Raw genomic sequence first — 72,089 nt, 5'->3', positions numbered from 1 at the left:
AGGATCTAGTTCTAGAAATTAACTTTCATCTATAAGAAAGTGGACCAAATCACATATACCTGACTTAATAATTAAAGATCCTGAAGCAAGTGTCATAAATAGAACTGCAACATCAAATGAATGTCTCTATCATTCCTTTCTGACTCGGAATGAACCAAAGAAAGTGGAAGAAACTCTTCAAGATGCTGATTGGGTGCAAGCAATGCAGGAAGAGTTAAATGAATTTGAAAAAAATAAAGTCTGGACTCTAGTGCCAAGACCAAAGAACAGATCCATTGTTGGCACAAAATGGGTGTCCAGAAACAAAACTGACAATGATGGCATAATTACAAGAAACAAAGCAAGGTTGGTTGCTAAAGGTTACTCTCAACATGAGGGTATTGATTATGATAAAACATTTGCACAAGTTGCTAGATTGGAAGCCATAAGAATCTTTTTGGCTTATGCTGCTCACAAAAAGTTTAAAGTCTTTCAAATGGATGTGAAAAGTGTTTTTCTCAATGGAGAATTGGAAGAAGAGGTATATATTGAACAACCTCAAGCATTTGTAGATTCAAAATTTCCTAATCATGTCTACAGACTTGATAAAGCACTTTATGGCCTTAAGCAAGCTCCAAGAGCATGGTATGAGACTTTAGCTCAATTCCTTCTAGAAAGTGGATTTAACAGAGGCACAATTGATAAAACACTGTTCTACCTCAACCATGGAAAGGACTTACTTTTGGTACAGATATATGTTGATGATATCATCTTTGGTTCTACAAATGCCAAACTATGTGAAAGGTTTGCAAAGCTAATGCAGTCAAGATATCAAATGAGTATGATTGGAGAACTTAGCTATTTTCTGGGACTTCAAGTCAAGCAAAAGGAAGAAGGTACTTTCATAAATCAATCCAAGTACACAAGGAATTTAATGAAGAAATTTGGAATGCAAGACTGTTCACCTGCATCCACTCTCATGGCCACTGCAATCAAGTTAGATAAAGATACTGGAGCATCAGTAGATATTACTAACTACAGAGGTATGATTGGCTCTTTACTGTATTTAACTGTAAGTAGACCTGATATCATGTATGCTACATGTCTTTGTGCAAGATTTCAGGTTGATCCAAAAGAACCTCATCTAATAGTTGTGAAAAGAATTTTCAAGTACCTCAAGGGTACAGCTGATCTCGGATTATGGTATCCTAGAGAATCAGATTTTAAGCTATTAGGTTACTCAGATGCAGATTTTGCAGGATGCAAAATAGGCAGGAAAAGCACTAGTGGAATCTGCCAATTTCTTGGAGGCAGATTGGTTTCTTGGTTTAGAAAGAAACAGAAATCAATTTCCACATCAACTGCAGAAGCAGAATATATTGCTGCAGGAAGATGTTGTGCACAGATTATTTGGATGAAGAATCATTTACTGGACTATGGGTTAGAATTCTCTAAAATACCTATTTACTGTGATAATCAAAGTGCTATTGCTATGACAGGTAATCCGGTTCAACACTCAATGACAAAGCACATCAGCATTAGGTACCATTTCATAAGGGAACATATGATGGACGGTACAGTGGAATTGCATTTTGTTCCAACAGATCAACAACTAGTAGATATCTTCACAAAACCACTATGTGAAGCTACTTTTACTAGACTGGTAAATGAACTTTGAATGGTTTCAGGTTCTTTCTCAAAATCTGCTTAGTTTTTGTTCTCATACATCAGACTTTATGATCAGTGTTTACAGATTGTCTTATCTCTAAGTAATCTGTGCTTAAATTGTAATATATTAAATACTGATTGTTATCTGATGTGATTCTATATACTCTGATAGTGTTTTGAATGTTCTGAGACTATTCAATCCAATGAGGATTACTGTGCTAGATACTGACCTATTAGTCTTCAACATACTAGAAATCCCATGTTTGAATTAGTTGTTTATGTGGAAATTCATTAACACAAGCAAATTCTGATTTTGAGCTTAGTCAAATTTACTTTTTGTATCTTATTACTAAGTCACAAACTAGATTCTTGCTTCTTATCTGCCAAATTCTGATGTCAGTAAATCTTAAGGATGGACTACATACTTGATAAGCCTCACTTATCTGAAGAAAAGAAAATTGAAGTCAGGTACTCCTTTGAGATCTAGAGTAAATATGTGGAAGGGAAGACCCAAGTGCATTGCTGGTATTAAGTTATATGCATTAAAAAAGCAAATAAATTTTTCTTGGTGACTTTTCACATTCTCTGATTACTGGAGAAATACTCTGATATTAGCATAAATTCTGGTAGCATTTGTGACTCACTTACACTGAGAAGCCACTGTAAAAAGAATGTTCAAAGATGCATAAAATGAGCACAAACAGTTGAGGTGGATTCTTGCATAAATTTATTCTATAGTAGACTTCATTATTAATGACAGATTTTAAGCACTTTTCTTAGTTATGCCTTATTTCTAAGATGTACTGAAGTTAATTAGACTTTAATCTTTATTTGATATTTTGCTAATGCACACACTCTCACTCCATATGAATGATAAAAATTACTGTGGTGATAAAGTTGTTTTTGACAAACAGTTAAGTGTCATTTGCATAAATTGTGAGGACAAGTTCTGATGGAAGCTCTGATGATTAAACTCTAAAGAAACAAGTTAGTATTTGTATGAAGAATCACAGAAACAAACATTCACTTTTTGAGTACAGAAGCCATATTCTGATGACCGTTAAATTCTGATAATAGTCAAGTTCTAATGCAAATCCTGATGGAAACTCTGATGCTTACGTGACAATATTTATTTACTCGACTTATTTGTGGTAAATACTGTAACGGTCATATTTTATCAGAATATATTTAAGTGAGATAAAACCAGTCATAATCATTTGGTTAGTGGGAAACGTGTTTGCCTTGAAAAACTGCATGTGCACAATAATTACTGCTTATTTCTCGTACCCACCAACTACTGCTTTAACTAATTACTGGCTGACAGGTGTAAAGTGTCTGTTTCACTTCCAAAAAGAACTGTTGAGTGGAGAGAGTATTTATATGGGAGTTAAAAGATTTTACAATCTTTTACCTACTTTCTTCTTCTTTTCTTATCTCTATTATTCTCTCTCTCTTTCTAATATTCTCTGAAGCTCTATCTTTTACAGGCATTTTATCAAACACTTTGTGTACACACTATTCTCACTTGATTTTTTACAGAAATGGCACCAAATTACATCATTTTCAATGGCGCCAAGTTTGGGTCTAACAACTACTTGGCTATTCTTAGGAAGGATGAAGCTCCATCAGATCATCACTTCATTCAGGACTTTCTTGCTAACAGCGAGATTGGGTATGCATTGACCCAACCTTCATCACTTTCAGGAACGCAAATTGGAGTTTTGGAGGAGTGGTGTTTATGATGATGGTGGACACGGTGTGTCCTCAAGCATCATATTTATAACAGGGGAAGATGAACACTTGGTTACATTATCAACTGTTCGACATGCTTTACATCTTCCAAAAAACTGTGTCTATAGTTCAGCGGTTGAGGAGCCAGCTCTTCAACAGATAATGGCCAATCTGGGTTATGAAAAATCATTGTCCAAGCCGGGAAAACTGAAGAGGCCATACGTATGGAAGGAGTGGAGTTTCTTCTTTGACTGCATCACCATAACTTTTGCAAACAAATGTTCAAACTTTGATGCAATTCCAATCCTTAGTCAACAAATTGGGTAAGCTCTAATTACTCAATCTCATTTTGATTATGCTAGTGATGTACAAGGTTTCATAGGTGATAGGATGACAGACAGTTTATTTTTCTAGATTCTGTCAGCTTTTATACAGTTTTTGTTGTTCTGATGCACCTCAGAATTTTAGTGAGTTAATTCCACCATTTAAACTTGCTAAAAGAGCTTTTATTGACTTATTATCCACTGATAATAAGAAGGTTGTACTAAGACCCCTCCTAATTCCACAGTCAGTCAAACGGGTCTTAGTAAACTCTGACCCAAACACCTATACTACCATATATCCTGATGTTCAACCATCCCAACCTCCATCAGCACCTACACAACCTACCACTTCTCAACCTCAACCAACTCAACCTACCATCAGAACATACTTCCAACCAGCTCAATCCAAACAACAAAAACCATCTGCTACAGCATCAAGATCCAAACCTTCTAGAACAAAATCTGTTCCTAAATCTCCACCAAGGAGAAGAAGGATGATTCTAAGGGATGAATCAGATGAAGAAGAAGCACAGGTTCATGCATCAGAACCTGTGACACAAGAAGCGGAAGGGTCAACCCATCAGAAAAAGACTGAAGCTGAGGGTTCTGGTAATTTGAAGAGGAAAAGAACTGTAACTTCTGATGCTGCTGAAGCAACTCCTTCACTATCAAGGAGATTAAAGAAAATTGGGGCAAGAAGGCATATGGTTAAGCCTCCATCTGAGGATACTGAAGAAGCTGAGGAAAGGGATCAGGGGTCTCTTATCTCATCAGAACCAGTTGTAATTGAAGTTTTGTCATCCCCAACTCAAGCTCAAGACACTCTTCCAGGTACAGTGCTCACACATCCTGTCTCTCCAATCAAAGCTACAGATAATGTTGAAGAACAAGGCACAAGTTCTGAAATAGATATTCACAATCTGAATATTCCAACTGTTCTTTATCTGGAAGCTCCAACAGCAGCTCAGCCATCTACAGATAATTTTCCAATCTTACAGGCTGAGATACCATCTACACCAATTCTGGAGATAAATTCTGATGATCGGAATTTAGATGAAGTTGTTCCAGAATCTCCTATAGCCTCACACACTCTTGTGTTATCAGAGGATAATGAGTCTTCTTCAAGTTCTGGAGACAGTGTTTCAGTAGATACTCCAGCTCCTACTTTTGGCAATGAGGCACTTATTGAAAAGTTTGTTGAGCAAGCTGCTCATGTTCCTTGGGAAGAAACTCACAGAGGTGTTGAGTGGACCAAGAAGTGGAATGAATTTGATTTCATTCCAAGCTCTAAAGTTCTGACAGAGCACATTGCCAAAGCTGATGAGTTGATGACAAATTCTGATTTCAAAACTCAACAAAAAGTCACAGCTCTAAGTATCAAGTCTCTTCAAGGTCAACACTCTACAACTCATGAAAAGGTTGATAAAATTCTGGAAAAGGCTGAAAAGCTGGATATGGAGACCAAGCTTGATAAAAAGAGGTTTATCAGACCTATTTCTGAAAAAGTTGAAGCAATTGAGAAGATTCAGGAGATGCAACAGGCCCAAATTACTGAGGTCCTGCAGAATCAAGCTTCTCAAAAAGCTCAACTGGATGATATTCAATCTTCAGTAGAACTTCTTCTCTCTCTCCTATTACCTGATGATGCCAAAAAGGGAGAAGGTAGTTAAGTCCAAATGCTCAACCAGTCAAATACTGAAGAAAAGGGATAATAATGAAGATGACCAGGGAAACCCTAGCAATGGTCAAGGTCAAGGGCAAAACAGCAAGGTTTCTTCTAGGAAACTAATCTCTGATGCAAGCAAATCTTCTACTCAAAAGAAGACAAGTTCTGATGTTGTAAATGCTCAAAATCTGATAGCAAGTGCTGATAATCAAAATCTGATAGCAAGTTTTGATTCTGATGTTCTGATTCAAGCTGAAAGTCAAGACTCTCAGAAGTTCTTGCAAACTCTGAAGCTAAAGGGAAAGCAGATACTGTCTACTACAAGGATCCCAAGATTCAGACACTTGATGAAGAGATTGCTAGAAGATTATTTCTGAAACATAATCCTGGAATGGATTTAGAAAATCTCCAGGAGGAAGAAGCTAGATTTAAAGCTGAGAAGACAAATCTAAAGTCAAAAGCTTCTGTTGCAAAAAAACCTCCAAGGCCTAAGAAAAAGGCATTGCGATCAAGGAGAAATCAAATACTGAGGCATCAAAGCCCAAGACTAGATCACAAACTGAGATTGATCCCAAAGATAAAGGGAAAGGAAAAGTTGATGAACCAACAAAGCCACAGGAGATGAAGATTCCTCAAATCCTGATGAAACCAGTGTGAAAATGGTTCAAGTTCATGATGATACTCTTGCTGAAGATGAATCTGTTCAAACTCTGAAAAGAAGAAAAATTACTGAAGAATCTAAGATAACCTCTGACAAAGCTCAAGTTGTTCAGAGTGAAGAACAACAAGCTACAGAAGAAACAACAAGTTCTGATAAAGTCATCAAGACATCAACCTCTGACATAGCTCAAGTTGATTTAGACAAAATGAAAGTTGCTGATACATAGAAACTTCTATGGAAAAATGTCAAACCATCTGATCCAAAGAAAAGCCAATTGATGTCTGATTTCATGACTATTGGGTTAAATGCTAGAGAACCAAGAGACAGAGCAGGGCTAGGTTCTTATGAAGCTAAGATCAAAACAGGAGTTGAAGTTGCTACTAGAGATCCATTTTTATTGACTGAAAGACCTCTTGAAGATGTTACATAGAAACACCTTGATAAGGTTATCTCTGTTCAAGTGGTACTGGATGCTCATGACAAGCATAATGTCAAAGAAAATATGATTCTATTTCTTGAAGATGGAAGGACATATCAAATGTCAGAATCAGATGCGCTGAACCAATCTCTGAAAGAACTTCAATTCTTTCATTATCTTTTAGAGATAAAGTCTGAGATTACCAGGAGATGGTCAAAATTCATATTGAAGACCATAAGAGATAAAGAAAGAATTTTTGGTTCAAGGGTTACAGAATTCATTCCAAACATAGTTGAAGATTATGGAAGTGAAATTCCAATGAAGAAGGATTCTGGTAAACTTGAAGTCATTCTGAAAGAGAAATGTCTGTGCTATAATGAAGACTCTTCTCATCCAAGGGTAATTAGACTTGTTGATGGTTTAGAAAGAAACCATATCTGAACACTAAGGACTGCAATCTACCAGATTGGAAGTCAGGGTGAAGAATTGAAGCAAGTCAAAGCTACACTATCTCAAGTCCTGAGGAATAAAGAAGAAAAACTGATATCAAACTTTGTCAAGAATCACTTTGGATTCAGATTGACTCAGTGAGATTGGTAAAAGCTACAAGGACTATAAGTTGTAGTTAGTTGTCTTATTAAACTCTCATTGCATTTGTACTTAAAATGTTTTTAACATCATCAAATCTATTAACTTGTATATTTTGCATAATTTACAAGTTGGGGGAGATTGTTAGATATATTTGAGATGTCATGTCTAATATGATTTGTGTTTAGTTTTCAGAACTTAACAACAGGACATATCAGGACTTACTGAAATCAGAACTTACTGAAGTCAGAACTTAATATCAGAACTTAAGGTGTCAGAAGATACATATCAGTATTTAGTGCGAGAAGACTTTCAGATAAGGAATGCGGTTGATTTACAGGAGAAGATCTGGACTAAAGCAAAAGAAGATACGCATGAAGAGTTAGAGAACTAGAAGACTTGTAGAAGATATCTGATTGATATATTTTAGGAGATAGAATTATATTCCATATCAATTAGAATATATCTTGTAACTGTGTACTATATAAACACAACTTAGGGTTTACACTAGATGTGTTATCATTATCGAGAAATATTATTCATTGTAAACTAGCAGCTCTTAGTGATATTTGTTCATCACTGAGAGAGAACAACAGTTCATATTGTAACAGAGTTTATTGAATATACTTGATCTTTGTTACATACTTGTGTTCAAATCGATTTGATTGTATAAACATTGTATTCAACCCCCTTCTACAGTGTTGTGTGACCTAACACTTACCATTCTTCGATTTATTCAAGGGAGCAAGCAACAAGAAAGAGGTAAACTGGAGTCCGGAGTGCCAAAAGACATTTGAGGATATCAAGTCCTACCTCTCTCAGCCACCAGTCATAACTAAAGCTCAACCAGGAGAGCCTCTTTACTTATACTTATAAGCAGGAGCACAAGTAGTCAGAGCTGCCCTAATCAGGGAAGAAAATGGAAGACAGCAACCAGTTTACTATGTAAGCCAAGTACTTCAAGATGCGGAGACCAGGTACCCAAGTTTAGAAAAAATTGCCTTTGCCTTGGTCACAACATCGAGAAAGCTCAGACACTACTTCCAAGGAAGAGAGATCAAAGTGGTGACTAATCAGCCTCTAAGGAAGATAATTCACAAGCCATATTTCTCGGGAAGACTAGTCAATTGGGCTGTGGAGCTATGCCAGTTCAATTTAAGCTTCATTCCCAGGACCGCCATTAAATCTCAAGCACTCGCAGATTTCATAATCGAATGTAACTTCCCGGATGAAGAACCAGAGCCAATGAATATAGATCCAGAAATAAAACAAGATGCAAACCTAGGAGCTTGGACCTTGAAAGTAGATGGTTCTTCAACAAGCGAGAGGTCAGGAGCCAGACTCATACTAAAAAGTCTTGAGGGATTCACAATCCAGACAGCTATATCTTTCAACTTCCCGGCAACAAACAACCAGGCAGAATATGAGGCGTTGATTGCAGGATTAAAGCTATCCAGGACCCTCAAAATCTAGGACCTGAACATCTACAGCGACTCCAAGATAGTGGTCAAGCAAACAAACGGAGAATACATAACAAAGGACCTTATTCTGGCAAAGTATCAAGCACTGGTTCAAAGTTACCTAGCTTCAATTCTGAAGCACCAAGTCCTTCAAATATGTCGAGAAGAAAATGAAGAAGCGGATATTCTATCCAAGTTAGTCCGAAACTCATCAGATCTGGACTGCTCAGTTTACTTTGAAGAACTCCACAAACCATCTATTGATTTCAGAGAAGTCTTGGAGATCGAAAGCAACCAGAACTGGATGACTCCTTTCATCAACTACTTAGAAAAAAGAAAGCTCCCAGAAGACAAAGGAAAGACCCAAAGACTGAAAGCCAAAGCATCCAAGTTCTTCCTTGAGGAAGGACAACTATACTGCATGACCTTCTCCTCTCCTATTCTAAAATGTATCAGCCCAGAAGAAGCTAAGTATTGTCTAATGGAAGTCCATGAAAGGATATGCGGAGATCATATATCCGCAAAGGCCTTAGCTCATAAGATCATAAGAGAAGGCTAATACTGGCCAACTATTCACCAGGATGCAACAGAGTTCGTGAAAAATACAAGGAATGCCAACTCTTCAGCAATGTGTCCCAGATCAGCCCAGTCTTACCTTCCTCAGTTCTATCACCAATCCCCTTTATTGTCTGGGGTATTGACATTATGGGACCCTTTCTCCGGGACACAGGAGATCTTAGGTACTTGTTAGTCTCAATTGATTACATGACCAAATGGGTTGAAGCGAAAGCAATGAGGACCATAAACTAGCAGGACTGCATAAAGTTTATGGACAATATTTTGATGAGGTTTGGGATTCCAAGAGTCCTAGTATCAGATAATGTACCACAGTTTATCGGATCAGAATTCGAGTCCTACCTCCAGGAGCGCGGGATCAAGCATAAAAAGTCATCAGTAGCATATCCCCAAGGAAATGGGCAAGTAGAAGTCACCAACAGAATCCTGCTCCGGGGTACTGAAAAGCGACTCAAAGAAAGTAAGAGCAAATGGCCAGAAGAACTGCCAAGCGTACTATGATACTACATGACAAGCCCCAGGACAAGCACCGGAGAGACTCCATTCAAACTAGCTTATGGCACAGAAGCAATGCTTCCTATTGAGGTGGGATATCCGTCTCACAGAGGAATAAACTTGGATGAAGAAGCCAACGAAGAAAGACTCAGAACAAACATGGAGTTAATTGATAAGGTCCGTGGCCAAGCTGTAGAAAATATGGAGAGATACAAGGAAAAGACCATGGAGAATTTTAGTAAGAAGTCCAGAGTCCAAAACTTCCAAGTTGGAGACTTGGTTCTTCGAGACAGAGAAATATCAAATCGTACAAACACCGGAAAGCTAATGCCCAAATGGGAAGGACCATACAAGGTCAAAAAAAGACTTGAGACCAGGAACCTACAAACTCTTGAACATGGATGACTCAGAAGTCCCCAGTAACTGGCACAGACTCAGACTAAGGAAGTTCTACCAACAGGAAAAAGCAAACAAAGCAACCAAAATCTTGTAGCCAATATGGCAAGCAACCAGTTTATTCCTCCTTATATTTTATATGAATGAAATTTCAGATAAATGAAAAGCATTTCTCTACATTAAATTTATTAAATTTATCCAAAACAACAACCACTAGTCCGGACCAACAATTAGTCTGGACTAGAGCAAACATATTTACTAAGAATTAAGTTTTTAAGTAAAACATCATCCACTAGTCCGGACCAACTATAATTCCGGACTAGAGTAAGCATACTTCGAATAAATTTCCTAAGAAAAACAACAACCACTAGCCCGGACCAATAATTGGTCTGGACTATAGTAGACATATTTACTTAGTATTAAATTTCTAAGTAAAATAGCATCCACTAGTCCGAACAAGACAATGAATCAGGAGTAGAGCAAACATATTTACTTAGAAATAATTTTCTAAGTAAAACAACAACCACTAGTCCTGACCAATTATTAGTCTGGACTAGAGCAAACATATTTACTTATAATTAATTTTTTAAGTAAAAAAGCATCCACTAGTCCAGACAAAACAATGACTCGGGAATAGAGGAAACATATTTACTTAGAAATAATTTTCTAAATAAAACAACAACCACTATTCCGAACCAATTATTAGTCTGGATTAGAGCAAACATATTTACTTATAATTAAATTTCTAAGTATAAAAGCATCCACTAGTCCGGACAAAACAATGAGTCGGGACTAGAGCAAACACATTTACATATAAATAATTTTCTAAGTAAAATAACAACAGCTAGTTCGGACAAAGATTAGTCTAGACTAGAGCCGCCTTTTTACTAGAATCAATTATCTAAGTAAAATAGCATACACTAGTCCGGACAACAGATAAGTCTGGACTAGAGCAAACACAATAACTTAAAAAACATTTATAAGGCAAACACAGTAGAGAAAAGCAAAGATAAAAGCAAATACATAAAAGATAACCGGACCAACAAATCCCGGAGCTAAATACGATATTATAATTACAAATCAATGAAAAGTCTTAAAACCATAACAAGTTCACAATGCAGATAAAAATCTAAGAATCCGGAGCAGCTGAAGGGAGGAAACTGGGGCAAGGACCGTCGAAAGGCCCCGGCTCCCCTAGTTCAGACTCGATATTTTGCTTTGCCTTGATAAATTCTTGGACGAAGCTCTCCCAGTCAGCCTCCGGGTCAGTTTTTATATGTTTCTCAGCAACAATCCAGCAACATCCAATCTCTGGAGCACCAGCATTTGCGATAGCCCTGTCATATTCCTCAGATTTCTTGTAAGCTTCAATAACTTCATCCTTCGGTCTCACAGCAGATAACTGCTTTCGGAGCTCAGCCAATTCCGCCTACAGGTAAGCAGCTTCCTTCTCAACACTCTCAGCCCGGACTGTCATATCATTTAGATGAGTGTTCAGTCCGGACAGAGAGGTATCCTTCACAAGAATCTGGTCCCTCAATTCCGCAAGCTCGGTATTCTTGTCAGCAATATAGGTCCGGGCATTCTTCAATTCATTATATTAGAGAGACGCAACTCCGGCCATGTAACCACCAAGCTACAAAGAAGAAGATACAAATCTTAGAAAAATTTATAAGACAGAAACGGAAAAACTCGGAAACATTGTATACATGACCCCAGAGACGAGTACATTCCTTCATCGTGGCATCAAAGCCGTAGGCATTTATTTCCTTCCAATCATTCGGTCCATCAGTTCCCCGGATCAACCCATTCCTACCTTCCTCAGTTCTATCACCAATCCCCTTTGATGTCCGAGGTATTGACATTATGGGACCCTTTCCCTGGGCCAAAGGAGATCTCAGGTACTTGTTAGTCTCAACTGATTACATGACCAAATGGGTTAAAGTGAAAGCAATGAGGACCATAAACCAGCAGGACTTCATAAAGTTTATGGACAATATTTTGATGAGGTTTGGGATTCCAATAGTCCTAGTATAAAATAATGTACCACAGTTTATCGGATCAGAATTCGAGTCCTACCTCCAGGAGCGCGGGATGAAGCACAAAAAGTCATCAGTAGCATATCCCCAAGGAAATGGGAAAGTAGAAGTCACAAACAGAATCCTGCTCCGGGGTATTGAAAAGCGACTCAAAGAAAGCAAGAGCAAATGGCCAGAAGAACTGCCAAGCGTACTATGGTCCTACAGGACAAGCCCCAAGATAAGCACCGGAGAGACTCCATTCAAACTAGCTTATGGCACAGAAACAATGCTTCCTATTGAGGCGGGATCTCCGTCTCACAGAGCAATAAACTTTGATGAAGAAGCCAACGAAGAAGGAGTCAGAACAAATATGGAGTTAATTGATAAGGTCCGGGACCAAGCTGTAGAAAATATGGAGAGATATAAGGAGAAGACCAGGGAGAATTTCAGTAAGAAGTCCAGAGTCAAAAACTTCCAAGTTGGAGACTTGGTTCTTCGAGACACAGAAGCATCAGATCTTACAAATACCGGAAAGCTAATGCCCAAATGGGAAGGACCATACAAGGTAAAAGAAGTCTTGAGACCAGGAACCTACAAACTCTTGAACATGGATGGCTCAGAAATCCCCGATACCTGACACGGACTCAGACTAAGGAAGTTCTACCAATTGGAAAAAGCAAACAAAGCAACCAAAATCTAGTAGCTAATATGGCAAGCAACCAGTTTGTTTCTCCTTATATTTTATATGAATGAAATTTCAGATAAATGAAAAGCATTTCTCTACATTATATTTATTAAATTTATCCAAAACAATAACCACTAGTCCGGACTAACAATTAGTCTGGACTAGAGCAAACATATTTACTAAGAATTAAGTTTCTAAGTAAAACAACATCCACTAGTCTGGACCAACTATAAGTCCGGACAAAAGTAAGCATACATAGAATAAATTTCCTAAGAAAAATAACAAACACTAGTCCGGACCAATAATTAGTCTGGACTAGAGCAAGCATACTTACTTAGAAATAATTTTCTAAGTAAAATAGCAACCACTAGTCCAGACCAATTTATAGTCTGGACTAGAGCAAACTTATTTACTTAGTATTAAATTTTTAAGTAAAAAAACATGCACTAGTCCGGACAAAATAATGAGTCAGGACCAGAGCAAACATATTTACTTAAAAATAATTTTCTAAGTAAAACAACAACCACTAGTCCGGACCAATTATTAGTCTGGACTAGAGCAAACATATTTACTTATAATTAAATTTCTAAGTAAAAAAGCATCCACTAGTCCGGACAAAATAATGAGTTAGGACTAGAGCAAATATATTTACTTAGAAATAATTTTCTAAATAAAACAACAACCACTAGTCCGGACCAATTATTAGTCTGGACTAGAGCAAACATATTTACTTATAATTAAATTTTTAAGTAAAAAAACATCCACTAGTTCGGACAAAACAATGAGTCAGGACTAGAGCAAACACATTTACTTAGAAATAATTTTCTAAGTAAAATAACAAAAACTAGTCCGAACAAAGATTAGTTCGGACTAGAGCCACCTTTTTACTTAGAATCAATTATCTAAGTAAAATAACATACACTAGTCCGAACAACTGATAAGTCTGGACTAGAGCAAACACAATAACTTAAAAAACATTTATAAGGCAAACACAGTAGAGAAAAATAAAAGATAAAAGCAAATAAAAGCAAATAAAAGCAAATACATAAAAGATAACTGGATCAATAAATCCCGGAGCTAAATATGATATTACAATTACAAATCAATCAAAAGTCTTAAAACTATAACAAGTTCATAATGCAGATAAAAATCTAAGAATCTAGAGCAGTTGAAGGGAGGAAACTGGAGCAAGGACCGTCGAAAGGCTCCGGCTCCCCTAGTCCAGACTCGATATTTTGCTTTACTTTGATAAATTCTTGAACGAAGCTCTCCCAGTCAGCCTTCGGGTCAGTTTTTATATGCTTCTCAGCAATAATCCAACAACGTCCAATCTCCGGAGCACTAGCGTTTGCGATAGCCCTGTCATATTCCTCAGATTTCTTGTAAGGAAGATATTGCGAGTCCAGGCCCCTAAGCAGAATCAGCTCACCATTTCAATGCTTTAGTGAGGACTATTGGATAACTGGTCTGTAAGAAGAACCATATCCGCACTCCGCAGCCCGGAATCGAAGCTCATACAAGGGCATCTGACTAGACCTAACTAAACTAAAGATATGGTGCCACAACCTGAAAGTGGGTTGCACCTTAAACTTATTGCAGCAGGCGATAAACCATGTCATCCACTTTATACCGTTCAGAGTTATCTGAATCGGAGAGAGCTTGTACTCATACTTACACAAGTGCTTTAGGAAGAGATGTCAATGGGGATTCCACCCGGACCGGAGATGCTCCAGCCACACCGGAACAAACCTATCGGCCGACCTATGGTATATCCTCTCCCCGGGCTCAGGCCATCTCCACTCAATCCGGGGATCCAATTGGAAGGCAGCCCCGATTAAAGGATCTTGGGCCGCATGATCCAAAGCGGCATATTCATCCTTCAGTTCGTACGGCTCCTTAGCGGCTATACTTCCTAAGAATCTTCTATCGAACTCATCCCGATCATACGGCCCCGTACCAGCATTTGGCTGCCTAGCGTATCCGGACCTAATACTCCTGTAGTACCAGCTATTATCTATCTCCTCACTCTTGGTTATAAAATAGTTAGGAATATCAACCCACAACCCTTCCGGAGTACAAGGCACCTTCCGCGGGGAACTCCTACTCACAGTCAATTTGGTGATTGCTTCGGAGTCCGAAGTGTTAGCTTTCCTACCCATCTCAGTCCAGTCTGAATCAGAACTCGAATCGAAGTTCGAAGGTCCGGGGTAGCAAGAGAAGGAGATTATGGCACGAGCTTTAGTCCGGACCATATACCTAGAACAAATGATAGAGGTTAGTTTAAATCCCTACAGTTTACTTATCTTGAATCCTAATGGTCCGGACTACCCTATGTTCAATTTTATTAAAGTTAAAAGCAACCAGTCCAGAAACCTGGACCTCAAGGGCAAAATATAAACCCATAAACCAAAAACAGTAAAACCATAAACAAACAGTCCGGACTATAAAGAAACTATAAACACGGAAACACCAAAAAATGTAGACCGGACTCAATTTACAACCAGGAAAAACATCACACAGCCAAACACAAAGCTACAAGCCCGGACTCTTAATTCAAGCCCGGACTCAACCACAACACACTAATGCCAGAAACACATTCAAAACGAAATCAAACACCAAAATATGGCAAAAACACATATACATACACTTATATACATAAATATTCAAACCAACCAACCCATGAACATAATAAAAGAACGAAACCAAATAAACAAAATCACATTCAACAATTGGATCTCGAAATAAATACAAAAGAAATAGTACAAGAAAAAACAAAGAAGCTTACAAGTATAAGAGAATATGGAGGGGTTGGGGACGACCGAGCAACGACTGCACAACTTCGAAATTTCCTGTGAACAAACGCCGAAAAAGCTTCAGAGAAAAAAGAAAAGGCAGAAAGAGAAATCAGAGAGAAGTAAAAAAGAAAAAAGAGGGTAGGGGTGTCTTTTATAGGCACGGTGAAAACGACAGCCCTTCCACGTGGCCAAATCTGGACTGTCCATCAAGAAGAGTTATACATATACAATAACATATATACACAATAATAACTACAGATAATTATTACGGCACGTCTTTTGAAAAAAGAAAACTATAATAATTCAAATTATTGGGGGGAGAAAGCCCAAAAACCGTTTCAACTTCCAGTTCGGAGCCCTGAACTCAACACAATCCGGACTGGGGGCAAACAAAGCTCAAATTCTCCTATAGACAACAAACCTTAGTCCTGATTGGCTAAACTCAACACAGTCCGGACTAGGGCCAAGCAAAGCTCAAGTTCTTCTAAAGACAACCAACCTTAGTCCTGATTGGCTGAACTCAACACAATCCGGACTGGGGGCAAACAAAGCTCAAATTCTCCTAAAGACAACAAACCTAAGTCCTGATTGGCTGAACTCAACGTAATCTGGACTGGAGGGCAAGCAAATCTCAAATTTTCCTAAAGACAACAAACCTAAGTCGTGATTGGCTAAACTCAACAAAATCCGGACTGGAGGGCAAGCAAAGCTCAAGTTCTTCTAAAGATAACTAACCTTAATCCTGATTGGCTGAACTCAACGCAATCCGGACTAGAGGGCAAGCAAATCTCAAATTCTTCTTAGGACAACTAACTTTAGTCCTGATTGGCTGAACTCAATGCAATCCGGACTAGGGGGCAAGCAAAGCTCAAATTCTTCTAAGGACAACTAACCTTAGTCCTGATGGCTGAACTCAACGCAATCCGGACTAGGGGCAAGCAAAGCTCAAATTCTTTCAAAGATAACCAATATTAGTCCTGATTGGCTAAACTCAACCCAATCCGGACTGGAGGGCAAGTAAAGCTCAAGTTCTCCTAAAGACAACCAACCTTAGTCCTGATTGGTTGAACTCAACACAATCAGGACTGGGGGGGCAAGTAAAGCTCAAATTCTCCTAAAAACAACAAACCTTCGTCCTGATTGGCTGAACTCAACGCAATCCGGACTGGGGGCAAGCAAAGCTCAAATTCTCCTAAAGACAACAAACCTTAGTCCTGATTGGTTGAACTCAACGCAATCCGGACTAGGGGAAAACAAAGCTCAAATTCTTCCAAAGATAACCAACCTTAGTCCTGATTGGCTGAACTCAATGTAATCCGGACTGAGGGGCAAGTAAAGCTCAAATTCCCCAAACAAAAGCAATCTTACTCCCTCATTCAGAAAATCTGCATAAGGGAGTGAGGGGCACATGATAGTACATGTAGCTCCTGCAAGGACCAGGCTCGGACCCCTAACTCGGTCCCGTACCGCACACTACTAGTCCTAACTGGCCCAGTCCCGCAAGCCCAATCTAGGAAAATCCCAGCACGTGAGGCACTTGCCTAAATACATGATAGGGACAACTGTCACCCATCAATCATGGGAATAATCAGGGCACGTGTCAGAGGATTCTCAGATCATTCCTCAGCCAGTCCCGCCCCGACACGTGTAAAGCATCTACTCCAGTCAGGTATCCTCTGCTCCTAGAACCAACGACTACGATTTAAAGGTACCAACCCCTAAACCTTACCATTGGGCTATAAATAGCCCAATGAGGAAATGTTTCGGGGTTAATCACTCTCTCACCAGGAGTTATCAATAGCACATCTTTTTGCCGTTCCGATTTCGATTTGTGAATTGTACAAGACTACAAGTGGAGTTTAATGGGTGTCCAAGAAGAAAAATAATACGCAACACTAGGGGAGAGTATGGGCCGGTTCGGCTCGGTTTTCGGCTAAAACGGGAACCGCAACCATATATATTCGGTTTCCAAAATCCAAAACCGCAACCGCCGGTTCGTATTCGGTTTCGCTTTAAAAAATATTGGTTCGGTTGTAATCAGTTCGGTTCTGATTACAAAACCGATTAGATATGAAATTAAATAATATTACATTGTTCTGAAATTTTGCAGAACAATATATGTAAAAAGTGTAGCCCAGACATGCATAATTAGAAATTTGATAATGTCCTACTGTTTCAGTTTAAATAGTAAAGCTTGTAAACATTGATGCTGGCAGAACATGGAAACACATTAGGAATTTAAATATCACATGTGCTAATAATCTGGTCCATACTGCTGCTGCTGAGACTCAAAATATTGCCTCTTAGAATCATCCAAAAAAGTACAAAACACTGAAATAAATTCACTTTAAAGTGGGAATATGAGTTGATGATATTTACTGGCATTTTTTGTATAAGCATTATGTCTGATTTGAAGCTAAAGTTTCCGATACAAAATTAGTAACATGGATCGGTACAGAAGCAGCTTATAAATCAACTTTACATTCACATTATATCCTATCTACGAACCTGTAAAAGACTCGTAAGGCTTCCGCTTATATTGTTATACATCTTGATATCCTTTACATTTTTCAGTCATTTTGGTATTCAAACCTTAAGTTAACTGCAGCATTCGAAGCCAATCCTCACAAAATTGTACAGGAAACCTTTTTTGGTGATCATTGTTCATCGAGCTTCACATGTGAAATAGCATAAAAAATCTAACAGTTATATATTATAAAAAATTATAATACTATTCTAATTTTTAGAAAATTCATAAATATTATATGTATTATATATGTAAATTATAATATTTATTTATTAATATTAGTAACCAGTTCGGTTCGGTTATTACTGAACCATTTAAATCAGTTCGATTTTTTATTTTTCGGTTTCGGTTCCAGATCAATTTTTTTCGGTTTGGTTTTCTCCGATTTTCTTTGGTTTCAATTCGGTTTCGATTTTAAATCGATTTTCTGCTCAGACCTACGCAACACACACATTGCATGTAAAAAATAAATCATATTTACAACGATTTCTCTTCATTGTTTACAAGTATAATCTACAAACATCAACATTTGTTTTACTGGTAAAGCAGTATTGTATTTTAATATTTCTAAGAAATTTAATCGACTCACTTTGTTAACAACTTCGATTAAAATTCTGTAAAAAAAAACCCGAACATGAAAAGTTTTGACCATTTTCTATAAATTAAAAGCTTATATTAAAATTAGAAAACAAATAGTTAATTTTTTTTAAAGCAGATAGTTCAGTTATTTGAATAGTCATAAACTTCAATTTTTTTATTAAATATAGTACCTTTCAATTTCTCGGGCCCCACCTAGAAAACTCAAACTCCCTGAAAAAAAAGACTAAATACATTTTGGGTACCCGAAAAAGTTATTAAATTATATGATGATGCCTAAATTATACATGTTTGTCTAAAATTTTATTTATAATATGGGGCTGTGGCCCGACTTATATTACATACATTTTGCCTCTTCTTGCACTTCATCTCCTTTCTCTCGACCAATTCAACTCCCCCACGACTTATAGACTAATCCAGAAAATTTAGAGCAACATACTAAAATTTACATCACCCTCCAAACACTATCTACTGCATCTTCCACCTACCCATAATTCAACTTCTCCGAACAAATTAAGAACCAAGTCGATCGAAACAACATCCTTAGCACCAACAACCCGTAATTAGATTTTATATTTGTTGAGTTTGTATTTGGGAATATTATACTTAGGAATGAATCTAATGGGTGGATGGAGTTATATACAAAATAGAAATTTTTAAATATTAGTAGACTATAATATCCCTATCTCAATTATCAAATTGACGGAAATTTTAATAGTGTTGGACAATTCTCATATTGTAAAAAAAATAAAAAAATAAACAAGTAAGTGGCTAAAATTAAAAAAATAAAAAAATAAACAAGTAAGTGGCTAAAATTATAATTTAACTACTATCGTGTAATACTGTAATTTAATAATTTTTCGAATACCCAAAATGCAATTTAGTCTACAAAAATCATTGACAATGATACATGTGATCTAGGATATGCACAACAATAAAATATTCATTCATATTATTATTATATATAGTAGCACAACTATTTCTGCGGGGTGGCTATTGTTGAATCGGGGGCTATTTCATCCTTTTTGAGCAAGAATAAGTAAAGAAACACACAGTATACACACAGCCAAACACTTCACAGATTCACACCGTAAGCTCACCACACACTAGATTCTTCAACATTTATTCAATTCATTTACATTTCTTTCTCTTCTTAGCATTCTCAATTTTCGTGTTTTTTTTCCTGCTCATTTACTTCTTTTTCATGTAATTTTTTAATTGCATTTACAGTAATGTTCAATTTATATATACAATTCACACACACACACACTAGTATTTTAAGTTGTGAATTGATTCGCTAGTGTTTCGTGTTTACTCTCTACAGGTGTTTGTGTACTGAAGAAGCAGATTAAATAGTTTCGTTATGGAAGAGTAAGCACAATTTTACTAGATCTCGATGCCTCATTTGTTTCTATTAAGTGTTTAATTTTTGGGATTATGAGTTTGATGTAGTAATTCTTAATTGTGTTGCTCGTTTTATGTCCAAAACTAAAATTTAAGGAATATTCGTAGTGAATGAATCTATATGCGCTAGTTATACTAGTGTGATTAAGTGAATGCCGTGATCTGTTTATTTGCATTTATGTACGGAGCTGAACTAAATCTGAATTGTTCGTGTTAACCATATAGCTAGTCAATTCATTTTTAGTAAAGTCAAACTCTTATAGGTCTATAAATATGATCTGCAAGTTGTCATTCTTAGTTAGTTGATTTTGCTTTCACTCTTATAAAAACATTCTGTTATCTCTGCTGTGTTGCAAAGATTACTTACAAACTTGTGTGTATACATTTTCTGTTACTTCTTTATATTCTAGATCTAAGCTTGCTCTAATGGAGATCTGTGAACCTTCTTGATCTTTAGATGGTATCAGAGCCTTCCGCACAAATACAGTATACTTAATCTCATATTGTTAATCTACGATCTGTTCTTCATCATTTTTCGATCTCGTTTTCGTACGATCTGTTCCGTACGATTTGTTGATTGTTCCGTATGATTTGTTAATCGTTAATTGTTTTGTACGATTTGTTTTGTCTCTCTCGCACGATCCCTCTCACGATCTATTGATCTCTCTTGTAAGATTCTTTTGTAATCAAGCTTCTATACTATGGCGCATCGTCAATCGTATGCAAATGTTGTATCAGGTGAAACTTCTCAACGAACTAACGAATCTGATAAAACAGGTGATCCTCTTTCTTCAGATCTCGATGATGTATCAACTATCAATGTTAATACACATCCTCTATTTCTTCATAATAATGATCAGCCTGGTATGATTTTAATCTCAAAAAAACTTACCGGTTCTGATAATTTCGCTAGTTGGAAACGATCGATGCAAATCGCACTATCGGCTAAGAATAAACTTGTTATTTTGACTGGTGATTTTGTTGCTCCTAATGTCAATTCAACACTATTTCCACACTGGAAACGTGTTAATGATATGGTAATTACCTGGATCCTCAATACTGTATCTGATGAAATTAGCAACAGTATGAATTATATGGACAGTGCTATTGATGTATGGACTAAACTTAATGATTGTTTTTCTGTGGTTAGTGGTCATAAGTTTTACGAAACACAGAAAGAGTTGTTCAAGCTAGAACAGGGTAATGACTCCATTGAATTTTACTTTCATAAGCTCAAGGGATTATGGGATGAATTACGAGCTTTAGAGCCGGTTGTTAAGTGCACGTGTGGTGCTACCAAAAATTGGGAAGATCAACTCGAAAAGAAGAGGTTGATTCAGTTTCTTATGGGTCTGCACAATAGCTATACTGCAGCTAGGGGTAACTTGCTTATGATGAATCCTTGGCCATCTGTTAATCAAGCATATATGCTTTTAAAACAAGAAAAAAGGCAGCGCCAATTTCATAATACTGCTCCCTTGGCTATGATGGTAAATTTGCCCAGACATCAATCTTCTTTACAAAATCAAGGCAAACCAAGCTCTCAAGAATGCAGTTATTGTCATGGCAAGAATCATACTAGAGAAAGGTGTTTCAAGTTGATAGGATATCCTCTTGATCATCCTTACCATCCCAATAATAAAGTGAATAAAAGGTCCTTCAAATCCGTCACTGGAAATACCTCTGCTGGTTTTTCTCAAAAAACTGATCATGCTATGCAAGTCAGTAGTGCTATTTCTTCTGGAAATTCTGGTTCTGGAAATTCTATTTTTAGTGGTTCTGGCAATACTGCAGTATCGGACATCAGTTCTTCATCTTGGACTTCACAAATGGCTGCCTTACAACAACAAATGAATACATTGATGCAGTGTTTCTCTAACAATGGTACTTCACCTACATCAACTGCTTCCACACCACCTTCATCTTTCACTTTTGGAAACAATGTGGCAGGTACCACATATTCTTTATCTACTATTTCCGATATATCAGCAAGTGTGTGGATTTTAGACACCGGTGCTACAAATCACATGTGCTGTGATATTAATGCTATGCATGATCTCAAGGCTTTACCAGAATCAATTTCTGTTAATTTTCCAAATGGAGATGCCTCTATTGTCACTCATTCTGGTTCTGTTAAGTTGCAGCCTATCGCAACTATTATTCATGATGTTCTTTTAGTGCCATCTTTTAAGTTCAATTTGCTTTCAATTAGCAAGTTAGCTTCACAGACCAATTCCCTCATTCATTTTACTACAAATGAGTGTGTAATGCAGGGCCTGTCCCAGACCAATCATCAGATTCTTGGTAAACTTGAAGGAGGGTTATATCAACTTCATAACCATACTGGTATTGCTTCTTCTCGTACCTCTTATACTTTACCTATTGCTGCTGCATCTACTTCTGTTTCTATGCCTTTACTATGGCACCAACGTTTGGGTCATGTGCCAAGCCGTCTTATGACCAAAATACCAGCATTATCTTCACTGTTTTCTGCCTCTCATAACCTTACATGTGATACATGTCCTTTAGCTAAACAGTGTCGACTTCCTTTTCCTAATAGCTCTTCATACTCTCCTCATCTTTTTGATCTTGTTCATTGCGATTTATGGGGTCCTTATCGAACCCCAAGTAACAATGGTTGCAAGTATTTTCTCACCTTACTTGATGACCATTCTCGAGCATTATGGACAATTTTACTCCCAACTAAACAACATACTTCTCAAGCTTTACAAGATTTTCATTCCTATATTCAAACTCAATTTAATGGTCAAATAAAATGCATTAGATCGGACAATGGGGGTGAATTTGTTAATACTGAATTATCTTCTTATTTTTCTAAGTGTGGCATTGTCCACCAAACTACCTGTCCGTATACACCTCAACAAAACGGCAGAATTGAACGACGTCATAGAAATCTACTAGAAATGACTCGAGCACTCTTGTTTCAAAGCAAGCTTCCTATCAGTTTTTGGGGTGATTGTTTACTGACCTCCACTTATTTGATTAATCGGTTGCCTAATTCTAAATTGGCTTTTGACACTCCTTATGCCAAATTATTCAAGGCACCACCCGATTATAACACTCTTAAGGCTTTTGGTTGTCTGGCCTATATGTCTTTGCATTCAGGTGATAAACTAGCTGCTCGAGCCCTTAAGACAATTTTCATTGGATATCCATCTCGTCAAAAGGGCTACAAATTATATGATCCTTTAACGTCTACCACTCATGTTTCCAGGCATGTCGTATTTGACGAAACTCAATTTCCATTCTTGGAATTTTCTCCCTCTACACCACTTTTTATTCCTCCTGTCTCTTTTTCTGATGAGTATGATACTCCTGTTCATGAAATTCATCTGTTTTTACAGAACTCTATTTCTCATCAGCCTTGTTCTCCTGCTTCTGATCTTGTTAGTCAATCTCCACCCACTGAACCATTTGTCAATTCTGACTTACCACATTTGTCATCACCCGTATCTACTGTAACACCTACCATAACTTCCACAGCACCACCTCCTCGTGTTTCTTTGCGAAGGAAACTACAACCTTCTTGGTTAAAAGATTATACTGTATCTTCTGTTTCTTCTCCTATTAATAGCTGTGTTTCTGCCACATCTATTTTACAAGATTGCCCCATTGATCCTGTTAAGTTTGCTTATGCTCTTTACTCCAACGTTCCTTGCTCAGTTTATTCTTGTGCTGTCAATAAGGTTTCTGCAATCAAAGAACCTTATAATTATAATCAAGCAGTACTTGATTCTCGTTGGGTTGATGCCATGTCAAAAGAGCTTCTTGCTTTAGAAACTAACAATACTTGGACTGTCATGCCTTTGCCTTCAAATAAAAAAGTGGTGGGTTGTCGTTGGGTTTATAGAGTTAAATATTTGGCTAATGGTGATATAGACAAGTTTAAAGCCCGTTTGGTGGCAAAGGGCTACACCCAAACTGCTGGGGAAGATTACCACAACACGTTTGCCCCTGTAGCCAAAATGGTTACTGTTCGAACTATCCTTTCTATTGCTTCTGCAAAATCTTGGCCTGTTCACCAGTTAGACGTGAATAACGCCTTTTTACATGGTGACTTACCCGAGGAAGTTTATATGGAACTTCCACAAGGGTATCCTCAATATGATTCTGTTGTTCCACTTGTTTGCAAGCTCCATAAGAGTATTTACGGTTTAAAACAGGCTTCTCGGTTATGGTTTGAGAAATTAGGAGCTGCTTTGCTTTCTTTTGGTTTTAAGCAAACGACAGCAGATTACTCATTGTTCACTTTTAATCATCATGGTTCTTTTATCATAGCCTTAGTTTACGTTGATGATATTCTTCTAACTGGTACCAATTCTGTCCTTATTTCTCAAGTCAAGTCCTTTCTTGACAAGTCTTTTAACATAAAAGATTTGGGATTGGTACAGTATTATTTGGGATTAGAGATTACTCGTTCTGATTCTGGCATATTTTTACATCAACGAAAATTCATCCATGATTTACTTATTGATGCTGGTTTAGATGATAGTAAGCCACTTTCTTTGCCTGTTGATACTGCAGTCAAACTGTCCTTAAATGAAGGTGTGCTTTTAGATGATCCATCAATGTACAGGAAATATATAGGAAAATTGTTGTACCTTACTGTTTCTCGTCCTGACATTGCTTACATCGTACACCATTTAAGTCAGTTCTTGCAACGTCCACGAGTTCCTCATATGCTTGCTGTGCAAAGAGTACTTAGGTACCTTAAAGGCACTCCTTTTCAAGGCCTATTCTTTCCTGCAAATTCCACTTTGCAACTTAAGGCTTTCTGTGATAGTAATTGGGGTAATTGTGTTGATACTAGCCGCAGTATTAGTGGTTTTTGTTTACTTTTGGGAACTTCTCTTGTAAACTGGCAATCAAAGAAGCAAAAGGTTGTTTCAAAGTCTACTGCAGAATCTGAATTACGTGCTTTAGCTGATACAGCTTGTGATCTTGCCTGGATGCATTTGTTGCTTCGAGAATTGCTTGTTCCTCAGACATATCCTACTGTGATCTATAGTGATAGTCAAGCTGCTCTTGATATAGCAGCAGATCCAGTTTTTCATCCTAAAACTAAGCACTTTGCTATTGAATGTCATTTTGTCAGGGAACAGGTGCAAATGAAGTTGATTCAACCTACTTATGTTCCTAGCTCTCATCAACTGAGAGACATACTGACTAAAGGCTTGTCACGCACAGCTCACTGGCACATCCTTTCCAGATTGAATGTGTCTTCCTCACCATCTTCTTCACATGTCAATCTGAAGGGGGACTGTTAACCATATAGCTAGTCAATTCATTTTTAGTAAAGTCAAACTCTTATAGGTCTATAAATATGACCTGCAAGTTGTCATTCTTAGTTAGTTGATTTTGCTTTCACTCTTATAAAAACATTCTGTTATCTCTGCTGTGTTGCAAAGATTACTTACAAACTTGTGTGTATACATTTTCTGTTACTTCTTTATATTCTAGATCTAAGCTTGCTCTAATGGAGATCTGTGAACCTTCTTGATCTTTAGAGTTCGATTTCTTTTATATATATTTACTAAGTAAAGGTTTGTTATGTGATTATTGTAGGGAAAATTTTGTGGAGCTTCTCCAAAGATATAGGCGGGATAGACGTATACTTCTTGATTTTCTACTTTCAGGTAGCTTAATTAAGAAAGTTATCATGCCACCGGGAGCCATTTCGTTAGATGACGTGGATTTAGATCAAGTTAGTGTTGATTATGTACTCGGCTGTGCAAAGAAAGGTCAGTGACGTCTCATTATCGTTTGTATGTATAATCTGAATTTTAGTTCTATATGCTTCACATTATAAAAACGTATGCGAATGACTCTATACTAGTAGCAAACTTTGTAATTTGACTGAAAACCTACATCTAAGTACTTGTATATAAATTATACATGTCTTTAATCAGATTTTTTTTTTCAAGTTTAGCAGAAGAATTAATTTTTATCTTTTGTATGTGCTTGCGTTATTTACACACAGATATTTCTTGTAGGTGAAATGCTTGAATTATCTGAAGCTATTAGGGATTACCATGACAATACTTCGCTTCCCCATATGGTATGTTAAAAATTTTCCGATGCTTGATATTATGATTACCAGGGTTCTTAGTGTTTTAAATAAAAATTATGTAATCAGTGATGCTTACCATCATATCCGTAGCTAATAGTTTTGTAAATAAGGAAGCAACTGGAATCCCGAGTTTTTAATAGGGAATGAAGTAAGTGATTAGGAGGTAAAGTACTTTCATCCCATTTTTGGAGTGAAAGTATGCCAAATTTGCATTTATTAACACTTGCTTTTGTTCCTTTTTAAAACTCGGGAGCACGACTATGAGTGGAAGTACTTTACTTACCTTACACTTGCTTTCCTTCCTTTTTAAAACTCGGGAGCAAGGAATAAGGACAGGAGTTGTTTTTATTAATCCCCCTTATGCAACAATTTGGAGTTTTGCTCTGTACTGGCCTGAGTATTAATATGTAATAATATTTTTTGCTGTCCCAACTCCCTCAGTTCCAATCTCCTTCAAAATTTACTCAATGCATTTTGCATCCCTCAAACTTATTGTTTTGGTACACTATATATTGCAAAGTCGTAACTGATACTACTAGTAGATTTGAGGACTTTCTTTTATAATTCAGTTACCTGTTTAAGCAAATAATTGTTCCTCGTTTGGCTTCGAGATTAATGTAGATGGTTTAAGAACAGTTTGTAGACTATCCGGACACAATGTTAAGGTTGTATCTGCACCAAAATATAGTTGTATTAAAGATTTTAAATATTTATCTTTTAATGTTCAACTTTCTTGTTCAGTCTCCTAAATAACAGGAATTAGGTTTAATGTAAAAATTGTATCTCCCCTTATAGCTGACTGAAGCATCTATCTCTCAATATTTTATTTTGTAGTTCAGTACTCATGTTAAAGTTCTCCTAAAATATAGAATTCAACTGTCAGGAACTCAAGTAACTTTCTTTATATTGTTTGTCTGTTCCATGTTTGAAGAATAATGCAGGCTCTGTCGATGAATTCTTTTTGGCTACAAATCTTGAATCTTCAGGTTCACCTCCAAGAAGGCCACCGCCACCTGTTCCCACCATGGAATCACTTCCCATTTTGCCAAACCTCTCGAATTCTTTGTCCCTTGATTCAGCACAAGATGAAGAATTATCAGGCCTATCAAAATCAGAATCTTTGAACTCTACAAAACTTCAAGAGCTAACAGTAGACGATATTGAGGATTTCGAGGATGTTGATTATTTGGAGGAAGTTAATAGTCGCAGATATTCAAGAAGAGGTTTGAATGATGCTTCCGATATTTTCGTAGGGTTGCCTTCATTTGCAACAGGTAAGATGGGAGACAACATGGCTTCCTTAATATAATGGTTTTTTGTCGATGGCAACTAGCAAGTGTCCTTTGGCCGACATGCTACATGTTATGTTTTTTAATTAATGGTCAATCTCAATTTATTTTCACAACTCAGTCTTGTTCAGATGAAGCAGTTAGTGATTGAATGCTACTGTTATATGTTTTATTCTCTTCTTAGCGTTTTTGCTCAGATAAAACAAAAATTTAGTACCTAAAATCATTCAACTTTGTTGTAGGTGGAATATTTTGTATGTGTGTCTCATCCTATGCAGCCAAATTATGTAATATCAATAAAGTTAATATTTCGTGAGGTTTAAAGTTGTACACAATTAAATGCTAAATTAACATATCATGCTAGCAGGTTTGCTATATTAACAAGCAAACTTAGATGATAATAACTAGCAAACTTAAATGATATGAAGGCAAATTAATAAAATAAATCACTACTACTAGATCTAAGCTGCTTGCAGGTAGAAACCTGATAGGCCAGACTCCAAGCTAATCAAGAACCTTAATCTCGAAAGGTTCTGTTGAATTTAGTTCTATTGTCCTCTTACCAGATAGTATGGATGGGTCTGAAGATGGAGGAAAAGTATATGGATTAAATTATTTGTACTACATCTGAGTTGCTTGTAGGTAGTAAACGTGTCAGGCTAGACTCCAACCCGATCAAGGTTCTTAATCTGGAAAGATTCTGTTGAATATCACAACTCTTAGTTGTATCATACTTCTCTTACCAGATAAAATGGATGCGTTTGAAGATGGGAGAAAAACAGATGGAGTAGTGGGTGACATTAATATATTGCAATGGGTGGAAGTCATTTGTTGAGAAAAAAATTACTTGAACAAATAAAAATTTGAATCTCAACATAAGTTAAATTGACTTTTATATTGCTTCAGAAAAATCACATAGGTCATCGATTTTGTAACATAGGGAGCAGAAGTTAGGTCATAGTCATCTATTTCGTAACAAAGGGAGTAGAAGTTAGTAGTTGGTTCTAAATGATTGCCTACTACGCTTGCATACACCTTGCATGAACGTAACACTGACATGAATGCTTATCTTTATTTTTTGCTTTAAAGGTATTACAGATGATGGTCTCCGAGAAACTGCATATGAAATACTCTTAGCATCGGCAGGAGCTTCAGGGTATATCTTCTTCAGCATATTGCCTAGCATGCATGGTGTTTTTCTTTATTGAGTCAATTTCCCTAGTTTTTTTCCCTGGTTTAATTTGTTTTTGTACATGCAGGGGACTTATTGTGCCGTCAAAGGAAAAAAAGAAAGAGAAAAGGTCTAGATTAATTAGAAAACTTGGACGTGGAAAAAGTGACCACATGTCAAACTCTCAGCAAATGTCGGGGTTGGTTGGTCTGCTGGAAACAATGCGCGTACAGATGGAGGTATTTGGAATCTATGTAGTATATTATTATATATGAAAAGGCTGACAAAATTGCCCTCAAATTGCATCCCATGAGGGTGTTTTCTATTTCAAAAGTTGGCCCTACATTTAAATCATATTTCTTTTCACGTTAGGTGTTTATAAATACATGTGTATAATTTCTATGAGTGTGTGTGTCATTGTTATCACGAAGACGACTAGTCGACGACTAGTCAGCGACTAGTCGACGCGAAGGTACTCAGGCGCCGAGAGTCTCGAAACCCGACTTATCGTCGACTAGTTGACGTGAAGGTCGCCCAAAAGTCTCGTAACCCGACTTGGGGTCTTCATAACAATAATTGTGGTGTACCGTGCATATTTAGAACTTACTATTCTATTACTTTTGATTTAAATTATAAAACTAACATGTTCAATTATATTATATATTAAATCAAGTAATTATATGTATAATGAACATTTTGTCGACCTTTTGCGACTAGAATCGACTAGTCTTCACGAAGGTACTCGGGTGTCGAGGGTCGACTTGGCGCCGTGATAACCTTGGTGTGTGTGTATGTGCGCGTGCGCGCGCGTGTTTTTGTGTGGGTTGGCTGAACACCGTGTTTTTTTGTAAATTACTTAATATTTTTTGAAAATTAAATTGTTTTTTACATAACACACTCCTTTTTCATTCTTATAAATATAGTTAAAAAGGTAACTATGTAAAATATTTATTTAATAATAAAAACAATATTATGTTCAGCACAAGAATATATAGTAGTTAAAGGTTCTAAGATTAAAGTTAGTGTAAGTGGAACATGACCCAATGTTTATGTGTACCTGTAAGAAGCGTTATTGTATTCCAGTTCATATGATGTGATTATGTATATAAAATTATGTCATTTTCTAGGAGCCCTGATGGGGAGAAATGAGAGCATCCTCATAAGCCATTCCCTCTTGTTTAGCGTTATTATATCACTAATCTCACATTAGTGTGATTCTGTACTCTGTTGTTCCTTGTCAGTATAAAGTTCAGATCTTATCTGTGCATGCCCTAGGAATTATTTACTCTGATCCATTTTATCAGTCATTTGTAGTTCCCTCACAGTTTATAACATTTATTTTACTGACTAACTGTTATGTTAGATATGAATTTATTACATTTTATTGTTGAGTTCCTTTCTCACAACAAGATGTGTGTTCTAAATTAAAAGTTTATCAAGATACTAGTTTATTCAGTTCACTGTGTATAGAATACTTATGTTTTAGATGTATCAAGTTCAAATGTGCATCAAAACACTCTCTTGGGTTAGATAAATAAGATTGGGGGCCCCACTTTTGTAATTGATTTTATTTTTCCTTTATTAGGATATACTGTATCCTATGAGAGCACCTTTACCACCACTCAGGCTCTCATTGATTCAAAATTAAGACATGTAGGTTTCAAGAATATCAATTTTCTGTAATTGATGATAGAACTTTTAGTTTATACTGTTTTTACAAAACTATATTTTTTTCAATTTAGAAAACCTTGTTTTGGCCCACCCTGAAATTGTTTGCTGGTTCTGGTTTTGCCACGTTGACATCGCTGCTGCCCGTATGTCTTTACAGTTTCACATATAATACAATTTTCTATGTGTAGACACATATTCTGCTTTTTTTAAGTATGTACAAACATACATTCTTAATTATTTTTGATGATAAATAGAAACCTCTAGGCAGGTGCTTAATTGTTTATGTCCTCTGTAGTTATAACCTGCTTTAAATCAGATTGGAAAATATCATTAGTATTTATTGTTGAAGTTTTTTTTTGGGGAGTAAATACAGATTTCTGAGGCTATGGATATTAGAACAAGACAAGGCCTGCTTAATGCCCTAGCTGGAAAAGTGGGGAAAAGAATGGATACTCTATTGATTCCTCTCGAATTGTTATGCTGCATATCGCGGAGCGAGTTTTCTGACAAGAAAGCTTACATACGATGGCAAAATAGACAAGTGAGGCTCTCTTTGTTTTTCTTCATTGTGTCAATTACCTTGTTTTTACATGCAAATCATGAACTTCTATACGGATTGTTTATGTCAGTCTTATTATTATTTTCTTATTAAATTCAGTTGGTAAATATTATTTGTAGGCTAATAATATAGAACCAAAAAAGTGTGAGAATTGTGAGAACCAGAGGTTATGCGCAGATCCAAATATTTTGTAGAACCCCTGTACAATATACTGCAGAATCTTTTGATTATCGCTGTTCTGGGATTTTTCACCTATCTAATTCTATATATCTGTATATTAGTTATAATTACATAATGTAAGTATTGAACAGAATATCTATCTATCTATCTATCTACCTATATACTATACTATATAAGCCTATATATTACGAGAGGCTGTTTTGGCATAGACCATTACAAATATATATATATAAATATATATGGGGACAACCTAATGCTGAAGGACACCTTGTTTCCTTGTCATCGTGATGCACTTTACGAAGGCTGTGGCACCATCACAGTGTAACAATGAAGGTTTGATTTGTTTTGTCTACCTTCTTATTATTTAAACATGAAGCAAGAAATTAGTTAAACTGTTGAAGTTTTGTCAGGTCCGATGTAACTGTTTGACGGGTGCTATTTTCGGGAGGGGGGGAGGGGGTGGTATTGATTAAATTTATGTATGCCTCCGAATCCGTAAATCTTTTTGATTGCTGGTTAGTGCAGTTAAATATGCTGGAAGAAGGGCTTATTAATCACCCTGCTGTGGGGTTTGGGGAGTCTGCACGCAGAGCAAGTGAATTGAAAATCCTTTTGGCTAAGATTGAAGAATCTGAGGTATGTGTGGTGGAGTCATGCTATTACAACATGCTTCTTGTTTTTACTCAGATGTTACTAGTATGTTGTTAATTGACTGTTTTATCTTTAAATTGTCATTACTGTTATATACTTATAGCTTATGAGTTACCAATTTTAAGATCTGAAAGTTCTCAGCGTTCATGTCTATTTCTAGTATGACTCCGTGTGTCTAGTTCTTCCTATGTGTTTTGTTACTTTCACCATTCTGTTGTCTCCGAGTTTAAGGTCGTAGGCTGATGCTAGTTATTTCTTTTGGTATTTTGCACCTGACATTGAATTGGTTCGGTTGTGCTTGGTACAAGGTTGATTGCTATTAAGACAAAGGAGAACAGACATTTTTTTACTGAAATAGTCTGAGCTTTGACCTATGACTAGTCATATCCATGCAACAAAGTGTGATGTACCGTTCCTTTTCTTGGCCAGAGTAACTTTAGCCATCCAACTTGTGTTTTTAGGCATTGCAGGGTGCACTTAAATTGAGCCAATTATCCGGACAATTTCAGATAAGGTCACTGTAGTAATCTTCTTGCTACTTTGCCTTTAAACTCTTGTTGGCAGGGTATTGACACGAAGGGCTTGTGTTTCTACTTTCTACCAAAATTATTATAAATTGCTGACAAAAACTTAAGCAATCAAACTTGACTGCTAAAAATATTTTGGGCCAATCGAAGGGAAAAGAAGAATAACATTAGCTGCTTTTGTTTAAAAAGTTTTGTGCTTACACTTTACCTTAGTGCTCATTGTTTTATAATCTATCATGCTCTTGTGGTTATCTAATACATTGTTATCATTTTCAAAAACTTTTGTTCAGTCACTTCCCCCTTCTACGGGTGAACTACAACGGACAGATTGCTTAAGATCTCTGAGAGAGATTGCCATTCCACTTGCAGAGAGGCCGGCTAGAGGTGACTTAACTGGTGAAGTATGTCACTGGGCAGATGGATATCACCTAAATGTCAGGCTTTATGAGAAACTGCTCCTCAGTGTCTTTGATGTTTTAGATGAAGGGAAGCTTACTGAGGTTTGTGTATGCTTTAACATAATAAGTGATGATTGCATGAAGTTTTTATCTTATAAGATATCAGATACTTTTACTATACAAAAGAGAGTTAAACTTTTTAAAGCTGCACAATCAACTTGACATAAGTTAATTATTCTGACATACTTGGTAGCACTAAATAAAGAAAAATAAATAGAAGTTAATGGGAGTATGGAGTTTAATGAAATATATGTAAGGGCTAAAATTCTAAATTAGTTTGAGAAGTCTGGTAATACAAGATATAATTAAATTTTTAATTTTTTTTATGGTAAACACACATGAAAACCTTCTATGATTTTTTTCATATGTTTCCAAGTATAGATCACCTGTATAATATTCAGGAGGTGGAAGAAATTCTCGAGCTTTTAAAGTCAACCTGGCGAATATTGGGAATTACAGAGACTATTCACTACACTTGCTATGCATGGGTCTTATTCCATCAGGTATTGTGCTGCTGTGTGCTTTATGAGAAATTTTAGATTAAAAATCATAGCCTAATTAATTTCATTTGTTACATCTCTACATATTGTGTTTGAAATAATTTGTCTACCAGCATTATCAAAAATCATTTATGCTGATTGTGTGTGCATCTTTTCGTTGCTGGAATATCCTTTCTCAGTGTGGCCTTTAGGAAAATGGGGGCAAGGGTGTAATACTTTTCTTTCCTGCTTTTGTTCTAATTGCTTATAATCTGATCTTTGCGATCTAGTAAAAAAACTTACAATTATAAATGTTCTGACACAAAATATGAATATTCCCAGTTTCGATCCTGCAATCTTCATATGTAAAGTACTCCCTCCGTCCCAGATTTTTTGGCTTGTTTGACTTTTTGTAGTTAAATTGACCGAACTTTGACTACAACTTGCATGTAAATCTCCTATAATATTAAAAATCTAAAAGATACATTATAAGTATGTTGGATATACTTTCTAACGGTATAGTTTTTATGATTGTTCCTAACCATATCACATATGTAATTTTTTGTCAAAGTTGGGTCAATTTGACCATCAAAAGTCAAACAAGCCAAAACTTACGGGATGGGAGGGAGTATTAAATTGTCAGTTTGAATAGTATGCATCTCTTAATCCTGTTCGAGTTTTTCCCAATAATATTATTACTGGACAGCCTGGAAAAAAGAGTATGCATCTCAGTTTGAATGGCCTTCCATGCCCATTTAAATCCGCCTGTAGAGAAAGGGATAAAGAGTATTTAAGAAAAAAAAAATTGAATCGATTTGTTTACCTAAATTCAGTAATATAAATATAATAATTTAAAAGATATATGTTTAGACAAGCTTCATACTTGGCTAATTTAAGGAGGAAGATTTCCAAAAGTTTAATGGCGTGTAAGTTCCCATTTTACATTCTGCGAAATACTTTATACAAAATGATGGGTTCCAGTTAGCAGCAAAATGCCTTCTCAGCCTTTAGGTCGGGCATTGGGCATATCAAATGAGATAAGCTATTAGGTAATTGAATGCATTCCAATGCTAAGTTCAAATGCTAGTAGTCTCTAAACATGGTAAGAATGCCAACATGCTGTTTCTATAATGACAACTAGACTTGTACACTGTTTCTTTTTGTTTCTTATTAATTAATCTCACTTGTTCATTATATTCTTTGTTTGATTCATTTCTCTAACGTCATTGATGTCTAATCCTGAAAGGGGACAAACTCTTGTTACTATTAAGTCTTTGGGTCTTTTGTTACAGTTTGTCATCACTGGGGAGCAAGGGATTTTAAGGCATGTCATTGATCAGTTAAATAAAATACCATTAAAGGAACAACGGGGTCCTCAAGAGAGATTGCACTTAAAAAGCTTACAATGCAGAGTTGAAAGTGACCAGAAGTTCTTGGACTTGAGTTTCTTGCAATCCTTCTTACTTCCTATTCAGAGATGGGCCGATAAGCAGCTAGGAGACTACCATTTACATTTTCCTGAGGTTAATAAATGCTTCATCTCTAAAATTCAAGTTCTGTTTGCCATCTGATAATTTGTATTTTAACAAAATTTAAATTAAATTATGTGATATGATTCTCTTCATGCGTAATACACGCACACTACTTAAACCGAACAGGTGCTATTATGTTCATATTGTTTTTTCTAATCTATGCAGGTTTACATGCCTAGATTGTACTTTCGTGGTTTTTTTGTCAGTCTGCATGTGTGATTCTTGTTTCCTGGAATTTTTTTTCATTAACTGCATGTGTAGTGACCAGTGATTATGTATTTCCCTTTTTGGGTTTTACATTTAATTTCATGTTGTTTTAAGTGGTCAATCACAGGAATTTTAATACTCTTGCACCTATGCCTCAACTGACACTTGAACCCTCAACCTTAACCAAGAGTAGAGGTGTATTCCTCTCCACTAGACTTCATTTTAGGGATTTTAGTTCCATGTTTGATTGCAAATACGCTGTACCCTTTGATTTGTTTTGGTAGAAATAGTCCACGCATTCTGAGAGTTCGAGCAAATGACTGTGTGTGTGTGCAGCTTCCGCCTGAAAGTCCTGATCAATATCAATCTGCTCCTAATTACAGTGAAGCTTGTACTCAAATAATTTTTTTGAATATAATAAGAAACCAGAAATATATTTGAGTTGAACGAAAAACAATGCGGATGTAGCTACATGGTAACATATCGAGTTGTCAAGTCTCAAAGTGTAACTGTTCAAATAATGAGCTTATTAAAAAATTTCACAAGAGGTGATCTGCAAATTGCAAACAGATCTTTTTGTTACTCTGATTATGGATCTCTTATCAAGATTTTCTATTAACTTCATTAAAAATTCTTTTGAATACTTGTTGATACTTTGTTATGTCATTTAGATTTACTTTTACATTTAAAGTTTAGCATGTCCAATCCATTCTGCATACCTTCCTTTGTTTACCACTCAATTTGACAGTAATATCTAAATTGTAAATATATCTATTTCAATCTTATGCAACTAAAGGAGGAGAAGACCAGTAACTGAGGGGATTATGTATAAACCCATGCACACTGTAATCTCATCATCTGCTTTGTTCTTTGTTTTCTATTGGATTATTTGAACCTTCAAAAAGCTTCCATATTTGTCTTATCTCCTTCAGGGGTCAACAATGATGGAGAATGCAGTTGCATTAGCTATGGTTGTCCGTAGGATTCTGCTTGAAGAACCTGAATTGGTATGTAATGAGGGTCTTTTATTCTCACATTTGAATATGTTGCATATGATCTGAGTAATCTGATGGAACTTGACTTGTGGGAATCACTCAGATAGGCTCATCCTACATACCAAACAGAATTGTATTACGGATCTCCACTGTGCACTTGAATCTACAAATTGTATTTGGTGTTGCATATCTTGATATGTTTTTTTGTAAATGAAGATTTTATTGTGCTTGGCAGGATGGGCAAACTGCACACTTCACAGACAGAGATCAGATAGAGGCTTATGTATCGTCATCCATAAAGAAAGCATTTTTGGTTGTAAGTACCTTTTTAAATTTGGATATTGGTCTATTACATAAATTTTAATACTCAGACATGCATGCCTCCACGGAGGCTTGAGCCCTTGACCTATTTTCACCAGGATTAGAGGGGTATCCTCTAGGCTACAATGCTAGGGATGTAGAATCTTCTGGTTCTAGTAGTCAGGAATGGTAGCTAGTCAATGCTTTCACTTGATACAGTACTTAAGATCATATGAATTTTTAACATAGTAATATCATATGCTGCACCCTACAGCCTTCCAGCCTTCCCACCTGGTTTAGGGTCTTCAATTTGTCATGTGAGAGTTCCACCATAGAGGCATCGTTGATGGAAATAATTTCCTGCTACAAGGATGTACAATGATACAACAAATTAGGAAGTATCAAATGTTTATTTGTTGTGGTTTTTATTACAATAAATATTATAACTTTAGCCGTGTGCATTAATATTGTCGTTTGAAGATGATATAAGAAGTTGTTACGTAACCAGCACTTCCAAAATTAAGGAAGCCTTTATTAGATCAAATTAGTAAGTAACAGATGTTAATTTGTTTTGTCTTTTTATTACAATAAATATTAAGAATTTAGCCATGTGCATTAATATAGTCTTTTGGAGATGATGTAAGAAATTGTTAAGAAATTGTTAAGTATCCAACACTTCCAAAATTTAGGAATCCTTTATTAGGTCATATAATATATTCTTAAGGCGTTAGAAGGAGGCTTTAATTGGGTAATATATTATATTCAACAGAAATTAAAATGAGGCCTAGAATGTAGTAGGACAAATTTTGAACTTGTTTAAGTAGTGAATGCCGTTTAACAATTGTAACTAAACAGGTGTTGGTGCCAAACGTTCTGTAGCATATATTTTTTCTTAAATTGAGATCGGAGCAAAATGTCACGTTGCTCTTGAATTATTTCCGCACAGATATTGCATGATGTAGAAACATCTGGTGCATCTGATGAACATCTGTTGGCAATACTTGCCGAACAAACTAAGAAACTCTTGAAGAAAGATGCAATCATTTTCATGCCAATCTTATCTCAAAGACATCCACAAGCACCTGCTGTGTCAGCATCTATACTTCATAAGCTGTATGGGATCAAGTTGGTATGCTTATACTTAATTTGTGTTAATTTTTTTATTTCTGTTCAAGTATTTTGTATTGCAGATGAAAAGCTTCTGTAAATTTCCTTTTTTCAGAAACCGTTCCTTGAAGGAGTTGAGCATCTTACGGAGGATGTTGTATCTGTATTTCCTGCTGCTGATAGTCTTGAGCAGTCTGTAATTGCACTTATTACATCTACTTGCGAAGAAGGAACTGCAGACTCTTACTATAAGAAACTAGTTTTGTACAAGGTGAGCAAGAATGAAGAGAAGAAAAAATTGCATTTTCATCTCGTCAAACTTTTTGTAGCCTTACACTGCAATAATTTGTTAATAGTGCTTTTTGTACTGACTTTAAATGTAGTTGGCTAATTACTTCGATATACTGATTAATAGCAACACTGTTAAACTCTTAAATACAAAGTACTCTATATTTCATTTTGTCTTTTCATTTCTTTGCTTTTTGTAGCTTGAAACAATATCTGGCATGTTGGTTTTACGATGGGTTAACTCTCAACTTGGAAGAATCTTAAGTTGGGTTGAAAGGGCAATTCAACAGGAGGTAATTTAAAAGTTTGCTATTACTTGGAAAAAACAAAGAAATTTTAAGTTTTTTACGATAAATCTTAAAAGAGTTTGGACTTTTGACTCTTGGAATTTTAAAATACAATATTTCAGTGGAATTTTATTAAATTTCTCCCATGTTCTACTTTCTTGGGGGGGGGGGGTTAGAGATTATTAACTTTCTCGTTTTTTCAATATGATCGTTTAGACATAGTAATTTTGTCCGTAGGAACTGCAATATCAATTATGATAGTGATTGCTTGCTTGTTTGTATATTATTTTGTCTTTTGTAAAAATATTTATATATTTTCAGCGGTGGGACCCAGTATCACCTCAGCAACGGCATGGAAGCTCAATTGTTGAGGTTTACAGGATCGTGGAGGAGGTTTGTTTATCAACTTCTTATTTTTACTATTATAATCAAACTTCATAGCGTTGTCTGTGTGTGTGTGTGTTGTACTTGAAATTACTTTTGCCAAGAAGAAGAAACTCCAGTTGTCTTCAATGCTTAGCCTGCACTCTCTCCTACTTCGTAGTAAAAGTGGAGAGTTCAAGCCTCGATGGAGGTATGTGTACGTGGGGACGCCCAGATGCTGTTGCAAAGCATGAGATGTAGGAGGATGTATCTACTCGGAATCTAGTTTGACTTTGTTGGGTAGGACTAAGAGGGTAAACATATTGACACCGGATATTTGAAAGGCAACTTCCTGGAACATGCCATAATCTATTTTAGAAACTAAACCCTTTTCTTCCATTTACTTGGGGAGTCTAATCTTGAAACCAAACATAATAGTAATAGTATTCTTAAAATAATAATTGCTAGCTTATCATTGTGGAAGTAGCATCTCCCTTTCAGACTAGTAATTATCATATAGTTGTTAGTTTAAATAAATAATGCAGACAACTTCAACAAAAATACCACAATATATTTTCTGTAAAGGAACCAAATATTTTTTAAGTTGATGGATGAAGAGTTCTAATGGAAAGTATTTTTGTGACAATGGCATCAATATAAAATTTGAAAACATTCATATATAAAGATGAAATAGCTTGTGATGATCCTCTCCAGAAGTCGATAAGTAAATATGGAAAGATGAAGACTTAATTAGAGAAAAGTTGGGGAATGAATTGGTGATTATCATACTCCTGGCCCCTGGGTATGATTCAGATAGGTCTTTTCTTTATCACGGACAATGTCATCAAAGAACTTATCTGTGATTTGTTAGCATATAACTTATCTTAAGATGTCGGCTTTCAGAAGACACTGTTTAAAATTAATCGATAATAGCAAAGAGGAGTCCTTTCAGTGCCTAGATAGTGCAGTCAAAAGCTAGAATTAGTGCCAATTTATAGAAAATTTACTGAACTGCATCATTTTGAGCAATTAATCCTTTCTTTCATTTACTTTCACTGTCATTTTCAGTCCAAGGAATTGGTAGAAAGAAATGCCAATGAAGGTAGAGTCTAATGCAGTATGTATTTTTTCTTCTGCGTGTACAGACTGTTGATCAATTTTTCGCTCTCAAGGTTCCCATGAGATTGGGAGAACTTAGTAGCCTGTTCCGTGGCATCGACAATGCATTTCAAGTGTATGCAAAGCATGTTACTGATAAGTTGGGTATGTTTTGCTTTTAACTGATTCTTAATAATTTTGTAATTTTTTTCATGTCTATGTGATTTGTGACATCCATCTATGAGATAGAACCATGCTTTAACAAATTTAGAGAAGTCATCATGCAAACTATTCCTGTTATTGTCATTTAGAAAAGAAAACATGGAGCCCAAATTCTTTCCCTTCCCCAAAAAGTCAGAACTTTTTCTGAGCGGCCAGATGTTCTCATAATTTAAAAAGATAATATAAGCAAGCTGAATGATCTCAAAGTCAACAATGAGAAGTAAAAGTTCATCTATTTGTGGCGCTAGACTAGCTCTCATAATTCTTCTTGGAATATGTCGAGAGAGAAAATGTCAAATGTGTGTTGCTTGTGTTGGTCACTTATCCCAACAAAAGAAGTGTTTCAATATAATTTGTCTTCATCTCAGCATTTTTTGCATAAACATTCTTCTTATGAGTCATATGTATGATGCATAGACTGTGAAACATATTTGTGGTTGATAGACTGTCTAACATTAATATTGATAGAGTCTATGGTACAGTTCAAGTGATGGACTTTTAAAGCCTATAAAGGTAACATGTGTAGCTGTGTCATGTTAGTAATAATACATATTTTTTCCTAGTTTAGTTGGATGAGCACTAATTTAATGTACTTTACTGGCGATACTCTGTTACAAACAGACAAGAAAATGTGATTAATATCCGGGACTAACTTGTATCTGTATATTTGTGTAGCATTAGTTTTTTGTGTGTATGCTTTATTCTTGCACGTAGCATGCTACCTTTTAGTTTACTGAAATTTCTATGTGAATGATTTATTTCACTACCCTACAATAGCCGACAAACTTCTGGCTGATTATCTTTGCAATTTGTTGTCGGCTCATCATTCGATAGTGCCGCCTTCTCTTCATAATACCTTTATTGACCTTTGGATCTTCCATTGCAGCTAGCAAAGAAGAAATAATCCCCCCTGTACCTATTCTTACCCGATACAGGAAGGAAGTAGCACTGAAGGTTTTTGTAAAAAAGGAACTACATGATCCACGGCTCCCTGATATGAGAAAGTCTAGTGAAATTAATGTCTTGACAACTCCAACACTATGTGTTCAGCTAAATACACTTTATGTAAGTTGAACACCGGTTTTCCAGAACATTTCTTTTGTTGTTTTGTTTTCTATTTGGCAGAGTTGGGTGGTGGATGAGCAAGAAATTGTATATAGGTTACTGTTTGTGCTGAGTCATTGTAGCTGAATTGTGAAGGAAATCTGTGGCACTAAAGTTTCAAGTTTATAATCTAGACTAGTTATGATGTGTCTATCTGGTATTTATTTTGTTAACTTTTTGGTGTTGCGGTCATATATACTACATAGTACCATAATATTACAGTTTGGAACATGGCAAATGTTAATTTAATATATTATTTGCGACCTTGTGTATACATCTTAGTTACCCAGACTCTTCATTTTGCTTCGAGTACCCATGTCGGACACTCGACACTCGGACATGGGTATAGACACTTGGACACTTATTTTAGGCCGAAAACATGTAAATTTTTCAGAATATTTTCGAGTCCGACACTTGGATACGAACCCGTGTCCGACACCCATACCCGAGTCCGGGTAACATAGGTATACATAGACTCATTTACAGTTTGTGAAATTAAATTACAATTTACTACCTTGGGAGTTGGGATATATATTTACTCGGTTACGGTTTGTAAAGTACATTAACTAATTCATCTTGTACGAACATAGAGAAATGTTTGGCATATTGCTGGTTTCCTTTCACCTACATCCTGTAGCTGGCCTCTCGTAAGAACCAATTTATAGGTTGTTTAAATTCAGTTAACTCATTATACCACCATATATTGTTATACTTAAATACTTATTCATGAGCATTATAATATGCTTAAAACTACTTCGGCATCATTGTTATACAATTTCTACTTCAAATTTAATTTTAAGCCGGTGAAAGGTAAGTACTAAAAAATGTTGCAAACTTTTATAGTGAAACAATGTTATTATATATACTAGGGATGCAAATTCATGTAATTTGTCTATGTTTAAACATTGTATACATTGAAAAGTACTCCAGATGTACAGGTTATAAGTGGTGGCGTTACATATCTTGCATATTACTGGACTATGTGGCGCTTTGTTAAACATTGTTTACATGAGAAGTACTCTAGATATACAAGTTATAAGTGGTGGCGTTTCAGATCCTGCATATTACTGAATTATGTGGCGCTTTGTTATGGCTTCAATGTTTAAGATGCCTTACCTTCTGTTTCAGTAATAGACGTATTCTCCTTGTAACTTATTCTGAACAAGCCTTCATTTCTTTTTTGTGCTTTAAATAACAGTATGCCATTAGCCAGCTAACTAGGTTGGAAGATAGCATTTGGGAGCGCTGGATGAGAAAAATGCCAAATGACAAATCTAATAGTAAGTTTAATTCATAAGCCAATCGCGTTTGGTTTCTTGAATCCCCATCTTTCTGTGCTTTCACTGTTATCCATTTGTATTGTTTATCATCTTTCTTTTTCCCTGGGTTAAATGTGGGAAAGGAGGCAATGGATGCTTGAAGGAAATTGGAATAATATATTTTAAGCATTACTTGCATTACTTCACTCTTTATGAAATAAAGCAGTCCATGTGATTTTCATTTTCTGACTTTCAAGCGGGTAAAAGTTTTCAAGCTAACCATTGATGATTGATCTGGCTGAGGTGCTTCATCAGATTTGATTATAAAGATTTGGTAACTTTACACAGAGTTAATAGGTTAATTGGTTAAATACATAGGTGCTGACCAAGTGACCCTGGCTTGGTGCTTTGGCAACGTGTGTAGGGTTGGTTTTTCTATTTAGTTCATATTCCATAATTAGTTTCCTTGCTTCTGTATCCTCAGAATAGGAAAGTAGTAGATAGAGGATAGCATGTTTCAGTTACTACTAAAGAACTACATGAACTCCATCATTCCGTCAAAGCAAAGTGCTTCAAATATATTATAGTATTGCTTAAAAAGCTAATTTATTTTGATAAAGCTTTACAGATTGCTCAATCTTGTCACATGTTTCACTAACATGCCTTTTGTGGCACAAACAGTTTATCTACTGGATCAGTCTGAACCTAGCACTCTCATTCACATAAATTGCCACCATATTATATTTAGGAATATATACTCCAAAAGGTTCTTATGATTATAACATCATACTTAATGATAAGCATAGCCATCGGACTTATCACTTGTATACATTATTCCTCTGTGTTGGTTATCTGGTAATTTGAATTGTTATCTTAATGCTAATTGGTAAGTCCCAAATTGTTGCCTGGCTTTTCTCGGTGGTTTCTTAGCATTTATGCTTTCTACATTTCTAAAAACCTGCATGGAATGTTCTTAAACGGACTTCTTCAGCGAAGGGTTAGGGCACATGTATGGTTTTACAGAGGAACCAGAGAAATATCTAACTAGACAGCTGCACCTATCCAATTTAAATGGACGATTACTAACAAAGTAACAGTGGAGGTGGCTATGGTCATCTACTGAGTCATGTGCTAGTGGTTTACCTAGACAGGGCACCTGTTGAATATTCTTTATTATTCAAGGTTTTCTTGTGGATGTTGGATGATTATTTGCATGATTAAGGCTGCTTATGTAGTTCTGTTTGGACCTGCCTGCTGTTTTGGTATCTCAAGAGTCACACCTAAGGGCGTCTATCTTTAGGGTGCCTCCTGTACATTCAAGGTAGAAATTGGTGCAACCTGGTGAGGTTGGCCGAACTTTTACTTGTGAGATGACTCATTCAGGATTGTGTTTCTGCTAAAAGTCTGTGTCTGGCTACCCTTGTTAGCCTCAGTAGCTATTTGGTGGATGGTTGTGCATGTTTCTTTGATGTGGATAACTGGATATTTTAATATTATGTGAATAATGTGTAGTGAATGACATGTTGGTGCCGAAGAACCAACTATATGTGTAGAATAGATAGAATATTATGCTACATATAATTTTTGTATTTAGTATTTTGATCTTCAACTATTATCATTTACAGAGAGACAATCAGGTGAGACCATAAGAAGGGACACATTTGATGGAAGTAGAAAAGATATTAACGCCGCAATTGACCAGATTTGTGAGTTCACTGGTGAGATTGGTTATGTGTATTTTTGCTATCCCTATATTAGATATGATAAACTCTTTTTGTTTGAACTAATTTTACTGTTTTGCCTTTGTTACTATTCTTATTGAATGTGTGCTATTACAGGAACAAAGGTCATATTTTGGGATTTGAGGGAGCCTTTTATTGAAAACTTATTCAAACCTACTGTTTCCCAAAGTAGGTTGGAGGCACTTATCGACCCACTTGATTTGGTAAGATTTGCATTGCTTAGCTTTTCTAATATACAAGATGTAAAAATGATCATTTTTAGCTACCACTGGAATTGCAATTGAGTAGAATAACCATTACACACTCATTGAAGTTGAAGCACACGAAATTAATGAGCATATTTTGATTTACAGTAGAGGAGTGAGTACGTGTTAAACTAGGTAAATCTTAAAGGTACACATCGAGAATGTCTAATATACAGGTTGGGCTCAATTTGTTTTTAAGAACTAAGGTTTTTGTGTTACTGGCCAGTCAACATTGTGTCCTTGGACATATTCGTAGTTTTGCATTATTTCAGGACATGGTGAACCACTCCCAAATAAACATTCCTATTTGTATGCCGTTGTATTATGTTACTATTTCATGCAAAACAAGCTTTTGATAATTTGTAGGTGTCTTTTTAAGAGTTTTGAAGCCCATTAAATCATACAATCTGTTCTACTTGAACGAACTCAATAAATTTGTTGTGGTATACTATGAAATCTGAGATTTCATCTTGTTCCATCACACATACCGAATGTATAATAAAAATTCGTTTGCTATGTTCCAAGGCCGAATCCATTAAATGCCCAATTTGATATTTCAATTATAAAGTTTGTACTGGTTTTATATATCCAAATCATTTGATGCTACAACTAGAAGTTCTAAGCTGCTCTATCTTGTAGGTACTTAATCAATTGTGTGATATCATCATGGAACCACTAAGGGATAGAATTGTGACAGGCCTCCTCCAAGCATCACTGGTTTGTCTGTTGTCCTATGTCTTTTATTTTAGATCATGAAATTATCTTTTTATATATATTATCATACTTAACCAGGACGGTTTACTCCGAGTTCTACTGGATGGGGGTCCATCTCGCTTATTCTACCCAGCAGATGCCAAGTTATTGGAAGAAGATTTAGAGCTTTTAAAGGTAGGTTTACAAGCTAATTGGGTATTAATTTTTTAAGTAGCCAAGGAGAAATATTTGCCATGTTATGTTGACCAGATACAAATTGTAACTTTTTGCATATAATATCTTATCCTGATTCCTGAAGCATTAAATAGATGAGAACCTCTGTTTTACCAATTCTTTTACTATTTTAGGAATTTTTTATATCTGGTGGAGATGGCCTTCCCCGTGGAGTCGTGGAAAATCAAGTTGCACGTGTTCGGCAAGTGATCAAATTGGTTGGTTATGAGGTTAGTTCTTTCCCAATTCTGAAGGAATTTATTATGTTATAATGCTTTTCATAAACAGTTGTTTCTCTAAGGAAGCTTCACGGGGATGGCTTTTATAAACTTGTTACATGGAAGAAGTAAAATAATATTTTATTTTAGCGAGTTGTGAAGATATTTACCTATACATTGTAAATATTTTTAAAATCTACGGATTGGGTAGCACAGCCTCCATAAACTAGTAGAGATTGCTAATGCATCCTCTGTCACTCTCATGTGGTCTCGAATCACACATTGTCAGGATGTCCAATGTTGTGAGTTGCATAGATTAAGTTGCCATTATTAATCCCTGTCTACAGTTTTGTGTTCAGTGTCAACCCCACTTGACCACATGACCAACATTACGAGTAGTAAATCGTACAAATATTGACATGCCACTTTATTAATGATTTTTATAAAAAACAATTCTTCGTATTCTAGTAATTTGCGAGATTATTAAAATTTGCTTATCTTTATAATGATTCAGTAAGACAGGTGTTCCCTTCTTCCATTGTCATCACCTTTTATCTTCTACCAGAACCACCATTCTTCATCAATCCCAATAATCCTAAAGATTACAATGCTCGAAACCAGAGTAAAGCATCTAGGAGACTTTTGAATACCATCTTTAGACGTTCAAATACCAATGTAAATAGGAAATAATAATATATTATTTAGAGAGTCTGATTGATCACTTTTCTGATTACCCACAATGCCGAAAAGGTGAACAGTAATCCTCAAATAAGATAAACCTCTATATTTTAAGCTGTCATTAAAGTTTTGAGAAATTCATAGACTCATTTAACATGTACAAAGGCAAGAAGAAAATAGTATAATGATAACCTTGCTCTATACACGAAGTTGAGTTAAAGTATAAAAAGCCAATGTGGTTGTGCTAAAGTATTAAAAGCCAATGTGGTCATGGTTGTTATTTGTTAGAGGAGATGCTAGCTCATGCATGATCGTAGAAAACAGGTGGTCATGTTCTTGACAGAATTTTTTAGCCACTATTCTTTCATTTCCAGTACAACGTGTAAGGATATAATTTTGAATAAAAAACTCAAAGTGGCTGTAAGTGGCGCTTTTTAAAAAATATAACATGTGTAAGGTCCCTGCCCAAAAGTTATATATCTAATGAGTTACATAGTGAAGGTTAAGGTCGTGTTTGGAAGTTAGCGGTTTGGGAAGAAATTAGCTTATTGAAGCAAATTAGAGGTTTGACCAAAATGAAACCTCTAATAGTAGTGTTTGGTAGTTGGCGGTTTGGACCCAATAAGCTAATTTTGAAAAAGCTACTTGGATGAGCTGTTTCAGTTAGATGATTTTCCATGTGTAGTGAAAATACAAAAGGTTAATTGGAAAATCTTTTTACCAAACAATTTTATTCAGAACAGATAAGTTCAATCAGCTAGTCAAAACAGCCAATTCAGTCCGCTACCGCTAACAGCTAATCGCTAATTGCCAATTGCCAAACAGGGTCTAAATATCTTTTAAAAATGCTAAAGCAGAATTCCCTTTAACTTAATGTATAGGTATGCGTGGGTTGGGTTTAGGAGTTAGTGCACAGAGAGGATGTTAGAGCACCTCTTCTGTGCTGTGAAAAACAGTTACTATGACGTGTGACTTTTGGTTGAAAAAATTAAAATTCAAGAACTTTCATGCCATTGAGTTGAGATTTGGAAATCATGCTTTCTTTTCTATTGAGGATGGGGCAGGAAGGTGGGAAATTGGTCATTTGTAATGAAAACATTGATAGCGACCAATATACGAGCACTTAAGCCCCTTATGCCGAAATTTCATCTCTATGTATTCTATGTGCAGAGATATTTAAAAAATGTAAATAACATATGGCAAACAAAATGTAAATAACCATAGTCCATACTTACATGCTTACTTTAACAAATTTTGCTATCTTAAACCAATATCTAATATAGTTTGTACATCTGTAATTGACTGTAGACACGTGAGTTGATTGACGACTTGAGATCTGCCAGTGGATTAGAGACTCAGGGAAGCAGAAGCAAACTGGGTGCTGATACAAAAACTTTATTACGGGTATTGTGTCACAGGGGCGATTCAGAGGCTTCTCAGTTCCTTAAGAAACAATACAAGATACCCAAGTCTGCTGCTTAGTCATCCCCCAGTATATATCTTGAGATGCCATGTCAAAATGTAGCTGTAGTATAACATTGTTTGCGGTGAGCAGAATAGTTTTATTTAATTTATTTCTTATACAATAGTGCCATATCAGAAGATAGAAGCAATACCTTTTTCTTTACAAATTAAAGAAACTATGTTGAATTTCTGAATTTTCATTCAACATTTAGCGCAAACATTATGTTGTACATGTGTACATTTTCGGTTTGCGTTATAAAAGAGGCTCAGAGATTACTGCCTGTTTTCATTGTCCAATAATGTCAGTTGTTTTTTTGAGATAACTAAAGCTTTTTGAAGCCAAAAACTTTGCTGATCTAGTAAGTTGTTTTTTGAGATAACTAAAGCTTTTTGAAGCCAAAAACTTTGCTGATCTAGTAAGTTGTTTTTTGAGATATCTAAAGCTTTTTTATGCCAAAAACTTTTTTGATCTAGTAAGTTGTTTTTTGAGATATTTAGAGATTTTTGAAGCCAAAAACTTTGTTGATATAATATCACTTCCTAATCTCTCTTCTAGTGATGTATTAAGTGGGATATTTTGATAATTAGCAATGGTAATAATCCGCGGAACTCTTTTGTTGTGTTTGGTTAGGGTGGATGGAATGGAATGCAAAATATTAATGAGAAATAATAGATAATGGAGGGATGATTTGAAAATGAATAAATTAATGAGTGCAAATTAGTAATGATAGAAGTTGTGAAAAAAAAATGAGTAGAGCAAGGAATGTGATATTTCCTCTCAAAATTAGGTGTTTGAATTTTAATTTAGGGTGTTACGAAGGGAAGGCAGGAAAGAAAAAAAAAATGAACCACAAACATTTTGTAGTTCAAATTTCATTTGATTCCATTCTATCCATTTTATGTCCCATCTCCGGTGAATACTAGTTAAGGTGAAACTCGTTTTAGGATTGGGATTGGGCAAAGTCGATCATACAAAGTACAAACTAACAAAACAAAAAGTTTTGTTAAGCATAAAGTTGACAGTAAAGTTTTTACATAAAAATAATTATGCTACAAACAGTGTGTGAAGTTTTTTACCGAAATTTAAAAGCAAAATGAAGTTACCTAAAATTAAACAGCAACTTTGCTAGAATTTGCATCCCAAAAAGCTGGTGAGAGCAGCAAATACGAACTTGTTAAATAAGCTAGTTCTATAGCCTTTCAATGAAGAAATTAATTTTGTAGTTGATAAATAAACACCTGTGTATTTTCCGGTTGGTTCAAATTTGTGAGCATAGTTGATGAATAAAGTAATCTAAGAAAATACAATAGATTATCCGTTTGCAAAATCAGCTGCTGGACCGTTGGATATAAAAAACAATACACATGAACCGAACATAAAGGTACAAGAGAAGACCAAGAACAATGAATGAAGTCGTTCTCTGCTGATTGACTCCGAATTTAGAAATGAAATGATGTGACAAATTAAGGGTGAGTACATCACCCATGATGTGTCATATTTTAATCCCCATTTTAACCCCAACCTTGTCCTAAATAATAATGTAGCCACTGGTATATTTTATGTGGCCACATGACCACTTGTTGACGACTCCTCCATATATTTTATATACTCATCTAGCTACTACAATATTGGGAGTCATCAACGTCTGCGCACATGTTGAATTTTAAAAAAATAAAATAAACAATTCTGTCCATTTTTTCTGATCACCCTAGTAGTAGTATTAGTAACCTCAATTGTCAATTATTTGATTTTATAGCTTCCGGGTCACTCAAGTATCCTCCACAGAGATGATGATGGCTTTGTCAATACCGATAATAATATCTACGATTAGATATCTACAATAATAAATTATTATAAATAATAATTCAATATGTACTATTTCAGAAACTTAGTATTCACTATTTTTACAAATAATATTATCCTTGTATTTTACAATAAATAATATTTAAATTTAAATTAAGACTAAAGTAAGCAAAGAACACTTTATAATTTTATGTCAATTTATATACATCATTTTTTTCCCCATTTTGTATACTTAAATTAATATATATAAATATAATAAATAATAAATTTTAAAATTATATTATAAATCTATACTATCTATACTATAATAACCAGAATGGAGTACAATTTGGTTCAACGGTTATTCCCTAATTTTGGTTATTAAGAAAATAAATAAATTGAATTATATATCAGCTAAACTACTTAAATTGTTGAATAATTAGATATAGTATACTTATTTTACTAAATTACGACCACAACTTAACTATTATTAAAATAATAAATATATAGTGTTATATACCCGCTAAACTACTAAAGTATTAAACTACCAATTTAAGTCTACTAATCCTACTAAAATATGACCACAAATTATTCTATTATTTTTATTATAAATTTATATAAATATTTTAAAATTATAATATGACAAGATAAATAAAAAATTTAAATATTAACGAGATATGTGCATATAACTATAAACACACAAATTGCGGATTGTGCAACGAGATACATTTAACTCCTAACATTTCGTAAACTTTTTAATTAGTAAACCATGTAAATATCTAAAGTAAAATAAATATATATGTACATAAAAATTTGGCAAAGTTTGTGGCCATTAAAGTATGAGGAGGGACTTCATATCAGAACAGAAGCTTCTAATACAGCCAAATAATTATAATCAAACTATACACGCTGCTTAATAAAAGCTTTTCGCTCCTTCCAGGAAATTAACTTTCTTATTTACGCAGCAACTATAAAGACTTGGGTGAAGTCATAAGAATAGAAGCATCTATCATCAACCCATCTCTCTCTCTCTCTCTCTATATATATATATAGGTATCACTTGTTGTTATTAAGTACACCATATATACATACTTAAACACGCACGCATACAAATGGATATGTGTAGAGTTCATCATGTAAAGAGCCAAAGCATGAAGAGAGACAGAAGAAAAACAACAATGAGCATCAACAAAAAGCCTGTCAAAGTTGTCTACGTTTCTACTCCTGTCAAAGTTAATATTTCTGCCTCCAATTTTAGAGCTCTTGTGCAGGAACTCACTGGCCGGGAATCTGACTTGTCGCGGTTCGACGATTTTAATAACGAAAAAAGTTGGGAGCGCCAAGACGATAGCCATAGTCATGATGCAACACCATCTAATAATTCGAATTATTCGGATAACGGAAACAGTGATGATGTTACGAGGCCAGTGATTTCGAGTTCCTCGGTTAATGATAGTAATTATGGAAATAATGAGAATGTTATTAGGCCAGTGATTCATGAATTTCAATCGGTGGCAGCAACGGTGGAAGATTATTTATATGAATATTCTCCTTCGAGTTCGGAATCTTTGTTGGATTCATTTGATGATGTGGTTAGTTCTCAAATTGTTGAGGAACTGGAGCAAATGTTTCCTTCCAATTTATTTGGTTATGAGTCTTGTATTTCTCATGAGAATGATGTTCTTGGAGATGTTTACGGTGCGCTCTAGATTCAAGTTTGATATTATTCTTGTATTTTTTTGTATGTATTACATGTTTGTAGTTGCATATATTTCATATATATTTTTTAATATATTAATTAAGTGCACATAAATCACGAGGCCAATTCTTAAACTCTCACAAAAAAGATGCGAAAGGGTAAAAACTCTGGTACGACACCGAGTACCAGCTCCGACCTCTACACCAAATATTATATTTGGTATTCCGTCCCATTTAATTATATACATTATTTTTTAGCACGCTTTTTAATACTTGTTTAAAGTATAATTTCATAATTATTTTTTTAAATATTTTTTTTCTCAATAAAAGTTTTATATTTAAATTTTTATTCAAAAAAAAACATTATGAAACTATACATTATAAAAGTCTCGAAATACGTTCAAATAGTGCACATATAGAATTCGTTAGGATGGAAGTAATATTAGTTATACAACACAACTTGTTTTTGTGTTCAAATCTCTTTTCAATATTTGGCAGTTTGAAATGTTATAAAAGTGTTCAACTGGGTGGGTGTGATATGTGAACAAACATTCAGCTATTAGTACTAATAATAAAGTAGTCATTACTCATTAGGGGGCGGCTAAATCCAATTATTGGATTCTGTATGTATTGATCGTCAGTTCAGACTGTAGTAGTTTATGTGTGAATACTGAATACCGTGGATCTGGAAGACATATGACTACTTGCTTACGTCAACGATGACGTCCTTGTGATCATGAAATCTATTTAGAATTTAAAGTCAAAGCTAGAACCTAGAAGATGATGCATTGCATGAATCATGCAGATAAAACAATGTTGGCAATGCAACTTTTTTAAGAAGTTGGTAAACATCTCTTCCATTTTGTCGCTTTAAAATTAAAGAACGTAGAATAAAAAGATGGACTGCAGAATATCAACTTTATACTTCTTATTCTGTGTTTTTCATCCGAACAATTTAGTTTTTCTTCTTATCAAAAATAACGAACACGTAAATGAATAGTATCGAATATAATTACTGCATAAGTGGTTAATTCCAAACAGTTTTAGATGAATTAATAACTTGGGCTGGACAAGTAACCCAGGGTACATTTAACCAATCTGAGAATGTTAAGATACTTGCAAAATATATTTTCACATTTAACCAAACTGAAAAACTTAAGATACTTGCAAATGCAAAAACACATCTTTTAAAAAAAGCAGTTGGAAAAGTATCAATAAACCACTGCCTAAAAATCCATCACCGTATTCCCATTAAAATACTTGCAAATGATATATTACTTGATATACACTTCACAGATTCATACGATTATAAACATAATAAAGTAAATGTGTCGTGTGAGGATTTGAGATCACCTTGTCACTCGTTAATTTGTGTTTGGAAGTTAGGCAACAACCCAAGTACAGAACAAAATGTCTGAAACTAGATCCCTCTTGTAGATGGTTGGTTACCTAAAAGTATAAACATGTCAAAGTTTACAATTCTAATAGTTCTAGTAACCAGTTCTACATTCCAAACAATATTCCTCTTGCAGGAAAACAAATGAAATGCAAGGGGAACAAATCTCAATTTAGATACAGAAATCCATGTAAAATTAGGAATTTAAACATCTAGATTGTGATGTGAATCTCCTGAATAAGCTTGTCCACTGATCCTTGGCTGAGAACCAAAATCAGACATTAGAACATATGTGCCATGCTGAGAATCATGAAAATACTTTAGCAGTAGAAGAAAACATGATACACAAGCATGCCAGATATTTTTGAAAATAAACAGCTGTAGCCACTTTCACGCAAACCCGTTGCAGCTGGAAACACATTCCTATGTTCAACCGAGTGGAAACTCAAGCACCAACTAAGGTAAAACCTGATAGTAAAGTACAATGCAGAGCAACCTTTGCTTTTTACCGCCCTAGTCCTTGTTCTTTTTGTTGATATCATAAAGGACGCATAAATCAGCAGCTGTCTTCATCTGGAATAATGAAAATCAATGGCAATGATTTTAATTATGATTAGAGAATAGACAACGCAGTTGGAAGAAAAACACATTATAGATTACTATTTCCGTAACTGCTTGTAAAGCAAGTTACAACATAAGCTAACCTCGAATCAATTCATTCCCATTTGCTTCAACTATAGAAAAGAAAGCTAGGAAATGATTACTTTTATTCTATTATTTTCTTGTATTGTGGACAGACAAAATATAGATGGGAAGAAACCAATTGTGCAAGTGAAGACTTTTACAATTTACATATAAGAGGCCACTTGCATTTCTATCTTCATCCTACTTCTCTTGCACTGTGTTATTTGTAATACTACATATTTTTTACTGCTCCTCCCACATCAAAACATTTAGTAGAACTCGATCAGTATGTAAGAAACTGAAGAAAAAGAGGAGAGGCAAATAAAAAAGAAACTTACATGTATATCGATTAAATAGAACATCTCATATGTTCTTCAAGACAAGTTACATCAATTTCTAGATACATGTAAAGTTTAGTTTCGACCATAATCAGTCTTTAGATATGATTTAAAATTTCTGGCAGTAGTTATTGAAGTATGTGCTTAACACTGTGACTAAAGTTTGACTGATGACATGTGACCACATTTATAAGCTAGCTTGACCTAAAAAGAGACTCTAGAGAAATGCAGAGAGTCAAAATTAGTAGAGTTTCATATACTCGATGAATCTTAAAGCAAGCACGATGCAAGTGGTTAGGGCTTATCTTTTATCATCCCATACTGAATTGTAAGGTGTATAAGCCTAATTATTCAAAAAAAAAAAATAGAACCTTAAAACATTTCTTATACAGTAATCTACCAGAAAACACAGAAAGTAACTATAATTACAAGAAACTATATTTAACAGCTAAAGCAACGTTTATAGCAGGAAGGCAGGAATTATCAACTTGTAAAAGCTTGTCTCCTTTTTCACCTCCAGCTTATTTTTCCTAAACTAATTATTAAACCTCGTATACTATTACCAATATCATGTAAAACTTGAAACATTTTCAGTTGACCAACGCAAATATATTCTTCATTCTCGAAATTATAAGGACTTTAAAAAGCTTCCTCGAACATCACATTAAATTCTTTTAATGTTTTTACAAGCCTGGAAATTCCGTAGGATAAAAAAAAGCACCACGAGTTTTCTCTGAGAAAAAAAACTCCAGTAAATATGAGTTTGAGATGAATTTTCAGGCATTGTTTGTTACCTGTATGAAATTGACAGATTGCTTGATTCCCCACCCGAAGAGAAGCAAACCAAGAAAAATGGAATTTAGTAAACTTTGTCGAGCGAACCCCACAAGAACCTAAAAGAAAACAAAAATATATGTAATCTAATGTCCCTGTTAACTAAACCTTAAACTTAAAAACTTGAAATTTTTATCAAATCAAAGCTTACGTCAGTCATATTTTCAGTCTGGCTGTTTGCCAAAAGAAACAATGTTATGTATAGAACCTGCGGAGATTGAAAAATAAAAACTTATTCATGCGACATAACGTTTCTACACAACAATTTTCATATTGTAAGATTCTACAAACAGAATCTCACCTCACATGCAACACAGCAATAACCCATAAACATCCTATGTCTGTAGTATGCCTTGAATAGCCAACTAGTGCTGTCTTTAACATCTTTATGACTAGCTTTGCCTACCAAGAAAGTACTGCAATGAAAAAATGGTAAAAACAGAAGCATTCTAAAAACATCTTCGATGAATGACAGTCACTCTACAAGTATAATTATCTCTGCACATGTTAACGGTCTAATGTATAAAAAACAAAATTGAGAATCCAAATACCTATACATTTGCAACCAATGGCTGGCAATATCTAGAGCAAGCAATGACATGAAAACAAAGCCAGGCCTGAAGGAAAGAAAGTAAACAAACTTTACATGCAGAAGCTGAAACTTAATAGAACTAAATAATTACAAATATAAATGATACAAACCTGTAGACTTGTGAAAGAATTACCAGTAGACAAGCTGTACTAATCCTGTAAGACACGTCATATAGAACAACCAAGTGGGCAAGGAAACATTATGAAACAATTAATGAAGATGATAGGAAATAAGTTTGCGACAATTACAATGTTTAGAAAGATAATAACAATTTAAAAGAAAACCAAGAAAGTCTTATAGAAAATACCTATCTGTCACCATATCCAAAACAGCTCCAAAGGTAGAAACTATACAAAAAAAGAAACAGAATCAGTTGCACATCATACAACTCCACTTTCATCACATTTGACATATATGTTAGGCACTCTATTTGTATTAAATATTTAAACCTGCATTACAATATGTAAGGCATATATGGCACCCTCTATTCATTTACATTTTACCATACATGCTAAATTGAGACTGCTAATCCATGTTAGGAGAACATGCATTTGATAAGCCTGATGATCTTATATTCATCATGTATAATTCAACTAAGATCATGCCAAGAAGGGAAGAGGCGATTAATTTACAGAAAAATCTACACTTACGCCAGCAATTCTACCTTCTCCAGTGTCACTGTGACTAGCTAGGACCTAGCAAAAGTTTCAATTAATCTCATGTTCTAATTAAGATCCCTCAAATTCAAAATCTGATATTCATATGCAATCACAAACAATGATTAAATTTTCTGACTAAACAATTCAATTACAATATCCTAAAATTTTAGTGAAATAACAATCTGAAAGAATACAACAATTTTTAGTTTCCATTCGTATCTCATATTTACGTACTCTCACAAGTGAAATTCCTTGGACACATACTCAATATATGGAAGTCAAACAAATGAGAAAAAAGAAAAAACAGAGGTAACAGATTGTTGTAGAGAGGGATGAGAATATCTGACTTATCTTACTTTAAATCCTATAATTAAGCCTTAAACTAAGATATATCATGCATAAGGTAATAGACTAATACAAAAAATGTACGTTCACTTCATCAATAGATGCAATACTAAGTCAATCTTTTTTTCCGTACTTCCTCCTAAACCTGGATATAGTGGAATGAAATTCACATATGGGGAAAGTAGCAAAGACGGATAGGTACTCTGCTGTAGTTTAATAAACAGGTATAGCTTCTTAATGGTATTAAATTAAACAACACTAACCCAGACCAAGCTAACACATTATATAACTTGGAAAACAACATATCTTAACTTGAATTGATATTCAAATAACCTCATACCTTGGTTAAATTTGCGGGCAAACCAGCCATCCAGTGCATCACAGACAAAGCTTCATTATAAAAAAAAAAGCAGTTAAACAACTACTATGCAGCCAACAAACACAAGGCAAGTATAATAGAGAAAAAAACTATAATACAGCATATTCCCGCACCTGATGAAATAGAGAAGAGAAAAAAGCTTTCTGTCCGAAAAACATATAGCAAATGCAAAAATATTCATTAAGATTCTTATGTATCCTGCAGAACCATAGACACGTAAATCTTCATCAGCAAAATAGCAAAACACAAGGTTAGAAAAACATATGTATGGTATTGTATATAGTTATAAAACTGATCTATGATTATTCAATAGTAATGTTTTTTTAAAGTTTTCCGCTACTTCTACGATGCCTATTGTACCATCAATGCCTAACTGATTATATATTGAAATAACAATTCAAAAGTTACATACACAATTACTACACATTGAATCTAAAAATTGTGATCCCGTGATGTTCGATAAAAAAAACAAGTACATAACTAAAGGCGAAAAACGTAAAGCCGCATACCGATGATGTTAGGAATGTAAAGATAGACGGTGATTGTTGGAGCAGGCATGACGGAGAAGTGAGTAAGTAACGATCCAGATGTAATGAGAAGAGTATAAAACTCAACTTAGGGCAATGTAAATCCCTAATTACAACACACAATGCAAACAGATCAAGTAATTGAAGAAATGAAACTACTGAATTATATAAATAAAACAACACCAAATTGCAAAAACAAAATACAAAAGCAATTAAATTAAATATTGGTGGTGATTCATAATTGATAAACAGAAATGCAATTTATAAAAATTGAGGAAACTTACAAAATCGATTGCAAAACATCTGAAGGGTTTTCCAATTTGATTTAGGATTACGTGGTACAGAGTACAGACTGTCTTGCCGCCGCCGCCGCCGTCTTTTTGGGGGCTACTTGCTTCGCTTGCCTTTGGGTCTATCGTCTTGTTCTACCCGGCGTGTTTTCTACTTTCAAATTCTTTACTGTTTATTATACTTCTTTTTTTACTTTTTCTATTTTCGTTATAATTATTAAATCAGAATTAAATGGTTTAGGTATCATCAATCATTTAAAAGATTAATCCGAATAAAATGGGATATATTTTAATAATTGTTAATTGTTAATATACTAATCTAATAACCTTATTTATGATAAAATTTACAATTCAAAAATAATTTATAGTGATTAATCAAATTTTAAAAATCGAATTGGTCAAATATTTTTTAAGAATTAATAGAAATTTCTGAAAATTTTAAAATACTATTTATAAGGCGTAACTTTGTAAACGTCAGGCCAACAGAAAATTGTCTTCTTGATAATAAATCTATCTAATATCTATTTATCTATTATATATATAACTAACATAATAATTCGATCCGTGCGAGTCCCGAGTCATTATATAGAATATTTTCATACAATATATAACTATATTATTCTTAATTATCTACTTATTAATAAAATTATGTAACATCTCACGACTCATGTACAGTTAATATAAATTGATTAAGTATCAATGCGTATGATTTATATGTAAAATTTTACTAATCTACATAATGTTGCTAATTTAACTCAATAAATGAACGATACAATTTGTTGAATGTGGGATATAATTGAATAAGTACATGTAGTGTTATTGGTACGTGTTTATATACAAATGACTATCTTAATATTGTTGTTAGTCCCTAACAATGCAACAAGAATTATAGTAGGGTGGTTGAATGGAATTCTTGAAACTTTTTCTTGGTTTAAAAGTGTTCTAACTTAAAATATATATCTGTGTGAATTGATTTGCAGAGTGCGGAATAATAACTTAGAATGAATCAAAACACAAGTAATTAAAAACACAAGTCTTTAAAAACTTTCTGGTGGATTTGAATGTATCCACCAGAGATATATATTATATCAAGAGAACTCTGTGTAGCTAAATTAGCTCACAGCTGCTTACAAATATGAACAACTAAGTTTACAGTACAACTTACAAATGTTTCTCTCAAAAAAATGTTCTTAGTCTTGTTGTTGTTCTATTTGCTACTTCTTGGTTTATATATCACCAAGATTACAAAGTAATAAGACAAAATAATAAAACAAAACCTATCAAGTCTAATACTCTGCTGCTTAATTACTCTATTCCAGCATCTTTGAATATCTTCATAATAGCATGGAAATGGCAATGCTTCTTTGTTCTCTAAAACCCAGTTGAATAGCCTTCCACATTCCTTTTTGCATATACTCGACGCATGTGACTGTGTTGTCACTGTCAACGGATATTTGAACTGATTATCCGTTGAGTACATGATCATCCGTCGAGTTGTCCTGTTGATCATCCGTCGAGTAGCTTTGTTGATCATCCGTCGAGTAGCTATTTGGCACTTGACTTCATTTCATTTATGCAGAATTACAAGACATAAATTATGTACATTTAATCAACCTATTCTGCATATCTAATTAAAGTCAACATGACTTATATGCTACTACAGAATCTATACAAAGATGTATGCAGAAATGTGCTACAGACTTATTATTACATAAGCTACTCACTCGATGGATAACAGATCATTATCCGTCGGGACTATAATGAGTCATCCGTCGGGACTATAATGAGTCATCCGTCGGGACTGTAATGAGTCATCCGTCGGGACTATATTCGCTTATCCGTCGAGTGCTACATTTTTCACTAAGTTAAATCTACTAAGGTGTTTTGTTAATGAAATCATCAAGTTCACAACATATCCACAACAATCTCCCCCAATTTATGTCTACTGGAATTGTAGGCATAAATTAAGAGAAATTTGATGATAACAAAACAACCTAAAATACAACTTTAAGAGGAAAGTAGATAAAACTGTAAAGTGCTTCAATTAACAAAATGTACAAAGATTGGCTCACAGTCATTTTCAAGGTGTTCCTCTAGCCTGAGCAGATTAATCTATTTCCTTGAAGATCTGGATCTCTTTCCAAGCTTTCTGTTGTTTTCTTCTATCTGATTTTGAAGTTGTCTGTGGAATTCCAGTTCATCAGATTCTGAGAGATTTAGCTTTTCTTGCATTTCCAAAAGAGTCTCATTGCTAGAGATGCTCAATTGGTCTTCTAGTCTGAAAAATCTTCTAATTCCTTTGTCATCCATGAACTTCATCAGCCAGTAGGGCCTTAGATGCACTCTACTTCCGGTGTAGGGAATAGTAAGAGTCTTTGGGAGTGCATCTTTGGCTCTAATACTTCTCAGTTCTTCAATTTTCTTAAGAACAAGTCTTCTTGCTGTAACATTGAATCCAAAGTTCTTCTTGAATAATGAATAAACCTTAATCAGCACAGATTGACTTTCTTGAAGGATCCTGTGAAGTGGCCACTGTATCTCTTTTCCCCCTTGTACTTGAACACTAACCTTTCAGGTAGATTCCTGTAGGCATCAATCCCTCTAACTTCTTCCAGTTCATCTAGATAGAGGTTTAGATATGAGAATTCCATGATGTCACAAATATACATGTAATCTCCTTTGTTGATTTTGGATTGAGCTTTGATTAGAAATTTGGATTTAAGAGGGGACATCTTCACTTTCTTGACTGCTCCTGACTTTGTTCTCTTTGGCTTGTTAAGGATTGGCAAATTGAAGTCAGGAATTTGTAGACTTTCCCAGTCTATTGGTTCATCCTTAGGCACAATAGGTTCACCATGAATGTTCATGTAAGGATCCACCACCTTAATGTCTTCAAATACCACTGAGGGTTTTGATGCTTGAGTTGTAGTTGGAGTGGATTCCTTGGGAAATTGATCCTCCAATTCTTTATCAACAAGGTCCAATTTCCTTTTGGTTCTTTTAGCCAATTCCTTGTATCTGTGAGACTTCTTCTGTTGTGGTTCACTTTGCTTCTTTAGATCTTGGGATTCAGTGATTTCAGATGGCTTGGCAGAGATTTGTTGAGTGGTTTTCACAGCTTGCAATTTGGCTAAGATAGCAGCTTGCTCTTTCCTTTGTTTAATCTTTTTAGCATCTAGAGCAGCTTGCTTCTTTTCTTGCTTCAATCTTGGCTTTTCTTCTCTCTTTGCCTTAGCAAATTGAGGGTGTCCAGCCACCACACAAATTTCTTTACCATTCCTGAAAACTTTAGAAATTCTTTTTTTCAAAGCTGAATCAGCTGGATCCTTGTAGAAGGCAATGGATCTTGACAATAGTTTCTTCTCATCTGGATTAGATGTCTCATACACTGTGTCCAAGGGGTTCTTTAGTGATGATTTTGGATAGTTCACCCTTGGCTTCAAAATTATTTCAGCCTTTGGAGATTTGATGCAGGATGGCTGTCCTTTTTCCGGATAGTTCATGCTCATTTCATTCACAGAGATTTTCCTGACTTGAGAGTGATGAATGGATGACTTTTCTGGCTTCTTTGCTAGCCCAAACTTCTTTTGAATGTCCTCAACAATTTTTTCCCAGTTGATTGGAATCAACTGCTCCTTTTCAGCTGCTCTTATATTGGCTACTGTTTCATTTATCAGATCAATGTTGTCGGTAACTAGTGGCTTGGTGAAAGCAATTGTAGGCACAATTAATTTACTAATTTGAATGTTAAGATGTTTCTCCCCCTCACTTGGTCCTTTCTCCCCCTTTTTGTTATCATCAAGTTGAGTAGAGGAGGAGGTTTGTGCAGCCACCAGTTTCTGAAGCAAGTCTGTCTGTTGAGCTTGATGCATATGAATTGCTGTTAGAGATGCTTCTATAGCTGTCATCCTTGTATCCAAGACATCTATCTTTGTGGCAAGATCATAATTTTTCTTGAGATGTCTCTTAATATCAAGCATTGTAGCTTCTGTAAGCTTAGAGTCCATTTTGTCAGAAATAGCCTTCTTCATCTCATCAATATCTCTTTTGATGGTGTTGACATCTCTAGCATGTTGGAAACCTTGAATTTGTTGTAGTTGCAGAGAAGCAAGATGTGCTTGAAGGAGCTTCTTGGTGTTGGCATTCGTGGTGGTTTGAAGAGCAGAATTTGTCTGATTTATGAGTTGAATCAGGGTTGTCTTGAAGTAGTGTTCATCACAATGCTTTAAAAATGCCCATGATGGCATGCCTGATCTTGAGCTAGAACCTACTTCTCCCCCTATATCCAATGGCTCTTCTTCACTATCTCCACCTTCATCTCCAAAGAAATCTGCTGAACCACCAGTCTCATAATCAACATCACCAGCTGTAGAGGGAAAAGCTGTGATGGCATCCTTAGCCCTTAGCATTGACTGTGTGGTGTCCACCAAGTTGAGCATCCTTTCTGTATTGTCATTGTCTTGTTCAGGTAGAAGTTGATATGCTGAAACAGGGTGAGTAAATGTCTCAGCATCAAGGGAGGTGGAATCTATAACAGCTTGAGGTTGCTGAGATAGTCCCTCCTTGTCTGCATCCTGGACATCCATTAACTCACTTGCAATGACATCCATCCTTATAGCTCCTGTACCTGTATTTCTCTTCTGTTCTCTCTTTTGTTGCATCAAGGTCTCACCTTGGCTCCCCACCCTCACACCCTCACCTTCACCATCTAGGGTGGGACTCATCTCACTCTCTTTTGCCAATCCTGAAGAAATGGATTACATATTTTCACTCTTTTCCTCTCCTTTTTCCTGGGAGCAACCTAGACTCTCATTCATATTTTCACTCCCTTCCCTCAATCCTAGAAGTGATTGTACTACCACTAAGTCTTCTGCAGTTGAGATAATTAAGGAAATTTGAAGTTGTGCAGAGACACTCGACGAATATGGGACATCCTTCGGGGTAGTAGTTTGGCTAGCCGACGGATAGCTGTTGTTAAGCTTATCCATCGGGATACAATCACTACTCGACGGATGAACAATATCCATCGAGAGAGTAGGAATAAATGAGTTTGGAGTGGAAACTATTGTGGACTCTGTGCAGATTGATGAGTATTTTGGCACAGATGTCTCAACAGTTCCTGAAAGAATTGACAAGTGAGCCAACAAATCATCCAAAAGATGATGCTCACTTGCACTAGATTTTGGCTTCCCCAACAGAGTTAAAGAAGGGAAATCAGGAATTGATGTGTTGATCATGTCCACATCTAGAGAGTTTGTGGGAGAATTTGGTGTTTGGGGTGCTTCTATTACTAAAGATTTTGGCTGTGACTCCACATTTATTGGAGCCACATCAAACTGACTTTGTGAAGGTGCAGTGACTGTGTCTTTAGCACCAGTTTGCACAATGTGTGTACCCTGTGCATCCCCAATGGTTTTTGATTTCTTCTTTCTAGCATAGGTTTGGGGTGAGCTTGTGTCCCTTACCCTTTTGGCCTGTGCTCTTGGTTGAGAGCTTTGTTCAATAGTTACATCCTTTTGGGAGGAAGCAACTAGAAATGAGCTTTTATCCTTATTAAGCACTGCATTTTGTTGGGAAACTGCAGTGTGGCTAGGCTGGGAAACACTCACATCTCTAACCTTATCCTTAGGGTTTCTTTTATGTTCACCCTGTCCCTCACCTACCTTACCCATCTTCACACTCCCCTCTTTTGGTTTAGTGGATTTTACAACTGACATCTTTTGAGAGATACCAGAGGGGGCTTTCTTTGACTTGGGTTTAAAATTTTTTGTTGATTTAGTAGCTTGGGTAGGCAACTGTTGGGTCATTGACACAGTTGCCATAGCTACACTAGAATTCAAAGAAATCTGTGAGGTTGGAAGAGTAGGGACAGATGAACTTACCTCACTTACCGGAGGTGCTTCCATTACAGGGAAATAGAAGAGTGGCACCTCCTTGTGATGGTTTGCCCTGTTTAAATCTGCAATTATTCTTCTCTCTTGAACCCAACAATTTAATTTGTTGTTTGGGTTCTTAAGCACAATTTCCTTAGAGAGGTGGTTAGCTAGCATCATGAAAAATCTAGCATAGTAAACATTTTTACCCCTCTTGTTTAACTCCCCTAATTTAAACCCCAACTCAAACAAAACAAGATCACTAAAATTAAAGAACTTATCTGTAACTAGCATGTAAAGCATGTTAAGCATAGAAATGTTGACGGAATCAAAATTACTGACTTTACCAGAAAAGACCTTGGTAACTACATCACACATGAAATTCCATTCTTTCCTAAGACCTAACCTCCTAATATCACTTAACTTAGAAGTAGAGAGTGCATAGTTCATGGAATTATGCATATTAACAATATCAGTATCTGTGTGTGGTGAGGTCACAGTATTATCAGGAATTTTGAAACATGCTTTAATAACATCACTATTGATACAGAATTCCTTACCTTTAATAGTGAGTGTGATGGTCTTATCAGTAGAGTTGTATATAGCAGTCGTCCACATCTCTTCAACAACCTCACAGAAGATTATAGGTGATTCTAGCATTGCATAGCTGAGTTTGCAGTTCTTCACGAAATCCATCATTTTGTGGTAGTCACTTGAATGTTGAATCCCCTTGTTTACTAGAGCCATGAAGTTGTTTTTCTCATAGATGTATCCAGTTTGTGACATGATCTTGACTACTGGTGCCATTGTTAGAGAGTGGAAATTGCAGAGATAGAGATGGTAGTTGCTTTAGAGAAAGAGAGAATTTAGAGCAGATGATTTGAGAATGATAAAAGAAAAGTGATGGAAATAAATTAAGCTTTTATACTATCTCAAAAATAACTGTCAAAAATAATAAAGTAAAATAAAGTAACCTATAAGAATTTCCCAAAATAGCCGTTTAAAAAATAAACTGTAAAAATTCCTTCAATTATCCGCCGTGTTATGCTTACATACTGTAAGTATACTCGATGGATAATGTTCAGAGAATCGACGGCTAAGAATAAGACAATTCAACGGATGAGGATAAATCAGTTATCCGTCGAGTCATAATATATTCCAGAAAAGTAATTGCTTTTTATTTGATAATTGTATACCGACGGATGATCAAACTCGATGGATAATGATCATCCGTCGGGATGCAAATTTTGACTTAGCCAAAATTTCATCCAAGACTGAAAAATTAATTAAATTTCTGGCTGCATTACAACTTGCAAAATATCTGTAAAAATTTTAAGAATAATTTAGCATACCTAACTCACTTACCAACCTTGAAAAGGTGGATTCATCCAGTGGCTTGGTAAATATATGTGCAAGCTGTTTTTCACTCGGAATAAAATGTAGTTCCACAGTACCATTCATTACATGTTCCCTTATAAAGTGGTACTTGATGTCTATGTGCTTTGTCCTTGAATGCTGTACTGGATTTTCAGTGATGGCAATTGCACTTGTGTTATCACAGAAAATGGGAATTCTTTCCACTTGCAGACCATAGTCTAGCAATTGGTTTTTTATCCACAAAATCTGTGCACATCAACTACCAGCAGCAATATATTCAGCTTCAGTTGTAGAAGTAGAAACTGAATTCTGCTTTTTACTGAACCAGGACACAAGCTTGTTTCCTAGAAATTGATAGGTTCCTGTTGTACTTTTTCTATCAATTCTACAACCTGTATAATCTGCATCTGAATAACCAGTTAGATCAAAACCAGAATCTCTAGGGTATCAAATGCCAAGTTTTGGTGTTCCCTTGAGATATCTGAAAATTCTCTTAATAGCTACTAAGTGAGATTCTCTAGGATCAGCCTGAAATCTAGCACATAAACATGTAGCAAACATTATATCTGGCCTACTAGCTGTTAAGTACAGAAGTGAGCCAACCATGCCCCTATAACTTGAAATATCCACAGACTTTTCAGTAGTGTTTAATTCAAGCTTAGTTGTAGTGGCCATGAGAGTTTTTGTAGATGTGCAATCCATTAGATCAAACTTCTTTAAAAGATCATAACTATATTTAGTTTGACTAATGAATATTCCATCACTAACTTGCTTAACTTGCAGACCAAGAAAGTAAGTTAGTTCTCCCATCATACTCATTTCAAACTTACTTTGCATCAATTTGGCAAACTTTTTGCAAAGTTTTTCATCTGTAGAGCCAAAAATAATGTCATCTACATAAATTTGAACAAGTATATTAGAGCCATTAATATTTCTAAAGAATAAAGTTTTATCTACAGTACCTCTTGTGAAGTGATTTTCCAAAAGGAACTTTGATAAAGTGTCATACCAGGCTTTAGGTGCTTGCTTCAGTCCATAGAGTGCTTTCGATAGATAGTAGACATAATCTGGGAAATTTGAGTCTTCAAAACCAGGAGGCTGACTAACATAGACTTCCTCCTCCCTATCTCCATTTAGAAAGACACTCTTGACATCCATTTGATAGACCTTGAAATTGGCATGGGCTGCATAGGCTAAGAAAATTCTGATGGCTTCGAGTCTTGCAACATGAGCAAATGTTTCATCAAAATCTATTCCTTCTTGTTGACAATAGCCCTTAGCAACCAATCTAGCTTTGTTCCTGACCACTATGCCATTTTCATCCATCTTGTTTCTGAATACCCATTTGGTGTCTATTGGATTCTTTCCTTTAGGCTTGGGCACCAGCTTCCATACCTTTTTCCTCTCGAATTGGTTTAGCTCTTCCTGCGTAGCTAAAATCCAATCAGGATCCAACAAAGCTTCTTCTACCTTCTTTGGTTCTTTCTTAGAAAGAAAGCTGTTGTATAGACATTCTTCTTGAGCTGCTCTCCTTGTTTGAACTCTAGAAGATACATCACCTATGATAAGCTCAAAAGGATGATCCTTTGTCCATTTCCTTTGTTGAGGTAGATTAGCTCTAGATGAAGAGGCCTCATTTTTATCTTGATGTGTGATTGAGTTTTGATTGTTTGAAACTCCCCCTGAGTTTATGGATCTTTGATTTGAGAGAGGGGAATTTTCTGAAAGTGATCTATTCTGACTTTCAGCTCTTTGTGATAACCCGACGGATGGTGAATTTTGAGTACCGACGGATGAGGCTGGTTGTCTCTCAACGGATGATCCAGGTTATCTACCGACAGATGATGCATTTTGTAACTCGACGGATGTTGAGTTAACAGCTTCATTGGAGGTAGATTTTCCTGCACTATCCTTAGTAGTAGTTTCTTGATCACTTTCATCATCACTATCATCACTAACCATCTCCATATTGTCAAATTTGAGGCTCTCATGGTAATCTCCATCTTGTAGTCCTTCAATCTTTTTATCATCAAACACAACATGTATTGATTCCACAACAATGTTGGTTCTCAGATTGTAGACTCTGTATGCTTTACCACTAGCATATCCAAAAAATTCCTTCATCTGCTTTAGCATCAAACTTCCCATTCTGATCAGTTTGATTTCTCAAGATATAACATTTGCAGCCAAAGACATGAAGGAAATTTAGAGTTGGCTTCTTGTTCTTGAACAATTGATAGGGAGTCATGCATTTTGCTTGATTAACCAGAGAAATATTCTGAGTGTAGCATGTTGTATTTACAGCTTCATCCCAGAAATATGTTGGTAACTTAGACTCTTCAAGCATTGTCCTTGCAGCTTCAATAAGTGATCTCTTCCTTTCTACAACTCCATTTTGTTGTGGAGTTCTTGCTGCTGAAACTCATGCATAATCCCATTTTCTTCACAGAATGCTCTCATAGTGGAATTCTTGAACTCAGTTCCATTGTCACTCCTGATTCTTCTAACTTTAAAATCAGGATGATTATTGACTTGCCTTATGTGATTGATAATAATTTCACTAGCCTCATCTTTAGACTTTAGGAAATATGTCCAAGAGAACTTTGAGAAATCATCAACAATTACTAAGCAAAATCTTTTCCTTGAAATTGACAATACATTGACTGGTCCAAACAAATCCATTTGTAGCAGTTGCAAAGGTTCTTCAATTGATGAATCAAGCTTCTTTCTGAATGATGTTTTGATTTGCTTTCCTTTTTGGCAGGCATCACACAATCCATCCTTAAAAAACTCCACTTGAGGAATGCCTCTAACCAGTTCTTTCTTTACAAGTTCATTCATGGTCTTGAAATTTAGATGGGATAGCTTCTTGTGCCATAACCAACTTTCATCCTGACTTGCTTTACTGAGAAGACAAGTAACAAATTTTGCATTTGATGAGTTGAAGTCAACTAGGTACACATTTCCTTTTCTCACTCCAGTGAGAACCACTTTGTTGTTTCTTTTGTTTGTCACAACACAGACTTCTGAGTTGAAGGTTACTGGATTGCCTTTATCACAAAGCTGGCTGATACTCAACAAGTTGTGCTTGAGACCATCCACTAAGACAACCTCTTCAATGATGACATTGTCTTTTGAAATCAAGCCATATCCCACAGTATAACCCTTGTTGTCATCTCCAAAAGTAATACTTGGGCCAGCTCTCTCCTTGAACTCTGTGAGCAGGGTAGAATCACCAGTCATGTGTCTTGAATAACCACTATCCAAGTACCATAGATTCTTTCTGTTTCCCTGCACACATCAAAATCAAATCAAGTTGATTTTGGTACCCAAGTTTCTTTGGGTCCTGCCTTGTTAGCTTTCTTTTTATGTTTCTTAGGTTTGATTTCATTAGACTTGGGAATATCAGATTCATCCTTAGTCATTTGAGTTGGACCTTTGAAACCATTCATTACAGCAGAATTATCATGCATATTTTGATTACCAGGGAATGGCATACTATTAGTAAACATGTTATTCCAGTAAGGCATGCTAAATGGCATTTGTGGCATACTAAATACAGCATAATAAGGATTAGGTGCAAATGGCATATTAGCAAATTGTGCATTCATATTATGTGCAGACATAGCATTCATAGGCATAGAAGGCATGGCATATATGTTGGGAAAATGAGGTGGCACAGATATGGAAGTAGGAATGGCAGATTTGTAATTAACAGACAAGTGATTTACCCTACCACACTTGACACAGATTTTTCTGGGAGCATATATATCAGGTGTGTAGTTGTTATGCTTGTTAGTTCCTACTTTACCATTTCTATTATTTTTCTTTTTAGCATCTGTTTTAACCTCAATTTTCTCCAGTCTGTCACTCAACTGCTTGACTGTCATACGACCAACATTAGCCTTTTTCTCCTTCTTCACTTGACTGGTTTCTCCTGGAACAAAATTCTTGGAAACTGATCCATATCTCTCATTTAACTTAATAAGTTTGGCCTTACTCACAAGCTTGCTCATAGTCGACGAATGAGGATTTATATCACCCGATATATAACCCTTTTTGTTATCCGACAGATGACCCTCATCATCCGTCGAGTCTACATCTGTTAGCAATCCTTCAACCAAGTTTGTAACACCCCCAGATCCGGGGTCAGGGATCCGGGTCGTCACGGTCTTTCTTTCCATAATATCACTTCACTTAATTAATAACAGTTAACCTTATGATGTGACCCCATACTAACACACACCACAACCCGTTATAGTCTCGGAGATGAAATTGAAATAGGTACAAGTCTTTGAATCCACAATTTAAAAGTTATTACAACCTAAAATGATTACTTGATAAGTTTACAATTAATTGCCATTATCTGCCACAAGTTATAATTATACATAATTGATTCCCAAAAGAAGAAGGTCTGATCTACAGATAGATCTACCTCTGCAGCTATAGCAGCTATGATCTCAACGGAAAGGCGCGGGGCGCTTCCTACGCTCTTGCGTTGGGTCTGCTTGAGTCTGGCCATCCTTCCTAACTGTTGTTGTGTGATGAAGAAAGAAAGCAAGAGTGAGCATTACAGCTCCCAAGATAATATATAGTGTAAACAATAACGCAAACATCTAAATGGATAACTTGCTGGAAACCTTTATCAGGTGAAAGATAATTACTTACTGGATATAAGCAAAAACAAGGGATGAAGTTACCAGTTACTTCACTATACTTATATCATTTATAAGGCTACTTGAACTACCACTGTTCAAAGAATTATAGGTTTCAAAAGGTCATCCCATAGATGAGACCACAAGTTAAGACTTGAATAGATTCAATCTTTGAAATATTATTGAATGAAATAAAGTTACGAGATACTTTATTTAGTCCCGATATATATATCCACATATATATCTCTTAAACATTTCCTGGAACCTCTGTTATGTAAAGTATGAACAGAGTTTGTAACATCCAATGAATTTTGGAAAGAAAAAGAATTTTGGCATAAACCCGATATCTTGCTGATCAGGCAAAGATACCAATAAATAACCTTTTCTACTAGTAGATGGATGAATCCCCCACCGGTCATCACCCTGGCCACATAAGGACCTTGTGCTGGACCGTCACCCGGCTCTTACGCGTTGATGGACTGCCACCCAGCCACTTACACTTTGATAGACCGTACCCCGGCCTGTCGCTTATGCCGACTCAATTAGAGGGACTTACTTCCCGAACGTTGGGAAAGTAATCAAATTGTTTTCTCAAAACAGCAACCACGTTGTGAATGTAAAATACACCACAGAGCCGGATTCCCCAGGTTTTGAGCGAGTATTTAAATTCCCTTCGAAAGGAGGATCTTAAATATAAAAGAATGAGTTTTGGGATCCGCCCTAACTTTTAGAAATAATTTTGAAGACTCGAAAACATTTTTAAGAATGTTTGGAGTACTGCTGATTTATTAAAATAAATTAGTCCCGATATATTAAAAATATCTGAATATTATTATTTAAATAATATTCTCATAAAGATAATCCTTATAAAAATAATCGAAGTAGAAGTTTTAAAACTTATACTTGAAATGAATAATAATTAACCAAAGATATACTTATACGAAAGTACGATCTTTATTTGAATAATCGAAAATAAGTTTAATTATCGAAACATTATTCTTTAATAAAATAAAGAATATTATTAAATAATAAGCGGAGTCATAATACCTCGAATGAATATTATAAATAATATTCATTAAATAAAATAAACGGAGTCATACATCCTCAAATGAATATCCAATTAATAATCATTAAATAGAATAAACAGAGCCATAAGTCCTCGAATGAATATTCAAATAATATTCATTAAATAAAATAAAGTTATCGAATAAACCTTATTCGATCAATAGTTTTGAAAACTATATCCATATATATATAAATATATATATAATATACTCGGGAGCATCGACTCCCTGTTTAGAAAATGTTCGCCTTTGGGTCCCCTATACTAAGGGTATACGCAACTACTGCTTATCTCTAGCATATGTATTATGCAACTAATAAGCATTTGAACCAAGAGATATATAAATCAAGAATACGAAACAGGCATGCATATATACCATATCACATGCTCCAATATATCGCAAGAATTTGCTAATAACAAATATGCATTTATCACAAGATCATGCATATACACATATACATCACAACAACAGTTTATACGGGTAGAAAACTTGCCTGAGCGACTGGGGGTTACAAATGGCTCGGGACGAGTCTGGTAACCTATAAACAACATGTGAGTTGGAATTAAACCAAAGTCACTTGTAAATCTATACTTTAACCAAATTAGACTCTAACGCTCGCTTTGCGCTTACTGATTCTCTTAAGTCACTCGAGTACCCTCGGCTCCACCATTTTTAATAATTTAACCCTTACGAGTTTTAAGGCGATTCCTTCGCGAGTGTCTTACCAACTGCCTATTACACTTTACATAAATGTTTCATACTCCAATTAGTCCTTTAAGGTCTTTATCCTATGTTTCAAAGTAAGGCGAGGGGTAATGGTTCGTTCGCGAAACGTCATTACTTAAAACAACCGTTTCTCCTAAACTGTACATCGGAATCAAACGAACCACATACCAAAACGAAGCTCGTAACATGAACTATCTAAAAATGGCAATGGTCAAAAGCTAGTAGGGAGTTCTTGGGTCCTAATGTTATGAACAAAAGCAGTCTAACGTAAATCGGACATTACGACGGCTATGTTTACTCGATTTCCCAAATTTATACCATTCCAAAACAATCACCAATCAACCCCAATCCATTCATACAACCAAAGTCCATCCATATCACACTACAACAGCCCCCAAAACCTTAAGTTCTCCAATTTATGTTATTCTCAATCATGAATTTAAAACTATACTTAAGTCCTTTACTAATCAACAAGTTTCAACATTCAATTCACTACAACTCCAACCCAAACTCTAAACCTACAAGCATTAAGCTACTCTTTTACCATAACAACCAAAATCATCCTAATATACAAAGTAAAGCTAGGGTTTGGAGATGATATACCTTCCTTGAAGTGATGTGAGTAGCTAGGAAGCCTTAAGAAGCCTTGAGATGTCTTAGGGATGCTTGGATCTTAAAGGAAAAACAAGAAAAATCAAGTTAAAAATCTTGAAATCACTATTCATTATCTTTTCATTGATTTCTTGGAGAAGATTGTGAATGATTTGGAGGCTTAAACTTATGGAATAGCCATAACTATGCATAAGGAGTACTAGATAATTATCATACCAATTTAGGAAGGTTGGAACTTGAATTTTGAAAATTCTTCTTCTTGAAATGAAGAAAAGCCGAGAGCTCCTTGGTTGAAGAAGAAATGATTTTGTGTTTTGCTTTGTTTTGTTTTGGTTGGTTGATTTTCTTTTAATTTGTTTTGGTTAATTACCTTTGTAACCTTGAACTTTGTGTGGTTTTAAATCATCCAACAATTCCTTCCCTTATGTCATGCTTATGTCATCATATGATGTCACCCTCCCCTCTTTGTCCTCTTCTCATTGGTTGGATGACATCATCCCCTCTAATCTCTTTGATTAGCTTCTAATTACTTGGCTAATGACCGCTTATCTGTTATATGGTTCGCTTAACTTTTGTTTTCTTTTATCGTTTGAGGGATCATACCCGGGATCTTATTACTTAGGTTCCCTTAACCTTTCTCAATACATTATATTCCTTTTTATGATCCTCTATTAAAATCCTTGAATTTAAATCCTTTTTATCCTGTTACCTTATACTCAATTCTTTCGATATCTGGTGGATTTTCGGGAAAAATCAAAAGGTTCAAATTTGGATTCTGACGATCTTTACATACACTTATATATCATATAGAGTACCAATAAAATCTCAGAATATCCATAAAAGAAACCCTACATAGTGTGGCATGAACAGTTTTCTTATTCAGCAATATCAGCAAAAACACTATTCATAAGGGTTACAAAAAGTTCAAAATTTTGGGGTTATTACAAAGTTGGATTCTAGCTTCTCCTTATTCTTCTTCCAGGCTGCATCACAAAAGGACTCAATATCTTGAACTTTGGTGATTTGAGCATGAACATCTCTAGATGTTTTCCATGCCTTATCACCTTCTATTCTCGTTTAAGCTGCTTCTTCAAGATCTCTTCTTTCTTCAAGGACTCAGTTAATTCATCCTTAGCAATTTTACACTCAATTCTC

The 72,089-nt window shown here is 35.4% G+C and overlaps 2 protein-coding genes across 5 annotated transcripts; one reads left to right on the top strand and one right to left on the bottom strand.

The window, feature by feature from the left end:
* The first annotated feature begins 19,545 nt into the window (after window positions 1-19,545).
* On the top strand, window positions 19,546-47,383 carry LOC141664281 (protein unc-13 homolog). 4 transcript variants are annotated; one of them, XM_074470203.1, is made up of 27 exons: window positions 19,546-19,625; window positions 19,911-19,957; window positions 25,577-25,752; window positions 26,005-26,069; window positions 27,013-27,355; window positions 28,460-28,526; window positions 28,630-28,780; window positions 30,586-30,753; window positions 31,477-31,587; window positions 32,420-32,629; window positions 32,989-33,090; window positions 34,359-34,589; window positions 35,738-35,812; window positions 36,036-36,116; window positions 37,047-37,229; window positions 37,323-37,478; window positions 37,696-37,788; window positions 38,104-38,175; window positions 39,291-39,408; window positions 40,352-40,530; window positions 41,768-41,849; window positions 43,454-43,546; window positions 43,667-43,773; window positions 44,455-44,532; window positions 44,608-44,703; window positions 44,877-44,972; window positions 46,947-47,383. In XM_074470203.1, the coding sequence occupies exons 2-27, from the start codon at window positions 19,950-19,952 to the stop codon at window positions 47,118-47,120; spliced, it is 3,315 nt and encodes a 1,104-aa protein (XP_074326304.1). In that variant the 5' UTR covers window positions 19,546-19,625; window positions 19,911-19,949; the 3' UTR covers window positions 47,121-47,383. The 4 variants fall into 4 exon arrangements, with proteins under 4 accessions (XP_074326304.1, XP_074326303.1, XP_074326307.1 ...); XM_074470202.1 differs by having other exon boundaries at window positions 19,569-19,676; XM_074470206.1 differs by having other exon boundaries at window positions 19,622-19,640.
* Window positions 47,384-51,986: 4,603 nt separating this feature from the next.
* Window positions 51,987-56,781, bottom strand: LOC141668416 (putative CDP-diacylglycerol--inositol 3-phosphatidyltransferase 2). Its single transcript, XM_074475300.1, has 11 exons — window positions 56,622-56,781; window positions 56,320-56,443; window positions 55,924-56,008; window positions 55,772-55,821; window positions 54,735-54,774; window positions 54,538-54,582; window positions 54,387-54,452; window positions 54,137-54,251; window positions 53,987-54,043; window positions 53,796-53,894; window positions 51,987-52,552 (listed from the first exon to the last, which is right to left on the bottom strand). The coding sequence occupies exons 2-11, from the start codon at window positions 56,366-56,368 to the stop codon at window positions 52,493-52,495; spliced, it is 666 nt and encodes a 221-aa protein (XP_074331401.1). The 5' UTR covers window positions 56,369-56,443; window positions 56,622-56,781; the 3' UTR covers window positions 51,987-52,492.
* Between the last annotated feature and the right edge of the window lie 15,308 nt (window positions 56,782-72,089).

Source organism: Apium graveolens, chromosome 6 (genome assembly GCF_009905375.1).
Source record: "Apium graveolens cultivar Ventura chromosome 6, ASM990537v1, whole genome shotgun sequence".
Classification (NCBI taxonomy): Eukaryota; Viridiplantae; Streptophyta; class Magnoliopsida; order Apiales; family Apiaceae; genus Apium; species Apium graveolens.
The sequence above is the reverse complement of the archived record's forward strand: the minus strand, read 5'-3'. Positions and strand labels throughout refer to the sequence as shown.

Excerpts from the sequence above, each read along its gene's own strand:
- LOC141668416 (XM_074475300.1), bottom strand. The coding sequence starts at position 56,368 with ATGCCTGCTCCAACAATCACCGTCTATCTTTACATTCCTAACATCATC. Across the intron at positions 54,775-55,771 it reads TGCCCGCAAATTTAACCAAG|TTTCTACCTTTGGAGCTGTT; the intron begins GTATGAGGTTAT and ends TTTTTTGTATAG. Across the intron at positions 54,453-54,537 it reads ATTCTTTCACAAGTCTACAG|GCCTGGCTTTGTTTTCATGT; the intron begins GTTTGTATCATT and ends TCTTTCCTTCAG.
- LOC141664281 (XM_074470203.1), top strand. Across the intron at positions 32,630-32,988 it reads ATGAAGGGAAGCTTACTGAG|GAGGTGGAAGAAATTCTCGA; the intron begins GTTTGTGTATGC and ends TATAATATTCAG. Across the intron at positions 37,789-38,103 it reads AAAGGGCAATTCAACAGGAG|CGGTGGGACCCAGTATCACC; the intron begins GTAATTTAAAAG and ends ATATATTTTCAG.